This window comes from Carya illinoinensis, chromosome 1 (genome assembly GCF_018687715.1).
Source record: "Carya illinoinensis cultivar Pawnee chromosome 1, C.illinoinensisPawnee_v1, whole genome shotgun sequence".
Taxonomy (NCBI): domain Eukaryota; kingdom Viridiplantae; phylum Streptophyta; class Magnoliopsida; order Fagales; family Juglandaceae; genus Carya; species Carya illinoinensis.
The window spans coordinates 55,018,054-55,073,733 of NC_056752.1; the positions used below are offsets into that span (position 1 = coordinate 55,018,054).

General features: G+C 36.6%; 8 protein-coding genes across 17 annotated transcripts; 3 read left to right on the top strand and 5 right to left on the bottom strand.

Annotated features, from left to right (window-relative positions):
• Positions 1 to 5,296: 5,296 nt before the first annotated feature.
• LOC122289681 (pentatricopeptide repeat-containing protein At2g16880) lies at positions 5,297 to 8,807 on the bottom strand. Of its 2 annotated transcripts, XM_043096895.1 has the most exons (3): positions 6,185 to 8,807; positions 5,932 to 5,941; positions 5,297 to 5,858 (listed from the first exon to the last, which is right to left on the bottom strand). In XM_043096895.1, the coding sequence occupies exon 1, from the start codon at positions 8,599 to 8,601 to the stop codon at positions 6,277 to 6,279; it is 2,325 nt and encodes a 774-aa protein (XP_042952829.1). In that variant the 5' UTR covers positions 8,602 to 8,807; the 3' UTR covers positions 5,297 to 5,858; positions 5,932 to 5,941; positions 6,185 to 6,276. The 2 variants fall into 2 exon arrangements, with proteins under 2 accessions (XP_042952829.1, XP_042952821.1); XM_043096887.1 differs by having other exon boundaries at positions 5,297 to 5,941.
• A 56-nt stretch (positions 8,808 to 8,863) lies between these two features.
• On the top strand, positions 8,864 to 11,254 carry LOC122289696. The gene is made up of 3 exons (XM_043096907.1): positions 8,864 to 9,121; positions 9,227 to 9,572; positions 11,085 to 11,254. Exons 1-3 carry the CDS (start codon positions 8,889 to 8,891, stop codon positions 11,148 to 11,150), a joined length of 645 nt encoding a protein of 214 aa, XP_042952841.1. The 5' UTR covers positions 8,864 to 8,888; the 3' UTR covers positions 11,151 to 11,254.
• A 3,797-nt stretch (positions 11,255 to 15,051) lies between these two features.
• LOC122303627 (40S ribosomal protein S23-like) lies at positions 15,052 to 17,287 on the top strand. The gene is made up of 3 exons (XM_043115487.1): positions 15,052 to 15,420; positions 15,522 to 15,648; positions 16,016 to 17,287. The coding sequence occupies exons 1-3, from the start codon at positions 15,182 to 15,184 to the stop codon at positions 16,154 to 16,156; spliced, it is 507 nt and encodes a 168-aa protein (XP_042971421.1). The 5' UTR covers positions 15,052 to 15,181; the 3' UTR covers positions 16,157 to 17,287.
• Positions 17,288 to 23,267: 5,980 nt separating this feature from the next.
• On the bottom strand, positions 23,268 to 27,806 carry LOC122289701. Of its 3 annotated transcripts, none has more exons than XM_043096926.1 (9): positions 27,615 to 27,806; positions 26,810 to 26,986; positions 26,497 to 26,688; positions 26,128 to 26,391; positions 25,833 to 25,867; positions 25,648 to 25,740; positions 25,122 to 25,344; positions 24,515 to 25,020; positions 23,268 to 24,404 (listed from the first exon to the last, which is right to left on the bottom strand). In XM_043096926.1, exons 1-9 carry the CDS (start codon positions 27,652 to 27,654, stop codon positions 23,823 to 23,825), a joined length of 2,112 nt encoding a protein of 703 aa, XP_042952860.1. In that variant the 5' UTR covers positions 27,655 to 27,806; the 3' UTR covers positions 23,268 to 23,822. The 3 variants fall into 3 exon arrangements, with proteins under 3 accessions (XP_042952860.1, XP_042952868.1, XP_042952852.1); XM_043096934.1 differs by lacking the exon at positions 27,615 to 27,806 and adding an exon at positions 27,517 to 27,550; XM_043096918.1 differs by lacking the exon at positions 27,615 to 27,806 and adding an exon at positions 27,287 to 27,420.
• Positions 27,807 to 29,737: 1,931 nt separating this feature from the next.
• LOC122289723 (probable RNA-binding protein ARP1) lies at positions 29,738 to 32,160 on the bottom strand. Of its 2 annotated transcripts, none has more exons than XM_043096947.1 (6): positions 31,813 to 32,160; positions 31,416 to 31,557; positions 31,176 to 31,290; positions 31,021 to 31,066; positions 30,382 to 30,616; positions 29,738 to 30,082 (listed from the first exon to the last, which is right to left on the bottom strand). In XM_043096947.1, the coding sequence occupies exons 1-6, from the start codon at positions 31,996 to 31,998 to the stop codon at positions 30,039 to 30,041; spliced, it is 768 nt and encodes a 255-aa protein (XP_042952881.1). In that variant the 5' UTR covers positions 31,999 to 32,160; the 3' UTR covers positions 29,738 to 30,038. The 2 variants fall into 2 exon arrangements, with proteins under 2 accessions (XP_042952881.1, XP_042952890.1); XM_043096956.1 differs by having other exon boundaries at positions 29,738 to 30,102; positions 31,813 to 32,158.
• Positions 32,161 to 37,240: 5,080 nt separating this feature from the next.
• Positions 37,241 to 42,216, bottom strand: LOC122289731 (nuclear transcription factor Y subunit B-1-like). Of its 5 annotated transcripts, none has more exons than XM_043097003.1 (9): positions 41,971 to 42,216; positions 41,555 to 41,804; positions 41,305 to 41,434; positions 40,794 to 40,799; positions 40,342 to 40,425; positions 40,144 to 40,170; positions 38,674 to 38,749; positions 37,762 to 37,805; positions 37,241 to 37,655 (listed from the first exon to the last, which is right to left on the bottom strand). In XM_043097003.1, the coding sequence occupies exons 2-7, from the start codon at positions 41,773 to 41,775 to the stop codon at positions 38,729 to 38,731; spliced, it is 489 nt and encodes a 162-aa protein (XP_042952937.1). In that variant the 5' UTR covers positions 41,776 to 41,804; positions 41,971 to 42,216; the 3' UTR covers positions 37,241 to 37,655; positions 37,762 to 37,805; positions 38,674 to 38,728. The 5 variants fall into 5 exon arrangements, with proteins under 5 accessions (XP_042952937.1, XP_042952919.1, XP_042952927.1 ...); XM_043096985.1 differs by having other exon boundaries at positions 40,144 to 40,182; positions 41,971 to 42,215; XM_043096993.1 differs by lacking the exon at positions 37,762 to 37,805 and having other exon boundaries at positions 41,971 to 42,215.
• Positions 42,217 to 43,885: 1,669 nt separating this feature from the next.
• Positions 43,886 to 45,769, top strand: LOC122289763. Its single transcript, XM_043097036.1, has 2 exons — positions 43,886 to 45,141; positions 45,259 to 45,769. The coding sequence occupies exons 1-2, from the start codon at positions 44,252 to 44,254 to the stop codon at positions 45,521 to 45,523; spliced, it is 1,155 nt and encodes a 384-aa protein (XP_042952970.1). The 5' UTR covers positions 43,886 to 44,251; the 3' UTR covers positions 45,524 to 45,769.
• On the bottom strand, positions 45,363 to 54,412 carry LOC122289755 (protein NRT1/ PTR FAMILY 2.7-like). Of its 2 annotated transcripts, XM_043097024.1 has the most exons (5): positions 54,197 to 54,412; positions 53,721 to 53,938; positions 47,519 to 48,072; positions 46,044 to 46,894; positions 45,363 to 45,488 (listed from the first exon to the last, which is right to left on the bottom strand). In XM_043097024.1, the coding sequence occupies exons 1-4, from the start codon at positions 54,291 to 54,293 to the stop codon at positions 46,048 to 46,050; spliced, it is 1,716 nt and encodes a 571-aa protein (XP_042952958.1). In that variant the 5' UTR covers positions 54,294 to 54,412; the 3' UTR covers positions 45,363 to 45,488; positions 46,044 to 46,047. The 2 variants fall into 2 exon arrangements, with proteins under 2 accessions (XP_042952958.1, XP_042952950.1); XM_043097016.1 differs by lacking the exon at positions 45,363 to 45,488 and having other exon boundaries at positions 45,974 to 46,894.
• Between the last annotated feature and the right edge of the window lie 1,268 nt (positions 54,413 to 55,680).

The following is a 55,680-nucleotide window of genomic DNA, read 5'->3' on the forward strand; positions in this document are numbered from 1 at the left end:
AATTATTGAGCAAGAAAAAAGTTACAGACAATGGTACTACTGCATGGGGCCTCCTTTTACTCCTTAACAACATGATTAATATTATATTCACTAAAAAGCTGGATTAATGGACTAATCTTATGACAACTGACAGTGACAACCACAGGTGACAGCATTTTACATTAATTAAAGATATACTAATCGAGGGTCATTATCAATAAATTACCAACAAAAGTTAACTTAGGTTTGTTAAATGTAAGCACGTACGAGAATGTTTATTCCCTGTCCAGCTAATTCTAATTCTTGGATCAAAAGTCAAACAAATGGTAGAAGTCGTTAGTAGTGGAATTAAGGATTCTATATTGTAAAGAAAATGAACCCTAACCCTGATCGTGATCTAGCTAGTACTTTTTTGCGTAGGAAATAGGAAATTATTGCTTCACATGAAGTAAAGAATCTTTATGGTTTTACAAAGGCATATTGGTGAAACTAGCTGTATTTGTTTTCCCGATTAACTTTACTGAATAAAAACAAAAATCATGAAGATCTAGCTACCAAAACGCAATGACCCAGATCGAGAAAAATCAAATATAATTAGTACATAGGGTTGACAATAAAGTACATTCTCATCATGTATTTGATCATCAAGATTGTAAACGTTCATCAAGACCTTAGACTATCATCATGTATTAACTCATTTTCTTTCTGATATGATAATGCCACCCAGAGAATTTGAGACACGAAGGCAAGAAGAGCTTGAAAAATTCTGCATCAATTGACTTCTTGTGCACGTACAACGCACAATTAGTGACAAGACAAGACATGACATGAGTCATGCGCGCATGCTGTAGTTTGTATTTTTAACAAGAATTTATTAAAAAAAATCAGATTAAATTTATAATCACGAAATAGTTCTGATCTTTTGGAAATTATTAATTTCTTCTCAATTTATTTCGTATCATATCGTGAGTTGAAAAATAAAACATGCACTAGTAATTAAAATTACAAAAGAAAATTCTAGAATTCTTTATGAAAATAACTGCTCGTTTGGTTACATAAATAATGAGATGAATTTTTTTAAAAAAAAAATTAAATAAAATATTATTATAATATAATTTTTTAATGTTAGTTTTATTTTGAGATTTAAAAAAATTGAATTGTATATTATATTTTGTGTAAAAATTTATAAAAGTTATAATGATGAGATGATATATTTTGAGTAACCAAACAGGGTAGCAAAGGCATAAGATCATTTAATTAATGCAAATGATTATAAGATTTTCCAAAGTTAATACTGATATTTGATATATCCATATTCCAAGAACTAGTATATAGCTGGTGTTCTAACATATATACTATATGTATGTGCTTTAGCAATAGTAGTACTACTAGCTAGTACTGTACTGAGTAATCAAATAAGTTTACAACGAGATGATTAATTAGCTTAACTCGAGGGATCTAAGTTCTAATCGATTGGGTCGATAAGATCATGACCTCTTGCAATTTTGAAAACTGGCCTCCATTAATTTAAGAATTAACACACACACACACACATATATATATATATTATTATTATTATAAGACACAAGCAGGTCCACGCGTCGTTGCTAATTAGTTGGACTTGTTTGATAAGGTTTCCCATTTGCATCTCTTTTTGCAGAAAAAGTGATGCAAATGGGAAGTAACAACTAATTATTAACGGGTTATGCATGCATGGGAGTGGGAATATTGTGGGTTTGTGAAAAGATATATATATATATATATATATAGTCAGTGGTCACATAAAGTTTGGCGTAAAGTTGAAACAAGTTAATCAAAGCAAAAGTATATATCCCGAATCAAAGCAAGAAGTACATGAGAAGTTTATTTTGCAGAATTTCTTTTGTACAATAAGCTAATATGTGTGTGTGAAAGTTTGAAAAGCAACCCATGGCTGCTTCCCAAAAGCAACTAAGTGTTTAAGTAATAACGGGGCATGCAACACTTGCTCCTAATAAATCAGGAAAGTTTTTTCCCCCCTTTCTTATAAAAAAAGGTGAGGAATTTCTTTTTAACAAATCGACCCTTAATGGATAGGTTTGTTGGCAGACTCCTAGCTAGTGATTGGGCGGCAATTATGAATTCGATCATGTTTAATAATCCATGCAATGATGCATATATCATATAACAAGAACGGTGGCAGCTCACAGCTTTGACGCAATGATGAAACGATGAATTTGAGGCAAAAACATACAAAAAGCATGGGAATGATCAGTTTGACTGAACCTCTGTACCTATATATATGATCTACCAACAAATCGATTAGCTGGATGTAGAAGCGAAATTCTCAAGATACATGCACATAATTTCAAATGAAGAAAATAATCATTTCTTGTAGGATTAATCTAGCTAGTTGCTCTCTTTTTCTTTTTTCTTTTTCTTTTTTTAGCACAAGGGGTACTTCTAGATCATACCACTAGCTTCAGATCATGATTCTAATTTTATTTATTTTTTCTCAAGTCTGCTAGAAAATGTGAATGATGGGTGCTATGCAGCATGTCAATCAAAGGTACGTAAGCTGGTTGGAAGCCACTTCTCCTACCCCAACTCAATAAATCAAGATCCAATGAGGAATGACATCCTCATGGCTTAATTTCGTACTGCATGCTAGAGATTTCGGTCTTGGTGGGCTTCAAGAAAGCATCTGATTCGAACACCCTTATTGTTTATATCTAACAAAAGCATTGCGTTCCCACTAAGCAAGAAAATGGGGAAAAAAGATTTAGAACCAATTAGGGACATTAAGATTCGATGATCTTCATTAATGGACCTGAAATTGCTCAGAAGATCATTAAGCGCATACCCACCCAAGTTAAATTATAATAAATAGGGAAAGAAAAGGTATATAATGATAGAGCATATTGGAGATCATAATGAAATATGTACATATAATAATGGAAATCTTTCTCGGGAAAAAGTTTTTTAGGTGGTGATATTGGCAACCAGCAAAACGGGAAGGAGGTTGGTGTCCTGGCCTACTCCCTTGTCCCCTAGTATACCATAGATAGTGCATGCTTCATTCCTGCATGTCTATTTGCGTCACCAAAAACATGATGGATGTATCATACTATTCATTATTATAAAAAAATTGTTTATTTGTGATTAATTATTTTTTATAAAAATAATTATTTATTGTTAAAATGAATATGTTTTCATCGCAAATAATTTATTACAAATATTCATTTTTCTTGTAATGATTGAATTCTTTTATAATAGTTATTTAGAGTTTAAAAAATAAGAAGAAAAAGAAGAAGAAGTAATGTATTTCATGTACATACTATTGTCATCAAAAGGATTAATGGTTGAGATCAAATTAAGAGCATTGCATTCTAGTCCATTTAATTATTCATGGAAAATGACGTGAAACATTATGAATTAGGATGAAAGATTAGCAAAATTTGTATATATATTCTTAATGCAATATGATAAGCTAATTTGATAATCAAGAAAAGAACAGAATAATGTGGGCCCTAAGACAGCTATAGGGGAGGGGTGAAGAGAATGGAATATATGAATTTATTGCATTGTCCGAAACAGACGTTACCCTTCTATCAAGTCACAAGACTAACACCTGAAATTAACGGATCCCAGGCCCACGTACACCCCCCATTCTTTAAATTTCCGCCAAAAGAAGACAATCAAATTTTTCTTCACCGGACCAAAGTTTGTGTCTGCCAAGTAGCTTCCATGGAACATAACAAGTCTTTGTTTGATTATTAGTGCGAAATGTGCCAAAAGGAATATGACAGCCACGAGGACCAAATTAAACTTAGATTATCAAACCAATTCTGACGATATGCACAAGGAAAACAAAGCGCAGATCAGGAATTTTGAATCAAAAAGGAAGTCAAAAGTCGAGAGTCAAGACCCATCAAATTGCTTTTCGTCATCAAAAAGTTCACAGCTTGTATGGGAATGCACAACCGAAGTAGTACCATCTTGATAAAATTATGACGTCCCGTCCTCTTAAAGAAAGGAAGAAAAGAAGAAGAGCAATAAATGTATAGAAATTTATTTAAGAAAATAAAATGTAGAAAGTAGTATTTATTAGAGTAATGTATGGTAAATGAAAGGATCACTTAGAAATGATAATATGTGATACGATCTATTAATTAAATATGAACACAATACGATAAAAATGAGTTTGGATTTAACTTTAATGGGTTCAGGTCAGAATAGATTAACCTATTAAAACACGATTGCTTAACGAGTCGACTCATTAAAAAAAATTTAAATTTACATTTTTATCCTTATACTTAAAAATTAAAAAACTCTACTCCTGCCGCACTCTAACTAAGACTCCTTCAAAATCTCATATTTATCTTTAGATATATTTAGTCTCTCTCTTAGTTATTAGTTGAGTCAATTCTCATGAGTCACAACCACTTCCCACACTTCCTAAAGATTGTAATTTTAGTGTTTTTAATGTTGGATTGTAATTTTAGATTTTTATGATTAGTTTTATATTTTTGAGAGATATTATAATTTAAATTTTATGTAAAATTATGTTGTTCAGATTAAATGAATTAATTAGATTAATTCAACCTATTTATATAAACGAGTTGTAATGGATCGTGTTGTGTTGATATATTTGTAATTAATTCATAACAGTCGGTTCGTATCAATTTTTTTTTTTTTTTAATGAGTCATGTTATGGTTTAGAAATATGACATTTTAAACTTAACGACACATATTCAGATTAACCCATATCGTATAATATACAAGGCTTGATATGATACAAAGATGACCTGTTAATAAGATTTGCCACACTTAGGATCATCATGCAATCACACTGAAGTCTAGCAAATTGCATCGGTACATCATCCCAAGTAACTTAAAATCATCATCTCATAGAGAATAAAGGAGGTTCCTTGTAATATATGAGTCGTAGACCGAGGGTGTAGGTCGACAAAATGTCCTAATAAGGCTAAATGTCTTTTTAAAAATATATACATTTTTTATATTCTTAAATATTTTTTTTTTTAAATTATCAACATCATTAAAAAAATACTTATTTACTTAATCACCAAATTAAAAAAAGTCCTGTTAAAAACGCTCGAAACCCAAAATGGACCCAAGCATTTCTCATAATATATACATCACATTTAAAAGAATAATATTAAAAAAATATATTCTAATAATATTTTATTTAACTTTTAAAAATTTTTGTAATTTAATTTTTAGAAATTTTAAAATAAAAATAATATTAAAAAAATATATTATAATAATATTTTATTTAACTTTTAATTTTTATCTCAAATCTTATAAGGCTCAAACATTGGTATTAAATCCAGTAACCTTCCACTATTCCGGGAATGCCGTTTAAGCTCAAGCTTATTGACAACCACAATGCTCCAACTATTAATAACAAGTCACTCTAGTAACTCATTTTCTGTCCTTTCCGGCCCAATCAATTTCAGTGGCACGTTAGAGTTCTGCGGTTGAATCCTTCGAATCTGGAAGAGATCAGTGGCACATATAGGTACATAAAAGGAAGACAACCTGCATTATATCCAATCAAGCTCGAGATCTGTTCTTGCCAAAGACGTTGCTCTTGTCAGGGTTAGGAGAAAGTCTGAGAGCTGCCAAAACACCTCAAGGCAATAAGCAACACAGAGGACAGTTGGTTTCACCTTCACAGAAAATGTGGAGAGCATCAGCAAAGCAGAAGGGAGGATATCTTGTCCTCGTTCCGGCAGAGGTGGCTTTTATCTCAAGTAGAACATCCTCCCCTGCCTTGTGCCAAGACATAGTTGCGAGACCGTTATGCAGAAGTTTCTCCTTTGTCAACTTCTAGCAATCTGTAGGTTCCCATTTTAAAACTATCCCCATTCTTGGCTAGATAGCCTTTAATTAAATTGAGAAAACATCAAATCATCCAGCAGCCCGTTTTCACCTTGAGCTATATCCTTTGTTGAGTGAGCCTGTAACATAGGTAATTCTTTTAATAAAGAATAAAAGAGGAAATAACTCACTCGGTATCATCGATTATCATCATATAACTGCAGCACCTCTTGTTACAGTTACATCACCTTCCAACATGAGTCAAGTAGTGTATACAAATAATTTTTTAAAACCATCCTCTCTAGGTCATTAATAGCTCCACTCTTCATCAGAACCATTTAGTATTTGAAGTAACAAGAATGAAAAAGTATTTAAAAAAAACCCTGAATTTCTTCCCATCTACGTGCAAAGCCATGCAAAAACATGATGATGAGTAACACCATTGGATACCGTCCATAAGAGATGTAGGAGTCACTAAGTTCGAGCAGCCTTTGATATACCCTTTCGCCTCTTGATCAGCCCATCCATCAAATTAAATAAGGTTGATTTATTGAGGGTGACACCTTTTTGAGTCGATTCTTCATAAAAGTGCATTGCGTCCTTGTATTTCCCTTGACTACACAGCTCGCTGATCTGTTCTGAATAAGCAATAGAACTTGAATCAGATTCCTTTAGGGATTCGTGAGTTACCACATCTTCCTTGGGCATTTGTGAGGGCTGATCATGTAAAGTTTCATTTTCAACCATTTTTGACATGAACTCCTCTGCTTCTTTAATCCTACCTGCATCTGTCAGCGCACCAAGGATGGCATTATATGTATACCGATCGGGCCCTAATTTCTTCTCCTCCATTTCTGCAAGAAGATCAAAAGCATCCTCAAATCTCCCTTCTTTACATAGGCTCGATATCAATGTGTTGTAAGTAACTGCATCAATAGATTTCCCCTTCGAAATCCATGTGTCGAAAAGCTTAAGAGCCTTTTCCAGCATTCCCTCTCTACAAAGTCCACGGAGAAGAATATTACACGTAATTACATCCGGCTTAAATGAATTATCAACCATTTTGTTGTGGAACTGAAATGCTTTCTCAATGTCACCCTCCCGGCAATAACCATGTATAATTGTGTTGTATGTAGTTTCATCAGGGACAAAACCACTCTCTAGAAGCTCATTCAACTTGTCTATTGCTTGATCAGTTTTTCCAAACTGGCATAGCCCTCCAATTATAGTGTTATAGGTGATAATACTGGGAAGGATCCCTTTCTTTTTCAGTGAATCCCAAACCTCCAAGGCTTTGCTCGGCTTTTCATCCTTAAAGTATCCCATCATCAAAGTTCCATAACTTACCTCATCAAGAATATAACCACGCTTACTGGCACCAGTAAGCAACTTGTATGCTTGATCAAGCTTCTTCTCCCCACAAAGAGTGTGTAGAATAGTATTAAGGGTAACAACATCCATCTTCAAGCCTTTCCTACCCATCTCATCCATCATTCTAAACGCTTTCTCCATGTTCCCTGCTTTACAGTACCCATTTATCAAAGTATTGTAGGTAAAACAATTGGGAGAAAACCCACTTTCTTCCATCTTCTTAACAGCATCACTTGCTTCATCCATTTTCCCTTCCTTAGAAAACCACTTAACCATTATATTGTGAGTAACCGTATTCGGCTTCACTCCTCTCTCACCCATTTCCTCAATCAAGTTAAATGCATCCGAACTGCTCTGCCACTCAAAACACCCATCAATCAGCGTGTTATACGTGACCGCATCTGGCAACAACTTCAAATTGTCCATCTCGTCTCTTAGCCTTAAAGCTTCTTCAATCTTACCCTCTTTACACAACCCCCAGATCAACATATTATAAGTCCAAACATCCGGCAACCAGTTGTCCTGCGTCATCAACTCCATAATCTTTGCAGCGTCCTTCAACCACCCCAATTTACAATACCCACAGACCAATATGTTATACGTGTTCCTGTTTGGCAACAATCCTCTATTCTTCATATCCAACAACAAGTCCCTCGCTTCCTTCAACCTCCCCTTTTTACAAAACGCGTCCAAAATCGTATTGTAAGTCACATTATCGGGCGAACAGCCAAAATCACCAATCTTATTAACCAAGTTCAGAGCTTCTCCAAACTTGTTCTCCAAACAATACCCATATATCAAAATATTAAAACTGTTCGTATTTGGCTTTACTCCTAATTTAACAGCATCGTTAAAGACTTCCCTGCACAGGGAGATGGAATAAGAAGATGGGTGTCGTACCAGGGCATTGAGGAGAGTATTGCAGGTGAGTAACTTGGGAGGGAGGCGAAGCTGCTTCATCTTCTTGAAAATCTGCGCGGCGAGGTGGGGTTGTTTCAACTGGACGTAGGCACCAATGGAAGTGTCTAGAAGTGCTTTACAGGGCCTGGGGACCTTGGGACTAGGGTGGAGGATGAGGCGGTGCAGCTGGTGCTGGCGATCAGAGGCGATGAAGGAGACAAGGAGGGACTTGGCGTCGGAGAATTTGCTGTGGGAGAAGAGGGAGGGGAGGATAGAGAGGAGGCACTCAGGGGAGGCGGTGAGCGAGGGAGAGTGCGATTGGAGAAACCTGAAGAAGGAGAGGAGGGTATAAGGACGGGAGGCTAGAGTTTTCGAGGAAAGGAGGGAAAGGAGGATGGGTTCGGTCAGGTGGGGAAGGTAGGGAGTCAGTGAATGGAGTGGAGCATTCGAGGAGGTCAGGATTTGGGTTATGGTTTGAAGGAGTTGCGGTTGGATTAATTGAGGCTTTGGAGATGAGGGAATATCCATGGCGTATCTCAAAGCGTGTTAGGGTTGTGGCATCTGGACAATTGGGAGAGACAAAGTAATGGTGTAGGGTTTCTCAGAGAAGAAGAAGAAGAAGAAGAAGAATGGAGCCAGCCAATCAAATAAAAAACGACAACGTTGATATGTTGTTGTGGAGAAGGTACGTCGTATAGTCTAGATGAGGTTTTAGTAATTAAATCCTGTGAAAACGGCCGCGTCGTTTAATGGATAAGTCCAGACTGATCCGTGGCTTACACCAATCGTTGCGTTGCCAGGGCTGCATCAAGGATATGCTCGATCCTCGTCTCTGTCTCTGTCTCTGTCTCTCTCTCTCTCTCAAAGTGGGTGGGAAAATGAATGGCTCAGGTGACTCAAAGCCGGCGCCAGAGGTGATAGAGCTGCAGCCAATCGAAGCCACTCCGGCGAGCTTCGAAGAGTACGGCCAAGTCATTGAGGCTTCCCCCGATGGCGACGAGTTCGGACCCCAAGATGCTCAACTAGACCTCAGTCGTGGCGTTCCCAGGTAAAATTATCAACAAACATGATAAGCCCCGCTCTTCTTATTACCCCTTTTTTGCCTAAAATATGTTTAGAGGAATCTGTGATGGTGGAATGCTTATATTAACAGGTTTTACATTATGCAACTCGAAAACCGACCACTTAAGATCTCTACAATCACGCATCACGCAAGTGTGACCCAATGCCTTGGTTCGGTCGGTGGTCATGTTTGGTATCTTGGAATTGCTAAGCCGTCCATTGTGGACGGCATTGAAAAAGACAAGGATGACACGGGCAGGAACACTCTGCAATCTCCTTGTGGTCATTTCTATGTGCCTCCTGTTGTCGAGGATGTCCGCGTTTTCAGAGTTGCGGGTCCCAAGTTTCTTAAGCTGAACCGAGGGACATGGCATGCTGGGCCGCTGTTTAAGGATCATACAATGGCCTTTTACAATTTAGAGTTGAGCGACACCAATGTGAGCTTTCTCTCGAACTAATTCTTTGTTTTTACATGCCTTTAGAGTATAGAAATACTCATTTCTCCCCTTAAAAGACTTAATAGGAGAATTATAGTAACTCCTTATAAAATCCAGGATGAATTTGTTAAGTCATGTGGGACTTCTCAATACGCCCCCTCACGTGTGACTTCTCAATACGCTCCCTCAAGTGTAACTCATTTCTTCCCTTAAAAGACCTAATAGGAGAAGTATGGTAATTCCTTATAAAGTCCAGGATGAGTTTGTTCCTAAGTCATGTGGGACTTCTCAATACGCCCCCTCACGTGTGGGCTGGTATTTCCTGTACCATCAGCGTTGGTAGGTCGCGAGAGCCCATCATTGGTCATAGGTAGCCGGCTTTGATACTATATAGAAACACTCATTTTTTCCCTTAAAAGGTCTAATAGGAGGAGTATGGTAACTCATTATAAAGTCCAGGATGAGTTTGTTCTTAAGCCGTGTTGGACTTCTCAATATGCCCCCTCACGTGTGGGCTGATATTTCCGGTACCATTATCGTAGCTAGGTCGCAAGAGTCCATCATCGGTCATAAGTTAACCTGCTCTGATACCATATAGAAACACCAATTTCTTCCATTAAAAGGCCTAATAGGAGGAGTAGGGTAACTCCTTATAAAGCCTATGATGAGTTTGTTCCTAAGCCGTGTGGGAATTCTCAATAAGAAGAATATGCAAAAGCTATGTAGGAATTTGAATGTGTATATCCATTTATTTGTTTTCTAGATTAGCTTTAGGACTCCCCTGATTAGAACATTTAAGTTTTTCCCCGTCAGGAATTTGGGGATATTTATTTCCCTCCCCTGGTCAGTTAACATTCAATTGGAATTCCAGAAGTTGATTGAAGTCGGCATTATTGTAGATGTAATCAATCAAGCTGATGATATGCCTTTGTGAAGCCAATTCTGCCTATACCCAAACCTGTGTGTTCTCGTTGATGTACATGTCACATGTGTGTTTATGTTCTAGTAATCGTTTTCTTGTCTTTGCTTTGGATGAAGTTGCAAAAATGTATGTAATCGTCTTAGTTTGTATATTTTGTTAATATTAGGTTGCTAACAAGCTAGAGTGAATTACTGGCAAGTATCGAAGCCTTGGTTGGTATGCTCTAATGGAGTTAGTCTTTATTAGCACGTGTTCAGAAGAATTAGGATCCTATTGAAGAAAGGCAGAGTGTGTGGTATCTAGGCTTAAAGGGAAATTATCAATACAAAAAAGGCAAAAACCTAGACCAGGAACTGATTGATTATTATAGTTGGAATAGCTATAGTTTTGCATCATTGCAATGTTATGAACTAATGGAATAGAAGATTCTGGCTGGCTGAACCCCGTTTTCTATGTATCTTAATGTATTAGCCGTCTGATAACATTGCATGCCTCTCAGTATTATAGTTTGCTCTATTTGGTGAGGAGCTTTCATCAAATAGAGCTCTGCGGCCTCTGTTTCTAGGCATGACATGCTATTTCCTGTTTAGGTGGTTGATCACACGACACACAGCTTCATCCGCAAAAACGGAGTGATCTTTTCCATCAATGACTAGTTAACTTTCAACTGCTCTGTTTTCAGCATATGCTACTGCTATTCCAGATGGTATGTATTACGATATAATCACATAATAAAATGCCCAGGGATTTTTTTTTTTTTTAATTTTTATAAGTAATAAAATGCCAAAGGAATAATCTAGATATCTCACAAATGCACTCTTCTTGCTTTCTCTTTAATGCGTGTGTATACAATCGTGATTTATTTTTCCTATGGGCTCTAGATAGATACCTTTCTGAATTTTTCAACCCTAATGAAGTTAGTCCAATAGCCTAAAATGTTGAAGAATTATCCCGCATTGCTTGTGGACAAGGTCTTAGACATGTTTATAAGTAATAAGCAATCATCTTTTTTTAAATCGGTTTTATGAAATGAGTTACGTCCAATAAGAGATGCGTGATAGCAAAATCCCACACTTATAATAAGTGTATGGTTGGAATGTATGGTTTTTCTTCAACAAAATAAGACATGCTTGAAATTTAGTAAATCATGTAAAAAGTTTGTCGATGAAGTTGGTAAGACAAAGTATCTTTAACAAAAGTAGAAAGTTCCTTTTTATCTAACTTGGATAAGGTTGTTATCTCTAAACGTCTATAGAAAAGCAAGCAACTCCTTGGTTTGGCAAATGGATGCGAGCTCAAAGCGGTGAACATGTGTCCTCTTTGGCAACAAAAAGAGACTCCGAATATGATATGAATAACGATAACTATATAATTCTTTTAAGGTCCTCTTTTTTTTTTAAATCAACTAAAATTTTATACGACTAGTACTCATTCAGATAAAATTGTAAAAATATTTGTTTTCCATGAAACTTCCGATGAGATTTCTCCGACGGGGATTCTCAAGGAACTCGTCTATGAACTAGATAGTAATAGCATGTCCCAACCTCTCTATGTTTTGTTTTGTTTTTTGAACTTAAATATATAATCTAGATATTATTAAGCTCAAACGAATAACGATCAAGACTTTTCTATTTTTCTAATAAAAAATGGGGATAATCGGATGTAATTTTTTACTTCAACGAAATTACAATATAAAAATGTTGAGGTGGTGTGTCAAATACATATAATAAAGTGTTTTTATATGATATAATTTGATTTAAAAGATTATTTTTAAAATATAAATTTTATAAATAAAATATTACCATTTAAATGGTATAAAAAATGTGCTTTATACATTAATTTAAGAATTTTTTATTAGCACTGTGTCTGGAAACGGCACACATTAGTTTAATAATAAAATAACTTGTTACAATAACGCCCAATCGTTGCAATAGAAAAAAAAAAAAATGCTAATTCGCCCCCTCAAAGTGCCCCGACATTTCTCCAAGTGTACTTTAAAAAATAAAATAAAATACAGTTCCCCCACCTCCCCTAAAACGCCACACTTTGAAAGTGCGTTTTTTTAAAGTGTGATTTTTTTTTAAGATAAATGATATTTTTAGTAATGGAATATATAAGCGTCTTGTAATTATTTTAAAAAAATTAATAAATATAAGATTTATATAAAAAAATTAACTTTTTAATAATACATTCTTTTTTTTTTAAAAAATTACGTGGTATTTACACATTCAACAATTGTATATAGAATTATTCTTTTTTTAATATTTAGAAAACAAAAAAATATTACACTAATGAGCAAAGTGGGAGGCAAAGTAGCATTGTCTTAAAAAGAAAAAAAAAGAATGATATTTACAATTTTAGTATGTATAAATCACACGCATTCCTTTAAAAAAAATAGATAAATTTAAAATTTATAAGAATTTTTTTTAATAATAAAATCCCTTTTAAAAAATAATAACTAGCTTTTGCATACCCTGAATTATCTCTAGCGTTAATTAATAAATCTCGAATTCCAACCGTTGGATGAAATCCGAGATTACAGCTCCAAAAAAGAACAGGGACCAATCCGTAATAATTTACAAAGATTATAACATTCCTGTCAATTGGAGTAACGTAATCTTCCAACAGCTCTTCTACGTACAGTTGCTCTATGTAAACGGCGAGTAAGCGGCTGTCCCACGTCAGCTGATATTTAAAAAAAAAAAAATTGAAAAACAAGAGTTCTGGATTCCCACTTTGGTGCTCGACCTCAATCTCGTCTTCGGGAATCGGCATGGTGTTGTTCCTTCAGATCGTACGGTTACGTGGTCTTCGGCATTGGTGATCTTTGTCGTGTGGGTCTTTGTCGCATGTCTTCTTCATCTTCATGGGTTTACTCTTACATTATTTTGCTGTTTAATTGCAGTAGTTAGGGAGCTCTAACAGTCTTTGGCTTCAAATCAAGATAAAGCATTACAGAATAAGCAAGACTTAAAAGTGCTCCTTGAACGAGATCATATGCCTGCAAAGAAAAAACATTAGAAATGTCAGCCAGATAAGTTAAAAGCCATTGAAAAAATATATGTTAGCAACTTGAGTACTTCTAAAGGTATTTGCCAGATATTACACAGAAAAGTAGCAAGCATCAAGCTTTGCCATGGCTTGCACGTGAGAATGCTATATTTAAACTAATGTTACAAGTCCAAAAGACAGTTCAGTTAGACAAAGAGGCTGCGCTTCGTGTGGAAGAAACACAGGGAGGGAGGGAATTGGGGAGGGAAACAGAGGAGATGAAAAACTAAGAAACGGGAAGAAGCAGTTTTTCATTTTTGAACAAACGATGCGTTAAACTGAGAAATTTTTGAATGAAACGGTGCGTTTTGTGTTTTCCATGTCAACACCGTTTATGCACCGACTGTATGGATCGACTGCATCCAGCTTTTTTCAAAAAATAGATATTTATATCACGCACAACGAATATCAGGATTAGGGTTTCACAAGTCGACACTTTCTCTCTTCTTCCAGCTCTCTTTTGCTATAGCCGAGGAAACTACCACTCAGCCACCATGGGGTGAGTATCTTACCTTCCTCTTAATTATTTTTCTTGATGAAATTTATCGACAATCTTCATTAATTTTTTTTTCTTATATTATTCCTGCATCGTTTTAGTAATGGTTCTTTATTGTTGGGTTGAAGGTATTCAGTAAATTGAAATAAAGCGTATAGCGCGTTAGCTTTGCGTTCTAAGCAACCAAAAATTTATTTAGATTGTATTTTTATCTCTTTTTTTTTATTATTTTATTTAACTTTGTATGTTTCGTTGCTTTGTATGTGGAAGTTCTCGAGTAGTCATACCAGGTAGCGTACTGGGCTTATTTTCTACGGTTCCATTAGTTGGTTCGGATGATTCATGATGGCGTTTTAAGTACTTTGGCTTTTTAGTTAATCCTGGAAAGTTCAAATAAATAAAATTGAGTATTTGTCTGTGATAGAAACTTTCCTATGTTAATGAGTCTAATCTAACTGATTGCATGCCCCGTAGAATCAGTCATGGTGCGCTTGGTGATGCCCACGGACATTTCTTTGTAAAAGGACTTGGAAGGAATTGAACTCTGAGGATACTTTGTTTTTCATGGGTGATGCTTAGGAGGGTGGTGGATCTTCTAGCTTGTTATAATAGTCTAGATGACATTCCTTATGCAACTGCTGTTTGTAGGATGATTCCTTTATGTCGTATGTTTGGCTTGAAATGAATGAGAGGAACTAAGAAGATAGGGAGCGTTCTTTGGATGAGCTTATAAATCTTTTCTTTCACACTTTTATTTTTTGGTTTTCTGCTATTGTATTCAATGTAATTAGCATTAATGACTTTCTTGTATCATTTTCTAGTTCCTAGACTGTAACTAGGTGTTTTCTTGAGTATACTTCCTGTGTGGGCAACGCCTTTTGTTATGTTTTAGTAAAACTATTTTACCTAATAATAAAAAGACTATCGAAACTGCCAACCTCTATTTGGGATCACTTCACTTCTACTTTAAGTGCTAATCTTATATGCCTCTTGATCTTACTGGTAAATCATTATCTATTAATATGTACCTTGGGTTTACAATTGTTAATTTGGTGCATTGTTTTGGCGATCAATAAATTTATGATTTAAAGAAAATGCATGTGTTGTGAATATATTTAGGTGTTTTCTTTTATATACTCCATGTACATAGGCATTACACCGATTTCATTTGTATTAATAAAGGTTTTTTTTGCTTATCAAAATAAAAATATTTGTGTTATGCAGGAAGACTGTGGAATGGGAGCTGGTCGTAAGCTCAAATCCCATCGTAGAAGGCAGAGGTGGGCTGACAAGTCATATAAGAAGTCCCACATGGGAAATGAGTGGAAAAAACCATTTGCTGGATCATCCCATGCAAAAGGCATTGTCCTAGAAAAGATGTGAGATTATTTTTACTACCTTTCTCTTGTTTCATGAAATATTTTCTACAGGTGGCATCAACTCACCGTGGGAAGTAAATATTTAATATTGGTCGTTGCAGTGGCATTGAGGCTAAGCAGCCAAACTCTGCTATCAGAAAATGTGCTCATGTTCAGCTGATCAAGAATGGAAAAAAGATTGCAGCTTTTGTACCTAATGATGGTTGCTTGAACTACATTGAGGAGAATGTAAGTAATGAAAAGCTGCAGGAATACCCCCCCACCCCCCAACAACCCAAAATTAGAAATAAAAAAGTGTAAAAAACACAAAGGGAGAAGCTGAATTTTTGAATATTTTACTTCCCAAATTCTAACTCATTCCCATTTGATGTCAACTATTGCTCCAAGGTGTAAACTACTTTTGACCCTTGAAAAAAAAAGAAAAAAGAAAGAAGCTGAATACGTGCTAGATAAGTTTGTGCTCGATAAGCTGAATGGTTGCTTGACCTCTGTAGAGATGTGCAATTTTTAGAATGTGTAATTTCCATTTTCCACAAAATTAATATTGGAATGCCCCCTTTCTCTGTTTGATACATCCCTGGCGTGTTTGGTGCAGGATGAGGTATTGATTGCAGGATTTGGGCGAAAGGGGCATGCTGTGGGAGATATCCCTGGAGTTAGATTCAAGGTTGTGAAGGTATCTGGTGTGTCTCTACTGGCTCTCTTCAAGGAGAAAAAGGAAAAGCCAAGGTCATAGGTTCATTGTGGGGAGGCCTTTTGTTATTGACCTATTTTATTTTATCTCACTTCTCTTTTTGGTTGATGATGCTTGGTATTCAAAGGGTACTTGCAACAACTATTCGGTAAGAAGTTTCTATGTGAGTTGTTTACTAGCTAATTTACAACCTCGTTCTGTCCTTGAAAATTCAAATTTTGGAAATTGAGTGCTAATTATTTTTAGGAATACCTGGTCGGTAACTTCCTGGATTTTGTCCCCATTGGAATTCGTCTCTTGTACATTTTATTGAGAACAACTCCTTATAAAGCCTTTTCGTTAGAGGCCAACTTAATGGAAGACATGAGTTAAAAATAAAAAAAAATAAAAAAAATTTGCTTTGCACCGGCCTGTCTTTTACCAAGGGATTACTCACCTCCAATAATAGTCTACCATGCCAGTGATTCCACACAATTCATATCAAGGTTATCATATTGGATAATCAACATTTCTTCAAAAACTCTACAAGATGCCTTAACCCAATCGAACGTTTTGAGTTTCTTGCAAATTTCAGATTTAGTGCCCAATTCCATCAACCACCAGTTTCGGCTCCACCATCTCTATTGCACCCACCATGTTTGTAGGCCACCATCTCCATTGTCCACCATTTTTGTCGCCCACCAAGGGTTGGTCATGGCTCACATTAGTGGTCAGGTATTCTTTATTGTATAAATACATTGGATAATCAACATCTGTACATGGATCACTGAAAGTTTAATAAACATACCAAAATGAGCCAAAGAACAACATAAAATCCAGACAATTAGATTTTCGTACTTTTCACCATTAGATTTTCCTAATGCCAAAGAATCAAAAACTTTTGCAGTGAAAAATAAAATATGAATCTGGGTCTCTGATGGTAAGAATGGAGAGAATATATCTTATTTTTCAAATCCTTGGGCTTCCATTTGCAACTCTGAGCCTCGGGAATGAAGTCAACCAACTCATCATTCCCAGTGATCTATGCCCTCAAGAAGAAATCGATGATCTTGTCATTTGGCAAATGAAATCTGTGCCCTCAACGCATCCATATCACTCATGAGTGAGAGGAGCTGTGAGGGGCTTTGAAGATGAGAGAGGGCTCTAGATTTTTTAGATCTTAGTGTGGGGGGGAACGATGAGATGTAGCTAGTGTTATTTCCTGATGTGCAATCACATAGTAGTTCTAATAGAAGGCTTACGTGGCTACAAACCACCTTGTTTAGAGGTGGTCTGCTGCACCCCAAAATGTTGTGACTAACCACCCATCCAGCCTGGTGGTCCTAGCCACATCTCGAGAGGTGTGCAGATAGCTTGTGCAAGTGGGCAGGTATTCCTTTTTCTCGATAAAAGATAGTTTATGTATACAGATAATCGTATAAGCGGTATGTCTGTCCTCTACCAGAAAACAATCTTCTATTAGGTAAATGTCACATAGGCTCTCCATTGGAACTACTATGTGATTGCACATTAGTAGGAAATGTTGACTACTCCTCCTCTCACCCATTCTCACACTGAGATCTGAAAGAATCCTAAGCCCCCTCTCATCTCTAGACTCTAGAACCCCTCTCATCCATGAGTAATATGGATGTGTTGTCTCCGAAACTGCAACCATGGATGAGATTTCATCCTCTGGATGACAAGATGGACTTCTTCTTGAGGGCAAAGATTACTGGGAATGATGAGTTAGTCAACTTCATTCTGAAGCTCAGGGTTGCAAATAGGAGCCCTGGGATTTGAAAAGGAAGATACACTCTCCATTTGTATCATCAGAGACCCATATTCATATTTTATTTTCCCTTGCAAAAGTTTGTGATTCTTTGGCATTAGGAAAACCTAGTTGTTTGGATTTTATGCCGTTATTTGGCTCATTTTTGTATGTTTATTAAACTTTCAATCATCCATGAACAAATGTTGATTATACAATAAAAAAAATACCTGACCACTAATGTGCGCCATGAACACCCCTTGGTGGGCGAAGAAACTGGTGGCTAACGGAACTGGACGGATAAGAAATTTGTGAGGGGATCAAAACGCTCGTTAGACTAGGTTAAGGTATCCTATTGAGTTTCTAAAGAAATGTTGATTATTTAATTTGATGACCTTTATGTGACTTGTGTGGAATCACTAGCGTGACAAACTATTATTGGAAGTTAGTAATCCCTTTACAATAGATGGACTGATGTAAAACAATTTTGTTATGTATATTTGATTCAACCACAATCGAGTCTATTTTATTCATTCATAATTTAAACGGTGAAATGATACCGATTGTATATCAATTCTTTTTAAAATTGCATTAAGAAATGATGTGTTGTGATTCCTAGTGAATTCCCGGCTTATTTTTCTAGTGAATTACTTGGTCTTGGTGATACACTCTCTCCAAGATCTAAGGTTCAAATTCTTTTGGGTGCAAATAATTTTTAGGGTCATTGGATTGGGAGATTTTTTTTTTTTTTTTAAATTACTCAAGATGTACTTGCAAGAAATTCCTTATTAAGTGTTTATGCACTTGGAATTAATTAGAATGCTGGTCTCGAACAACTGGTGACAAATCAAAAACCAATTTTTTTTGGGCATCCTCAAATTGAAAAACTGATTCTTTTTTCTTTCTATTTAGGATAGTGATAGGGTTACTACCCTATGACTAACCCTATTACTGTCAATTTACTACTTATAAATTATTTGAAATTTTTATTTTATTATTTTCTTTTGAGTATTTTTTTAACATATTTAATCATTAAGAAAAAATTTTAAAAATATATAATTTTATTAATAATCACTTTCTTAATTATTATGTAGTAGAAGGGTTGTAATCATATCATTTTTAAATCATTAAGTAAATGAGTAGGAAGGTTGTAACCTTATTATTTTCCTTCCGTTTATATCTTCAACTAGAAGTGTAGATCTGTATAGTATGGTGCCACAGATTAGCATGATATAAATCGGACCAATGGATCGCAGTTTAAAAGCAAATAATTATACGATTGGGCTTCTTTGACCCAGAGGTTGGAGTTTTCAATTTACAAGATAAATAGAAAGATCAACTATGTACTGTTTGCATTAAAACCAACGAATGTTTTTATGGACAAAAAAATATTATGAGTAATGGTATACACTATATAACTATTTTATTTACATTTTATTATATATGATATGACGTATTTATTATAATTTAATGATAAAGAAATATGTAATAAATGATCATTCAATATGCATATTGTAATAAAAAATTTTCAAATACTATAGATGCAATATGCATTCGAGGCCAAGGTATTGACAGAAACTTCAAATCATTAGAGACCAAATGATGATAAGCCATAATGAGGCAGTTATGGTTAGGACTGTTCACCTAAACCTGCTAATGCGAAAATGTGATGTTTCGACCTGATCCAAAAATGGTTGGTTCCGAAAGGAGTACTCTCGAACCGTCTGGATTAGCCGAACAACCGAAATTGAAAATACATTTTAGAAGAATCAGATTTTCCGAACCGAATTGGGGTATGGGGGGATGAGGGGCTGGAAAGAAGAAATATTTTATTTTCTGTTGTTTTCTTAGCAAACAAACAGAATCTCAAACCAAACATAATTATATGGTAAAAACCTGGGCAAAATAAATCTCCTCGAATCCTTTCTCTCTTCCTCTGTCAATTAGCAAGCACAAACCTTCTTGCATCCCAATTAATTTTCTTGAATTATTTCTCTTTTCCTTTATTAATTAGCAAGCACAAACCTCCTTGCGTCCCGATTAATCTCCTTGAATCCCTTTGTCTCTTCTTCCGTCAAATTACGAGCTAAAATATTCACCAAAGGCAAATTAAAAAGCATAAAAAACGCAACCAAATAGCCATTATTTCATTTCCATATTTAAGAAAATCAGAATTGAAAAAGACCAAAAACCAAAACCATAAATGTACCCAAGATTTTCATTCAAGCATAAACAAAGAGTAAATAGTAAGAAATACTCAAAAAAAGCTAGAGGAAACTGGGGTTAGGATTTAATGGAAATACTTTCTACACTCTTGCACCCATATGTTCATATAGCAAAGTTCTCTGAGCGTCCATGGCTAAAGGAAGTGTGTTGGAGACTGGTCGGAGATAGAGATGATTCTAAATAAAAGAAGAGACGAAATTTAATGTGGTTCGGCAATTGCTTACGTCCACAGCTGCTGTAACTTCACTATGAAATAATTTTTACAAAAATTCACTCTCTGTAAACTCTCTCTACTCACCTACTTTCTTTCTCTCTTCTTTCTTCCACAGCTCTCCTCTGCACAATTAAGCTCTCCTATTTATAGGAGATTAACCCACTTTCGGTGCAGCAATTTGCTGCATCAATTACGGAGAGTGGGTTGAGTGTGTGCCTAATAAACTAAGAAAACAAATGGTGGGTGGGTGCCTTTCGGTGCATTAAATATATGCAATGCATAACCCACTAACCCACTAATTATTGTCTTCACTCGTAACAATCTCCCACTTGGAGACAAATGAGTCTAGATATCTTCATAGCAACCATCACAGCAACTTCAAGTCATGCCTTTAAGTACGGAGGCCAACTGAAACTACACACAACTTCAATTTGTCAGCAGTAACTACTTTTGTGAGCATGTCTGCTGGGTTCTCTGCTCCTCGAATCTTCTCAAGTATCAGTTGTCCACTATCAAGAAGAGATCGGATAAAATGGTATCGCAACTGTATGTATTTCATTCTGGAATGAAATGCTGGATTATTTACAAGAAAAATAGCACTCTGACTATCACTGTGCAGAATACCTTTTTCATTCTTCTTTCCCAATTCTTTTAAGAATGACTGCAACCAAACCATTTCCTTCCCCGCTTCAGTTATAGCAACGTATTCCGTTTCTGTAGTTAATAGAGCAACAATCTTCTGTAACTTAGAAGCCCACGATACAGCTGTATCACCCAGCGTATACACAAATCCAGTAGTACTTTTTCTGCTGTCAACGTCACCTGCTAAATCAGCATCTACATATCCCTGTAGTTTTAAACCTGCTTTTGTAAAGCATAGTGATGTATCTGAAGAGCCTTGTAGATATCTTAAAATCCACTTTACTGCTTTCCAATGTTGCGTTCCTGGATTATTCATGTACCTGCTCACAGCTCTCACTGCTTGTGCAATATCTGGCCTTGTACAGACCATGGCGTACATAAGACTACCAATAGCAGATGCATAGGGTATTCCTTTCATGCATTCTTGCTCTTCCTCCGTCTTTGGTGACTGATCCTTAGTTAGTCGAAAATGACTAGCTAAGGGTGTGCTCACTGGTTTCGCCTTATTCATGTTAAACCTTCTGAGCATCTTCCTTACATACTCCTCCTGCGAGAGCTTAAGAGTATCATTAGTCATGTCTCTAGTACTTCTCATACCAATGATTTGTTTTGCAGCATCCAAATCTTTCATCTCAAACCGCTTTGACAACTGCTTCTTCAGTTTATTGATCTCCTCGATACTTGACCCTGCAACGAGCATATCATCCACATACAATAGTGGGATAATATAAGAGTTGTCAAAGTTCTTCATATAGCAACAATGGTCAGCATGTAGCCTTGTAAATCCATTACTGCACATGAAGTTGTCAAACTTTCGGTACCATTGTCGTGAACCTTGTTTTAGACCATACAAGCTTTTATTCAGTTTGCAAACTAGATTCTCTTTTCCCTTCACTGAGAATCTTTGTGGCTGGTGCATATAGATGTCTTCCTCCAAATCACCATGAAGGAATGCAGTCTTCACATCTAACTGCTCAAGATGTAGATTCTCTACAACCACAATTGCCAACACTAGCCTGATTGTGGTCAATTTTACAACTGGGGAGAAAATGTCTGTGTAGTCGATACCTTCCTTTTGTTGAAACCCCTTCACGACCATTTTGGCTTTGTAGCGCTTTCTAACATTGTGTTCTTCATTGCTCATGTCATCTGGCTTTATTCGTAGGAGTGAAAGATGTAGTTTCTTCCCATAGAGATGATCCTTTATCTGCATTCTCCAGTAGGCAAAGTATGTACAGTCAAATTTCTCGATACCAGTACCTTTAGCTTCTTCTCTAGCCATACCTTTACAAATGAGTTCAAATTTGAACAAACAAAGATCACCATTGTGTCCGAAATACTCGAATTAGTTGGAAACGAGTCCGGAATCGTCAAAATTGGATCAAAATTGAGTTTAAATAGGCCAAAACAGTTTCGGCCAACCAGAGTGCTATAAGTGGCAGGATGACGTCAGCTCGGCTCAGGAACACTGCTCGGCTCAGGCGCGTGAAAGAAACACGCGGAACACCCCTAGGGCACGTGGTGGCATGTGGGAGAGTGGCTTTCACGCGTCTTCCTCCTCTAGGGGCGTGTGGGTGCGTGAAGGTCAGTCGTCTTCAACCTCAGGTGTGCGTGGGGGCGCATAAATTGCAGTAGATGCACGCGCTGATCTTCTCGAGACGCGTGTGGGCTCTTCCGACCTCCGTTTCTGATTCCATTTGCTGCAACGGGTTCGTCTCGATGCAAGGAACACCCTGGAGTTGTCAAAAATTGATTTTGACCAACTTGAATTTTCAGACAGCTCAAACCAGAGCTTTGATACCAGTTGTTGGAGACTGGTCAGAGATAGAGATGATTCTAAATAAAAAGAGAGACGAAATTTAACGTGGTTCAGCAATTGCCTATGTCCACAGCTACTGTAACTTTATTATGAAATAATTTTTACAAAAATTCTCTCTGTAAACTCTCTCTACTCACCCACTTTCTTTCTCTCTTCTTTCTTCCACACGCTCTCCTCTACACAATTAAGCTCTCATATTTATAAGAGAGCAACCTACTTTCGGTGCATCAATTACGGAGAGTGGGTTGAATGTGTGCCTAATAAACTAAGAAAACAAATGGTAGGTGAGTGCCCTTTGATGCATTAAATATATGCAATGCATAACCCACTAACCCACTAATTATTGTCTCCACTCATAACAAAGTATTTTAATGCGAGATTGGAGTTGAAAATTAGAGAAGGTTTTAAGGATTTCTTGAGAAATTGAGGGCTCTCTTCCTTTGTGTGATGTTTGGGTATCGGTGTGCATGAAAAACTAGAATAGAGAGAGAGAGAGACTAGTGGATTTAGATGTGGGTAAAATTAAATTTCGGTTAACAGATAATTACCCGATTACAACCGATTAAAATCGGAAATCAAGTGAAAATTTCAAAACCGAAAATTATTAAAACGGGTCAGTTATTTTCGGTTCGGCTCGATTCAGAAAATGGGGTCGGGTTGGCAAACTGTTTATCTGTACAGCCCTTACGGTCTCGCATCCATCATCTAAACGCACTCTGTCCAGCTTCTGCCTTCTCTGCCACATTTCCGTCTACTCCTGCAAGGACAAAATTTATGCCTCCCTCGTCTTCACTCTTTTCTTCTTCTGCCTTCTCTACTTTCTTTCACACGTTTATTCTATTGGCTACTCAAATAATCCCCTTATATCGTGAATGCAATCTTAGACGGCCAAGGAGGACTTGGACCGTGCACAATCGGCTCAGCTTAAACATGATCATCAGAACAGCGTTGTATTATTGTTATCAATAAAGACGGTCCCCGCCCTGGATAAAATAGAATTACCGATGCATGGCTTTGAGAATTACTGAAGATGAGCAGTAAGTGAGGATCCCGTCTTCTCTCATAGCTCTATCACCATCTCACTGTTGAGATCGAAGGCTCCAATTCGTCTACCTAAACTATCGACTTGTTTTTTGACACCATAAAAATTTTCCTTCTCGTCTTCAACAACTGCATGCAACTTTATTTCAGGAGATCGTACGCTGGAATCCTCACGCTTTCTTGTAGATCGCGGCTTGGCCTTTAGAAAGCCTTGATCCTCACACTCTGCTCCCATTTTGCTCAAACTCTTAGCTTTCAAGCAATGTTTGCTGCCCATTCTGCTGGGTAAATTATTCAAAGCTCTGGAAGTTGTGGCAAAACTATCTTTCATGGAGATAGATGCTTGCGGTAAAACTTTTTTTGCTTCCCCGAACTGCAGAGGATGTGAAGGCCTGTTGAATACTTTGTGCGCCCTTATTTTCTGAGAACCGGTCTTCGTATCCCTAGCCCCTTTTAATTTTCTTGTAGGCTGAAGCTTGCCATATTCTGCTCGGTTGCCAGCTCCATCAGGGTTGTTACCGGTTCCACTTTTAGATGAAGTACTTGGTACACCCGAATGAAACTGTGGACCTCGATGTAATATCAGGGTTGTTGAATTTTCCTGGAAATTAATAACAAAAACAAAAACAAAAAAACAAGAAACACCGTTTAAGAAACGCAGCAAGTTGATGATAGATAACAACTATAACCAGGACAAGAATAAACACTAACCGCGTCAAAAAATCCAATCTTTGGGGATGGCCTTTTAAGACATGAAGGTTTGCTATTTCTTAAAACATCTGAAGGACCAGCACTACTTTCTGCTAGAATTTTCTTGGAAACTTGAAACGGAGAACTTTGCTCCCGGCATTCAAAACCAACGTGGTATTCATCATGCTGATGGGTCTCCATTGTAGTATCAGACTGTGCTGTAGACTTATTTGATCCCTGGTTCGTGGAAGTTGACGATGATTCCAACGAGCATCCATCAATGGAGCTAACAGGTGACGTACAGTTGGTGGAAACAAAATTGGTACGCTCAGTACCAGCTCCTCTCAAATAGCTTAAAGGAGATTTGATATCAGTTGCAGAGCAATAGAACCTGCCGTGTGGGGAACTAGAAACTGCGAATTCAGTTGTGGCAGTGGGAGAACTCAACAAAGATGACTGAAGAGAACTACGGATCCCACTTGATGAGACCCCCAGATAAGGTTTCTTTGAAACAGTCAAACAGGCCCCTGTAACAAGTATATATGAACGCATCAAATTCCAGATCAAAACTAAACGAAGAGGCATTCCTGTTTTGAGCAATCAATCTGATACGACTGTCAATTCATACCAGATGTGGCTTTCAGAGTTGGAGTTTCCAAGTTGACATGGTTTGGACCCAAAGAAGCTCTTTTGGGAAGAGCTTTCAAAGTTTGCCCAGTCCGACCTGATATCTTTGGGGGCTTGAGGGATGATGAAAGATGCGGCTCTCCATTTTTCGCTGCCTGATTTGGATTGAATTCTCCAATTTCAGCGGCACATTTTGGATTGTGTACTCCAGTGCCAGCACCATGCTTTAATTAATAAAATAGTCAGTTGGATCACAGACATGATCTCCTTCAATCAAAACTAAAGTTAGCTGGATCGTATTTTTGAAAAAATCACGCTCATTTATACCAGCTGTGTTCACCTAGGCATCCCCCAAGGTAATGGATTGTCGCCTGCAGAACGGCCCTTCAATGAGTGGCTGCAGCTAAAACTTACCATTAACTTGGGTTATGCCAACTTCAATTAAAGCAGCTTCCGCAATGAGGCAAGTAATATATGCAACGGCATGAAAATAAATAGCCAATTCAATCTACTTAATTAATACATGCCTGAGATTGAGCTGAAACAGAGGACTCATATGCGACCCTCCCTAAGCCACGTCTGGCGAAACTATTCCATCTGGAAGTCGGCGTGTGTTTCATCTGAAATACCAAATACAATAACTCCATTAAAAACAGTGTTTACCATCATCGAAAGAATAATGGTACAACATCAAAATCATGCAAGAAATTACCCGAACTTGAGAGGAATGATCATCTTTCTTTGACGCTGTGAAGAATCAGTGATTCAGTAGTACAAGCAAATGTTTACCATTATCAAATGGATAAAATTTGAAAAAAAAAACAAAAACAAAATATCTTCTAAACAGAGCACCAGTGACAGCATGTATCTCTCACATGAGGTACAGATACAGAAAGAGGAGTGAATATTTAATGCACACATGCTGCAGTTCAAGGACAGGTGGGCGGGCAGCATTGCTTCTTTTGAGACACTCGATGAAAACATTTCTAAAACGGCGGTTTACTTACAGTGGACATTTTTCATGTGTCTTCCTCTATGAAAATTGGAACTAGGAGGTGTTGCATTGGATGCTTGAGTTAATTTATGTGCAGATGCTCTTATGTCTTCAAACAGATCCATCTCAAGGCTTGCTAAAGGGGAGCCATCGCTGTCTACGGTAGAGTTTGATTCAGCAGACCTCCATAGCTCTTCTTCAATCCCAGGAAGTGGATGTGATTCGAAATTCCTGAATCCTTCATTTATTATAGACAATTCCTCAGGCTCCAGAACTCCTGAGAATGTAGAAATAAGATTATTGAGCATAGATAGGTAATAAACCAGATACATACAAACGCAAGAAGACAATCATACAATGGTTTCTTGGCCACAAAATCTACCTGCACTAGTGAAAAAGGCACTATCCCAAGCTAAACTTTTGCGAAGATTGGATTTGCAAATTCCATCTGTCCTTTCTGCTTCCAGCGACTCAAACGGCACAACCTTCTGTTCCTCGTTCCCAAGTAAGTCAAGTGAATTTCCTGTATTCCCGAATTTAAGTGTCTGGAACAACTCTTCCGGGTCCAGAACTCCTGAGAAATGTACAGAACCAACTTCAAAACTACTGATTTGCCCAGAATCAATGTACTGGGAAATTCTCATAATTATGAAATAAAATTCGCTTTTTTTTTTCCCCCATAATAATAAGCATACCTGGACTTGTGAAAAAGGCACTATCCCAAGCCAAACTCTTGCGTATATTATACTTTGGCTTTGTTTGTAAACATTCACTGTCCATTTTCCCACCTAAGTTTGCCCAGTTGTCGATAGTTTGAGGACTCCCGGCCTCAAACACAGAAAAGCCATCAACCTTCTGTCTAGCATCCGGAACTGCAGCCAGTTTTGAGTTAAAGGACCATTAGCAATAAAGAAACAGGGGTCATGGAAAGAGGGTACATACAACAATCGCGGTCAAATTGACAACTATTTTTCCATCCAGCAAACCAATCACAATGATCCGCGATACTCAGAATTCAGAAAGAACGAGATAAATATATAAAGGAAGAAACTGCAGATTATCAATATAAATTGATTTTCCCTCCTACTGAGTAAATTGAATTAGCTATAAGGTTAAAACAACTAACGGAAACAAAGAAAGATGCTGATAACATATATAATTAGCTACTGAACCGTAGTTTTTAACGGATTTGCTTCTGCGAATCTTGGTGATCTTCATTCGAAAGTCGAAAGATGATCAGATAAATGTTTAAACCACATGATTATCCTTAAAATCATTGAATAGGCCGCATATGAACCATGATTTTTCTAAAAAGCGACCACAATTCTAACTAATGATCGGTTGCTGTCTGCTGAGAAAGACGTAGGGAAAGAAAACAAAAATAGAAGAAAAAGAACTATACACACGGCAGTTCCCTTCATTGATCGGACCCAATAGATGACACATTCATCAAATTAATTGGTGCAGGAAGTACCACGTTCTTTAAAGAAAGAGTAAGACCTGAGAATTGAAGTTCTTGAAAATAGTTTTCAGACGCCATAGCAAATGACTGGAGCTCTTCTTGCACTTCGAGATTCTTCTATTCGTGATTGAGATAGTGAGATAGAAGGAAATGGTCTTAGATTGGGAGGGAAAATTTTGAAATTTCAAGAAAAAGCGGAATTGTAAAAATATTTGGTCATAAACTTTGATTTAAAGAGTGAATAGGGTAGAGATATGAAAACGACCATTTGTCCTCTCTGAGAGAGCGGAAAATCGGAAGTGATTTCGTCACCGCTGTGGGAAGATTTGTGGGACACGGGCAAATTAAAAGAGAGAATGAACGTTGAGAATGGGGTGAAACGATTCGTTTCACACGCTTGCGAAACCGTGCGAATGTGCGATTAATCAGATAAGTTCAGGGTGAGCAATTCGAAGGGTCCACCGCGGGTGAAGAAATTGTTCCTACGTAAATGTAACGTCTGGCGCGGGAGCTGATGTTATTTGGAGCTTTTAATTCTTGTTCTGACTAATATTCAAACTCGAATAATTGGGTTTTCAATTCTCAATCATTATTTTATGATTTTAATCCGAATAAAGAAACAAAATCTCATCGTTGAGTGCTGAATAGGAAAAGAAAAGGCGCCTTAAATTATGAAATCTTTCAAATTACAACCCCCCAAAAAGCGTATTCCTAAATTGTTGGACGTATATGGGCTATCAGTAATGTTTTAATTTATACTGGCAAACGATCAATGGTCCAGTGACCAGATATTGGGCCTAACAAGTAACATCCCCAACCCACTTGTCAAAGCTTAGAAATCCTATTGCAATCCAAGCCGATGGTTTTTTTTTTTTTTCAATAGGCTTGGGGACTATTTAGGACATACTTTTAATTACGAAAAATAATAGTTATAATTGTGAGTGTGTGTAGGACTGTATAATCATTTTTTTAATAGTAAATTTTATCATTTTTTAAAATCAAGGTACTTATATACTGTACGACTGTATATAGTATTACTCTTTAGTTATTAATAATATCTATGAACAACACGTTATAGATAATCTAATTATTTTTTAAAAAAGATCAATTTTATTTTTTAATAATCCCTTTTTTTATACTTCTTAAAGATGGAGGTGTAGGAAGGTAAAGTTGTACAGCAGGTGTAACACACATTTGTGTAAAAAAATAATGTTACGTACAGTCATTTTTATGTATTATATGCGCATTCTACTAATGTGATTGATTATATTAATTTTTTTAATACATAATTAATCCATTAATAAAATGTAAAAAAATTATATAAAAATAAATACAGATAAATTTTTTGTATGCAAAATAAATGAAAGTGGTGGCTGGTTGTTGTGATAGTTAAAAATAGAAATAATCACGACGGCTAGACTCGTAATGATATAATAAACTAATAAAGAAAAATGATAGCATTACTAATAGTAATTTACTATTCTATTACTACTTATTCACTATTCTTTTTTTATTTGATTTTTTTTATAGTTTTTTATTTTACTTAATGATTAAGAAAGTGGATAATAGTAAAATTATATATTTTTTTAACTTTTTTTTAATGATTAAAGATGTTAAAAAAATCCTTAAAAGAAAATAAATAAATAAATAAAATTTGAAATACACATAAATAGTAGATGGATAATAACCCTAAAAGTAGTAGATGGGTAGTAACCTAACACTGCCCTATAATAAATAGTGAACCATAGCGACATTTTGCCGTACCCTCTGAAATAATAGGTGTCCGTCAGGGAAAAAGACTGGCTAGCTAGCTGTATTCTTATTCCTAAATCAATGCAATATTTTATCATCCTAACTAAATCACCGACAGTTCCTAACTGAATTATCTGTGGCTGTAGAAGGAAGAGGGAGAGATAAGCTTGCACATGATATTATTGTTATAAAATCTTTCAGTTATGACGACGACAAAGGATATATCGATGGCTCACCACAGCGATTCAGCCTTGACGCATGGCATTGCTAATGCCCACCAAACAAATGTCATACATATATACTTCCTCTCCTATTGGCAATAGGAAAAGCTGAAGTATGATAACTGCCGGATTGTGCCAAAGCAGACAGTCGAGACAGAGAGACAGAGACTGAGACAGCAATCTATAAATATTTGAAATGCAGGCTTTTTATGTAGCAAAGTAAACTGAAGCTCTGAAAAGCAACCCACAAGACATTATATGGGGTGATTACATATACGCATGGACTTCAGTTGCATTTGTTTAGTGGTTTACAGCTCAAGATGAGATGTTAGATAGAGAATGAGAAATGAAAGAATCTTATCAAGCACCTAAGAATTAAATTAAGAAAAAAAAAAAGGCCTAAAATTGGAAAGAAAGAAGAGCCACAACAGATCAGATAATAATTTTGTTCTGAGCAGCCACCACCTCCTCCTCCTTTGTTATTCCCATCTAAGTGCCAACCTTTTTAAAGCTCTCACCTGCGCCAACTGTACCTATTCCACAGCCAAGCAAACTATCTTTGTAATATCAGTTTACATTGATCTTCCAGTAAGAATAAACAAATAAGAAAGAAAGACAAAACATATATTAATCAAGGAAGGGCAGTTTGGTCCTTTAGGCCACGTGGGTTGATGAAGGGCCAGTTGGCAGTCGCTAAACTCAATCACAGATTCACGTGACACTATGATACATCTGTTCTTCTCCAAAGACATTTGACTATCTTTGGGGGGGGTGGGGGAACATGTTACCATGTGAGGCAAATACAACATATATATAAAATGAGTGTGTCTACCTGTGTTGGGAGCAATTGGTGGTGGTTTTGACATGATTGCCGGGACTGCGTTCATGGGTCTCGCTGCTGAAGGCGAGAAGATATGAGCTGGAAGTCCCATTGTTTGTGATTGGTGGTAATTATGGTAATATGGGTACATTGGCATCAACGTGTTTCCACCCACAATAGCCTGCCCCGCCGGATACACTTGGGAGTAATGCCCATTCATGTACGCCCCGCCGGTGTAGCTTAGTTTCTGCATTAAGCACGTAAATACATATAAACAAAAAACGACCCCTGCAAACTTTAATATTTAATTAAGTTTATTATCCGTTCATGTCTTCTAAGATAGGAGAGATCAAGTTAAAAGCATGTGGTATATGCCAAAACCAACGACTAAAACATTTGTGTAGATCTCCTCTATGAATCAATCCCCGAACACCAGATCTTGAACTAATTTCTTGCTTATAAAAACTAACCCAAAAATCAGTTTGCTAAGGATTCAGATCACTTTATCATGCATGCATAGAGGAACTTGCTGGTGGTTCTCACGTTCGTTAATGTGAGATCATTAAAACACACACACAGAGATATATATATATATATATATATAGTGATTTAACAACTAATTAAGTCATATAAATGATGAGATCCACTTACATGATTGTAACTGATATGATCTGTAGCAATGTAGGTGGGAGAGTACCTGATCAAAATAAGATAATTAACTCGGCAAAATTAGTTATGTACAGCATATATATAATATAAGAGCCGGTCTATATATATTCCTAAAATGTGCATGCAGATTTACGTACCCATAGAAAGGAAGGGGCTGGTGATGAAAGGGCGATGGAGGTGTCCCCGCCGGATAGTACCATTGCACTTGATTTGCAGGTGCACCTGTCGCAGGCCTTGCTCCACCGTTGGATCCTTCATTATGTACATCACACAACGTTAATACCCCCCATGCATTTATAAAATTACCGAAAATCGATTTTTTTTTTTTTTTGGGACCATCAATTTCTACTCTTGTACTTGATACAACGCACAGATACCTTGTTGAGGAGGGGTGGTGGAAGCCGACCTTGGGCGCCGAGCTCCGAGCGAAGCCAGGTTGCAGTTGGCTCGGCGTCCGTTGATGATGGGCGTAGCATCCTCGCAAGCCTTCTTAGCTGCTTCAGCCTCCTTGAACGTCACCTACAAACCACCGCAACACTCACATTTTAGCTACAGATAGAGTTTTGCTACAAATCAACCACTATTCACATCACATATCCCAAACTTATACGTTTTCATAAGATGTGGGAGTGTTTTTCATAGAGTGTATAGATGTTTTTCATAGGATATAGGTGTGGATTATAAATATTGGCTGATTAGAAGAACTATTCTAAAAATTAACAAGATCCACCGTATAGGAGGATGAATGGTTAATTTCCAAGTTCCAACACTTACGAATCCGTAGCCCTTGGATCTGCCAGTGACCTTATCAGAGATGATCACGGCCTCCAATATCTCACCGTACTTCTCAAAGTGCTCTCTCATAGCCTCCTTCGGCGTCTCCCATGCCAGCCCTCCGACAAACACCTTGGTTAGTGTCGTGTCCCCAAACAGCCCCATATTATTGTTGCTCATGGTCATCTTCAAGACTTAGTTCCCTCTGAACAGTACTCGAATATGGGTATAATCTATAATATCCGGCAGTGTTGGGTCTAAATATCCGGGGGGGTGTGTGTGTGTGTGTGAGAGAGAGAGAGAGAGAGAGAGAGAGAGAGAGAGAGGCGAGGGGGATTGTGAGAAGAGAAGAGGGATGGCATATAAGGGGAAGGGGAGGACAGGTAACACCATAACACAGGGTGTATGGCGTTAATAAAATTAAATAAATAAATAAATGAAAATGAGAGAAAACATAGGGACAGAGGGGCAGACAGATGGACATGGCTCAAGGACATGAGTATCGCCAATGGGATATCACACTCACGCACACGCACACGCACACGCACACGCACACCCTCTCGTCTCCTCTGTTTCAGCGTTTTGTCTCAGTACTCGATCTGAAGTTGAACTATTCCACGCGCTTCCATTAATTTAAAACAGGCTATGCCTTCGATCGGCAGTATGAGACGAACCTATTTTTTAGTCAGTTTCATGAAAATGACCTTATCTTTTGTTGCCATGTTCTCTGGATCAACTATATACTGGTACTTTTCCCTCCTTTACATATATAATAGCTAGGTGGAAAACGAGATTTTATTCGGTCACAGATTTTCTGTGAACTTGTATTTTTCTTGGAGAAAATCATTGTGTTTAATTCTGTTCAGTTGGACAGTTTTAAAGGTCATCGTCCTTGGGCATGGTGAGATGCAGCCGATGGATATTCAAATTGTAAAATTATATTTACAAGTTAACATAGAACGTCCGTCCTTTTGATGCTGATCATATGAAGAAGAAGAAGAAGGACTGAAAACCGTTTAAACATTGGTTAATTCAAAATGTAACGTTCCCAGCTATCCGAAAATATAACGCATCTAAGAGACCAGGCCTTAATTGCATCCTTTCGTGGTCCATTCATATGCCGATCAATCGAGCAAGCTATTACTTTTCGAGTATTTTATTTTTTCAATTCGATCTTTTCTTCTTGGTCACGCTGTTGGCATAATCTCAAGGAGCCAGGAGGCCTTGACTACACATTAATAGTTAAATGTTTGTTTACTATTAAGTCCATGTCTCGGGCCACTTTTCTCTCATCTATTTCTTCTTATCATTTCTCATTTAAATTTCTTATTTGTTTTGTACAAGTTTTTGGCTTGACATGAATTTAATGAATAAAATAGGAGCTAAAAACTATGCAGAAAACGAACGGATGCAGGCAACTCGCATCGTCCAAGAGTAAAGAAGAAGATGAAAGCAAGAAAAGAATAGAATGCAAGAGATGAGCTTTTTATACATGTCAAAATAATATTTTGGCAATAGTTGAGGATCAATAGATTTGACTAGTAAAATTAACGAAAGTTAAAAATACTATAATTTTGTTAAGTACACAATAATATCTTTTTATGGAATCTAGTTAAATTTTAACTAAATTTTAATTTTGTTGATCCTACTACCCATGCTCTAAGATTTTTAGAAGCTTTGAAATAGAATAATACTAAATTTTAAAGCAAATTACCGTATATTGTTTATATTTGCTACTTTCATTCCAAAGAAAATTTTATAAATATAAAAGTTCAAAAATTGAAATAATTTGTTATAATATATCATATTATAAAATTAATTTTATTATAAAATAAACCAAACATGTTTATATTTAGTCACGTTAATTTATGAACTATATTTTCATTTATTTTTTATAAATTCAATGCTTATAAACACATATGGTCATGCACTTGATAGATAAATAATTAAAATTTCATTTTATATAAGATATAACATGTAAAATATAGGAGATTGATCCTTAATTATGAGTTTGGGTGTTGAGAAGTGTTGAGGAGAGTTGTGAATAGTAATAAAAAATAGATAAAAAGTAATAATAAAGTAATGAATAGTAGTGAGAAGAGTTGAAAAGTGTTAAAGATACTTCAACACCCAAACATTCTACTGAACGTTTTGCTGCCTCATTCTATATTTTTGGCTAAAGCATTTCTTAAAGAGTAATATTAGTCAATATAATTTGGAACAAATCTCCATTAAAAAAACAAATTTATTTAGGGACACAAAAGTGGAGTCCTGATATGGAGTGGGAACGATGATTAGCAAAATGCAAACCGTCGGCGAGTTTGTGCAGTTACTTTCCATGTTCTGCAGCGAAACGGTCAAAGTCAGAAACGTCTGACGTGCCACCGACCTCTCTACTCGATCATCTGGACCCGCTCAGGGACTCTACTCTGGCCCAGTACTTTCAACGCAATTCAGTACGTTCTAACTTCTAATTTCCTTAAATATTAATTTTTTAGTAATTTCTACACCGTTACAAAGATTTTCCACATATCATACAGATGAGTTTTATTTTATTTTTAATCCTATGGTGACCAAAAGTGAGTTTTGAGTGAAGATTACGATGGAAGTACAGTGAAAGACAATTGACTTAGGTGGAGAATCTATTCGGCATCATTGGACGCACGTCATTCTATATAGAAGAATATTATTATAGGTGGGCAGTGTCTTTGTTCACTCACTGCCCACCCTTTTCTCCCACGGTTACGTGATTATTGGGTGGTTTCAATTTTCATATACAAATTTAGGCGCAGGTCAAGGAGATCGGACAAAACTTTTTAGAAACTTTTACAGATTTTTCAAGATCAATGTTTTTGGTCTTCTCATATATTCAATTTTTATTCAAATGTATTGCGCTAAAAAGACTGGTTACATACTTAAGCAACCCAAAGTCATTGGGATAGTTGATCCAGAAAGCTCTGTCCAAGAACTGTAGGTGATCCGATTCTTGAATTCTTTTTAAACAACAAGAAAGAAGATAAAAATACCTACACATTTAATCCCGCAAACAGACAATTCCAGCCAAAAGTTTCTTTTTTCCGTGGCCGAAAAGTGAGAATTAGGTTGGGATTTATCACGATCCCTTTATGTCAGTGCGAAAACTAGAACTGCAATCACATGTAAGACGTACGGTTGGAAACAATTGGGCATGATAATTACTAAAGACTAGAACTGCAGGCAAGGGGAGACTGTAAATGTAGGAATGTTAAAATATCACGAAGGACATCTTTTTTATAAGCCAGTTTTGTAAGTTGATCAACTGGAGACTTTTAAAAACCACCGAGAATCGAGTCTCCAGACGGACCATGTGAAAATGTTAGATAAGTAATTACGTTTCTAATATCCATTTTGACAACGATTTTATAGTAAGCGCGTGTTGGCAGAGTCAAAAGGGAAGGGATAGCGTGAGTTGGGGTCCCTTTAGAAGTAATAAGAATAAAAAGAGCATAGAGCCCGACAAGCCTGATGCCTCTCTCTCTCTCTCTCTCTCTCTCTCTCATCGCAATGCACTTCCATTTCGGGTTCAACGAACATATGGATAACCCCACGCGAGCACTTGCCAGATTGTACTGAATCTCTCTCTCTCTCTCAACCCAACCCAAACATCTTCTCTTTTATCTGGGTTTCTAACGTGGCCAGCTGTATACCAACAGGGCCACTTTTGGTTACTACTGGGAAAAAAAGAAAAAAAAAATCTATGTATCAGAAGCCGTTGGTTTTCATAGAAACTGCAGTTTTGACCGAGATCAGAACAGTGAGTGTGGGATTCTTGGGGGCTTTTAATGCGCAGAGAGGTCTGGTCTGCTCCGAATTAGAATATTTATTCAGGAAGGGGTGCTAGTGGTGTGAGCTGGACCCCCTCATGGTGTGAGTTGGCCAAAGCAAAATACATGTTGCCAATTGCCCTCCTAACGTGATCGATAACACCCAAATGATTTGACATACGTGAATATGCAGAATAAAATCACTTTCTTTATAGTTTTATCTGCTGTATATGCTGTATTTGTCTTAAAAAGTGGAGACTTACTACGCCACCAAAATGTGTTGTGAATGCCAATGGCAACTTTGTAGGGCCTGCGCACATTGGATATGGCAGCTTTGAGTTGTATCTGGTTCCAATAACACAATTGGACAATGACCTAAGAAAATTACTATCCTCAAACTCGACACCTGATAATAATCATGAAACCTTACGAAAATGCTACAGGAGTTTGGACCACCAACGCTTTGGACCTGTGCTAGTTTTTAAGCGATCTTTCGTTTATTGACAGAAGCCTCCCGACTCATGCGCTCGTTGAAACCAGTTGACCGAAATTCGTACACATTCATTAATTTCTGCAGATTTTACGTCCTCTTAAAACATTTCCATGTCAGTAATACTGTGCTCTTTTTTTTTTTTTTTTTTCCTTCCAACTATAGATTACTTTCATTACTTATAAAAAAGATACATAGCATTCATCTACTCCTATTATTACAAACCGTACTATACTGTGCTCTTTTATTATAATTTTTTTAAATTTTTATATAAAATATAATAAATAATTTAATTTTTTAAATCTTAAAAAATAATATTTTAATAATATTTTATTCGACTTTTAAATTTCATTTAAATGTACGTCATTTTTAATTTACTATCTAAACCGCACTTGCTGCGGTCAATGTTGTGTAAATCGCAACATCTATCCGTTTTAGAGGAAAAGTTGTGCAGAATGAAAATGCCAGAGCTATAGGTGAAGACTAAAGAGTACAAGCTTTGAATTAGCCCCGTTAAGCTGTTTGTTTGGGCATGGTGGTGTTTTGGGCTGCCAAAATGGACACTTTATCAACGTGGAGGAGGGAGGGGGATTTTGGGGGTGGAGCTGGCCGACTAGAGCTACGAGCAAGAAATGATGGTCACGTCGTGGGTGGGTGGGGGGTGTGTGGCAGAGGGAGACATTAAAATTTAGATAATCACCAAAATGCTTTCCAAATCTTAGGGGCAGAAAAGAGACCCCGAAATATGGGGATGTGATCACGCCCTCGCTTTGCATTGTCACAGGTCACGTGCCTGTAACGTGATGGTTTACTTCGTGACTTTCGAATGAATTTTACCCGTACCGCGGATGCCCCTGAACGATAAATAAAGATTACTGTTGACCCAAATCTTATATGAGCCCTCCCGTTTGAAGATTGCTCACAATTCACAAGTGCTTTCATCATCAGACGTTTGGGCGGGACCAATCTAATAGGCTCCAACCGTATAAATATTTTTTTTAAAAAAAAAAATTGTGATCATCTTCCATTTGATCATGCTAGAAGTCCATTTTCTCAAACAAGCATTCATAAAAAGTCATTGAATATTTACTTGCACGGGGAGGGAGGGAGGGATATAGGCACGATATGCAGCCTCTTTTTGGGGTATAGCCTTATAGGCACGATATGCAGCAGATTTCATTGATGATCAATTATCCAAAGCCAAACATAAGGGCAGGTCTTCTTACCAACTCTCCCACATATTCCCGCAATTTTTTACATCGTCAGGCAAACTAATTTACAGACCTTCTCAGACTCAAAATCTGTTCTGGTAACGAGACCAATTCTTAAAAAAAAAAACCATCCCCTCCCATCCGCCCCTATGACCAAAACAAAGGTTCCGAACTGTATATAGAGTATTTTGGATTAAAAAAAAAAATGATAAATCCACATAAAAAAAGCTATTGGTGCTGGAACTAGATAATTTTACCAGCCTTATAATCGGCAAAGGCAGTTAACGGAAACGCTCCCTACTTGTCTCAAACAGAATGAATCACCACATGCCCATGCACCTGCAAGATCCAGAAAAACTAGCACTATTAGAACCCATCCAGGTACTAGACCCCCTTGTCCTTCTTAACATAAAAAAAAAAAAAAAAAAGCATCATAGTCAGTTACCGCTTATGAAAGAAGAAATGGAGTCATTGCAGATATTTACGATGCTACAAATAGACATCATGCTGTTACTAAACAAAACCAAAGGTAAAAATGGAATAATGACACTGCTAGCAGATACGGGGATAAATTCCATTAAAATAAAGCCACAGTAAGAATGCTTGCTTCTAGGAAATACTAGAGAAGCAGTCAATAATATAAGGGTAGCTTTCTTATAGTCTTAGCATCATAACTCCCATCCTAAAGCAGCCTCTGCTACTCTACTACCATCTAAACTTTTAAATGGCCACGTGATAGTGATAGCCATGAAAGCACATTTCTAGTACAAGCTGATTTAGCAGAAGAGCATGATGCATGTTCAGATTCTAGCATAAATGCAACTAATAAGCAATCCAATAGTTTCTCCACAAAATCAACTTAGATGACTAAAGAATACAAGAAATTAGCCTCTCAAAGAACAAAATAGGAGACTATGTTCTCAAACCCTGTTTAGGCTGCCTTGGGATTTACAGCAGCAGTCATCAGGAAGCCTAGGTGATGATCTACCAATCTTCAAACAACTACAAAAGCATTGAAGAATCTCAATCCAATAATCAATATTGGTTGACAAGTCAAATATGGCAATGGTATGATATCGTTATCCGCAACCAATCATAGATATGCTTAAAATTAGCCGGCCTTCCAGCATATATTACACTAAGAGAGTGATTGTATTATTTTATTTATGTGTCAAGCTATGCAATTTGCAATGAACAAATAAGTTATAAATGCAGCTTTGCCGGTAACAATTTCTGCAATTCAACTAAAGCCGGCAATGGTCTTCTGACATATTAAGTGAAATGTGGTTAAATCTCAGAGACAGAATCCAAGATAAATAACTTATGATTCCTGATTCAAAATCAAAGAGTCCATTACCCATTATTGCTCCTGCCAAAGCAGGATTCTGGCAGGGAAGATTTGGATTGTGGTCCTAACCTTCAGCATCAGCAAACTGAATACAAGAGAAACATTCAAGCTATTAATTACCAGTTATAAATTATGGTAAGTTTTTCATAATTTAAAGATGAAGAAACACTAAGAAATCTATGTACAGATTCAACTAGAGGCCCATATGCCAATTTAGCAGGTTGTTATGCATAAAGCTATTAATTACCGATTCTAAGCTTAAATTATTTAATTGATGCAACATCTAATGTTTCATATAACCTACTAAATCCCCGAAAGTCACAAAGGGAAATAAACACTTGTTTTGTACCATAAATGCCTGCATGCACCAGATCGTAATGCTAGATTTAGCAATGCCAGGCTTGGCAAATAATAAGAAAAGAACCTTTCACAAGAATCAAAACAAGAAAAAGTGGCCACACATTTGGATAATAATAGGAAATAGAAATTATGTAACATAACATATCTGACATAGGAAGTTTTAATGCATCACATAAGATGTGCAGGTAATATGTGCAGACATGGATGTGCATTTTTTTTTTTTGATAGGCCGATACACAGCTTATCCTCTGCATATTACTTACAGAACAGAGCATACACCGATAAGCCCAAGGACCATTGGTGAGGTTGTGCATTTTAGCCATTGAACAAAACTAATATAAATGTTCAGCAGAATTTACTTGACGCCTCCGGTCAAAGTAGACAACAAATGATACATCTTCAAAGATAAAATGATGAGATACAAAAATTTTATGATTTAAATTAATAAACCAAAAATTGAAATATTATAGGACTAAGAGGCCCACAGGTTCTCAGTAACTCAACAACAAAGGAGTAGAATAATGAAAGGGAAGAAAGGGTGCAAATACACTAAAATGCATTGTTTTTTTTTTTTTTTGATAAGTTACACTAAAATGCATTGTTATATACTCATTTATATAATTTAAGGATTCAATGAAAGTCTTCATCAGAAAAGAACAAGTTCTATGGATGGGAAATGATGAAAGGTCAAGATTTAGGCAAAGAGGGTCCCAAATTAGTCACCATATTTCTAGGTGAACACGGCCACATTGGGAACAATCAAACAATGTGCGATGTAAACTGGTGCATGTGGCCATGTTTAGCAAATGATAAGATAAATGAAGTTGATATGACTTTCCAACTGAGATTGTTTGTCATTAAAAGAAAAAGAAGTTGAGCAGGAAATATGTAATCACATATTCCAAAAAACAAAAAAAAGGAAATGAAGCATTATCCAGAAAAGCTATTCTCACTTTTTATTATCACACGTGTTTTTGCTGAAGCATTATTAAAAAGTAAGAAAATGAAGTATTATCACATGTAAGTATTTATTCCCCCCAGAGAGAGAGAGAGAGAGAGAGAGAGAGAGAGAGAGAGAGAGAGAGAGAGAGAGAGAGAGAGAGAGAGAGAGAGAGTTACTTGGGAGTTTATGTAGCTCAATGACCCCTGATGAGCAAACTTCCATTTTTTTTATCATCAGCAATGCAGAAAGAAGAGAACACAGTAAGATAATGTTTTAGAATTCAAATTTACAACAGCAAATAACATATGCAAGCACTCAAAAAAAAAATTCATTCAAAAAAATTATCCTTGTACAGTTATACTACAGGTTTGCACCTGTGGATTTTGAGCAGCAAGACCGCCAACCACATCCCTCTTAACAGATGCATCTCCACCCCTAGCAGATCCTTTGGAATCACCCTAATAAAATTCATAGTTCACCAACAATGTAATTCCTAATCTTACAAGAGATACGTACACTAAGGGCCCGTTTGGATATGTTTTCAAGAACCAAAAATTGATTACTATTTTTAAGGAAAAAGACAAAACTTACAAATATGATGTTTTCAATTGGTGTTTTTTCCAAAACAGGTAAAAGAAACAGTTTCGAACAACAGCCTCTTCATGCTCCCAAACAGCGTGATTTATCACTGCTGTCTGTTTTTGTGAATTCCAAATAATCAAAACAGAAAACTGCTTCAAAAAATAGGAACCAAACGGGACCTAGTTGACTCAAAGTGAACTAAATCGAGTGAATTTACATTAGGGAAAAAAGTGGATTCACTTACCTCTAACTGTGAAAGCAGGAACATCCCAATGTAATAAAAAAAAAAAAAAACAAAAGAAATTGTTAGAGTAGATTAACAGGAATAGGACCTATACCAAGAGGCAATATGAAAAATGATTTATACTAATTACTCCATTTTTTTCCTGGAGGCATTATCTCTTCTGTGTCCAGATTATTGAAAACCTGTAGTCTAAAATCTTGTTCTCTGTTGTTTCCGTATATGAATATTACATACATTGAGCCCAATGAAAATCAGTTGGCCTAAATAATTTTTTTTTAATTATATAAGTAAGAAGAATTTATTCATCCAGATAATTAGCAAGGCTCACGAACACAGGAAGTACACAGGAGATAAACAGTTGGCCTAAATAATTCGTGCGCCCGATTGGTTGTAAAAGAAATGAACGTGAAACCTAAATTTGAAAGTGGTATCCTATTCACATTTCCTTACCAAACGAGTATGTCCATGGTAACTAAAGAAAAATAATAATCAAATACGGAAAGCTAATTACCTCTCTGTACCTAGCTAGGTACACCTTTAGTGGCTCGATATAGTCCTCAAACCCCAACGTTGCCATTGCCCACAACAAATCATCGCCATTAATGGTCTTCCTCTTCTCCTTCTGGCACTTATCGCTCGCCCTACACAAAAAACATCAATTGCATCTCACAAGTCCAAAACCCTAAAAAATACCAATCGCAATCAGTTTCAGAAATTCATTTTCAACAAAACCGTAAAAGCGAATTTTGCACGATACGGACTCGCTGGTGATGAAGCTGATGAATTCGGAGACGCATTCCTGCATGGTGTCCTTAGCGTCCTTGGCGATCTTGCCGTTGGCTGGCAACGCTTTCTTCATGATTCTACTGATGTTCGCGATCGGTAAATAGCGGTCCTGCTCACGCACCCCCGCCGAGCGTGGGCTCTGATCGCCGCCGCTCTCGTGACTCCCACCCGCTGGACTTGTCGGAGCCTCCGCCATCCCCACCCCCAAGAAAAAACCCTAGATCACTGCATTCACACGGTTACACAGACTTATATTTACCGATCTATAAAAACCATGTCACACATACACACAAATTCATTTATACATATATAGTCGGTGAGGAGAGATGAATGGCGGAAATTGGAACCCTAGGTCCGCCATGGAAGAAAATTCACAGAATGAGAGAGTAACCTGTGGATAGAGAGTGGAGGTTAAAGAGGCTGTGGTTTTGTTAGTTTTGTATTTGGCGCGCGTTGAGGAGAGAGAGGGACAAGGAGAAAGGGGATTGGTGGAATTGTTTTTGTAGAAGAGAGTGATCGGACGCTGGAGAAGAATGAGAGAGATTGAGAGATGAGAGGAAAGAGAAGAGAGTTGGATCTGAGAGGGCGAGCTTTTTGGCCTAAGGCTTATCACCACCGTTGGTTGCGGTTTGCGCTTTTATTTTGGTTTCCTTATTTATAGTGCTAGTCCCTGTTGTCTCTCTCTCACGCACCTTCCGGACCTTCCCAATTTTCCGACTTTTTTTTTTTCTTTTTTTCCCAACCCCGCGGATCCGTCTTATTTTACTCGAAACGAGGATCTGCTAGCAATTTTCTCTGCATTTTTTTAAAACATAATCTATCTCTGTCTCAAAGTTTTTGATAATTTTTCTAAAATATTAGTTAAATATAAATATTTTTCAATTTTAAGGTATAGTTTATTTTTTATAATCATCTTATTTAATTATTAAAATTTTCTCAAATTCTTAAATAAAATACAAAAAAATAATTCAATATTTTAAAATATCAAAAATTAAAATCATATTAAAAAATCATATTTTAACAACATTTTATTTAATTTTTAATTTTTATTTTATCTCATCTCATCTGTATAATTAAATAAATATAAATTTACTTTCTTAAAAAAGTCCTCACATATTTTAATATTCAAATAACGGTAAGTTAGACTAGTATGGATTAATGTGATATATTTTTAAGTAATTATTTAATTATTAATTTATAAATTAACTTCAAATATAAGTATGATATATATGCACTCTTTTTTTTTTTTTTGAAAAGTATGATATATGCACTCTTTCTGACTGACTTGTAACCTATCACAAAAGGGATATTGCTCCCTGCATTTGGACCTAATTTTCATGATTATCTGTAGCAGAGATTCTTGCGTGCACGGCACATGCTTCTACTTTCCATGGACACTGCTGTTAGTGGGCTTTAACTCTTACAGTCTACAAAAGTTAATTGATTAAGAAGATGGTAGCATGCATGAACAACAAAAAATATATGGCTAAGGAATGTAATGCATGGTGATCGGGTTCCTATATTGGGCAAGGATACATCAGACATGCCTTATGCCTCCCAAGCCTGCCAAGAAAATAAATTCGACAGATCATAGTACTTCTTGGAAGGAAAATGTTCGGTTGCCCTCCAACTGTGCCTCCCAAAAGTGTCACATAGTGCATTTTATTTTCTTATTTTGTTTTTTTAAATATTTAAAAAAATTACCAACTAATGAATTTGTGCGTGTATTTATTAAAAAACAAAAAATGCACTAAAAAACTTTATTTTTCCTCAAATTTTCGAGAAACTAACGACCTCACCAAATCCAATTACTTGGCATTTGCAGCATCTCTTCCTTGTCCCGCCACGACCACACCACCATTTTTTCGAGATTTTTACTATTTATAAATCTCACACACCACACATTTCATTTTTTTTTATTTTTTTAAATTTTTTTTAAATTTATTTTTTTAAACTAATTCAAATTTATTATTTATTATTCATATATCAAATATTTTGTAAAAGAAAAAAATTAAAAAATTAAAAAAATGGTTAGTGTGTAATATATGGATTTATGAATAGAATTTTTCATTTTTCGAAAAGTGAAATCGGATGCACGAGACATGGTACTGTACGTCAACCTTAACATCCACGAATACTTGTATTTATGCAAATATATTATATGATTCATTTTATAACAAACCAATAAGATCACTTCATCTAATATATTAAATTTCTTATTTAAATATCAAGTTTTATGTAATTATTGACCTTCATTTAAAATAAATTATATAAAGAATTAGAAAATAATATTTGTATTTGTGGGTCCTTACTCAACGTAAACATCAAGAGGATCGCACGCCCTTTCTTCATCCAGACATCCTCATGTCCGCTCGGATCTCTCCGAACTGCATATCTGGCAAACCGTAAAAACCGAACAGGACCCTTAGATCGAAAGACATTTGACCGTTGCCTTTGAATCTCAACACATTTGAAGTCCAGCGCACATACATATGTATATATATTCCTTCCATTTCTGCAACAATGGCACCCATTCGAAGTGGCGCTTCGTCTCCAACATTCACTTCCCAACGGCCACCAATGGAATCTATTCATCCTTATAAAAGCAAATCCAATTCCGCCACAAAGGACAAAACTTTATTCTCAACCAGTCCAGTCGACGTTCGACAACAATGGCAGGTTCATCTTTACCCCCTTCCGGATCCACTTCTTTGGCAAATACTTCAGTCTCGCAAGAGGAATTCAACATGTTCCACGCCATCGACCGCAAACTATTCAGCCGCTTGGTCTTTAACCTGGGCCGTGACCAGGCGGAGGCCACCCAAATCATGGCGCTCTGGCTCTGGCTGGAGATGGTCGTCAAGGAAATCGACATGGTGTATTCCAAACTGTTGTCCTTGCCCGACACTTTACTCAACGAACTTGTCGAAGAGTCGGTCGTGGTCTTAGCTTGCATAGAGAGCAACGTATTCCCTTTCGCTTCCGAGAGTGTTGATAGTATCCCTCTGATAAAGAACTTAACAAAAACAGGGGTCTCTCTCCGCTTCTTCCATGACAATCGCATTGGAATTATTCAAGAAGTCACCAAGATTACCAACGAGGTCTGCCTGAGAGCGTTCGAGGACATAGTCAAACTCGCACAGGGAATAAGTGAAAATGATACCGGGATTGGAGGCGAGTTGGGTCATTTTGGAAAGGAAGCACAGAACTTTAAGCCCTTTAACTTTTACGGTTCAACCATGAACCCTTTTTTGCCTGTTTGGACTTACAATTCTAGTTCTGGGATTCGTCCTCCTCACATGGGGGCTCTGCCATACTTGCCTCTTCATGTCAGTGGAGGAGTACCTTCGGAGACTTCACAGGATTTTGATCCTTATGATCTTTCGGTGCAGAGGAAGTTTTTAAATAGCGACATGATCAGTGAAGTTTTGAGCCAAATAAAGTTGAGCACTGATGAAGAAGAGGAAGAGAAAGAAGTCCCACCAGATGATAGGACTATTTTCTTGACATTCTCCAAAGGTTACCCCATTTCAGAAAACGAAATCAGAGAGTTCTTCACCAGGTACGTAATTTTTCTTTTATTATTTTCATGAGGCAGGTTTGAGAACATGATCTGTAAGTTGTTTGCAGTACTAATCTTGTAAATTGATTTTTTGTTTTATTATATTAAAAAAAAAAGGAAATTTGGAGATTTTATTGAAGCAATCCATATGCAAGAAGTCCTTCCAGTGGAGCAACCGCTCTATGCCCGCCTTGTAGTTCGTTTAGCTTCCTCCATTGCAGAGGTCCTTGACGGCAAGAACAAAGCCAATTTCTCCATCAACGGAAAGCATGTGCGTGCACGTAAGTATGTGCGTAAAAACCTTAGGTCGCCACAAAAATCATCTCCACCGTCGACGTCTCGACCTCCTTCACCAGAAAACAAAGCATGGGTTTTGAGTTGAAATGTTGTCATTTGATTGAGTGGGTGGATTTACGTACGATTTTTCCTAATTTCAGTTGAGTGGCATTAAGCTTCTTTTTTTATTTATTTATTTGAAACCGAGTGGCATTAAGCTAAGAGTGTTGGACTCTCTGTTATCGGGGTAACTACATAATCGACTTTGTAATATTTGGTACTTATCTATTTGTTTACATGTAACACTTTGATTTGACATTTTTTATAAAGGAATTGCGCCTGAATATGTATCTATTTTTTTTTCTAAATGACAACCTTCTATTTGTATACGCATAATTTATTAAATAATAACCATATATAAAATCATAGCCAACTTAGAAAATCATAATCAAATTATGTAAAATACAATAATAAATTATGCAATTGTCATACATTTTTTTTTTCAAAAAAGAATAAAATCTAGTTTTATTAAAAAATTATTATTATTTATATAAATTTCTTATTTATTTACTTTAATCAAAATGAGTACAAGTACATGTTCTATAACTACAAATATAATTTCTAACCTTATTATTCAGCCAGCCCCGAAGTTCCAACATCAAGGTCTTGATCACGATCTTCAACATTTTTGTACTTGAAAAGCCTGGCACAAATTAAGAAGTATCCAAAATTGACAGCTGCTATGACCACCAACGTCCAGAACACACAATCCAATCGCCCGTCGTTAATATTATCCGGTAACCATCTCGTGGTTCTATCTATCAAGTCTGTAACTATCGTGCTTAGATAGAGCCCAATTCCGATCAGTAACGATACCATAGCCGTGGACGTACTTTTTAGCGCCTTTGGAAATTCTTGGTAATACAATGCAACTGTTCCTGGGAAATGGAAACCCTCGCCAATGCCCATGACGACCAATGGCAGCACGAGCCATGAGGCTGACATGGGCACAATCGAGCCCTCGATCACCTCATGGGTCTGGGCCACGTGGAGTCTTCTAGTTTCGATTAGAGCTGATCCCACCAATGCAATGATGTTGATGAAGTGGCCAATTCCAATACGTCGGAGAGGTGTGATAGGTGTGTGAGTTAGATTTTGCCACGTGGGGAGGATTAAACAATCTACGACGAAGATTGATATTGCTGTAGCTAAGAGGTTGAACACTAGGAATGATGCGGCAGGGATTTTGAAATTGGGGCCAAGGTGTCGGTCCATGGTTAGGGCCTGGAGGATTGTAAGGCTATTAGAAACACCTATCGAGGTACTTAGTAAAATGCCAGTAGACCAGACTGGGATGATGGTCATTACGTTTTTGAGGTCTTCCACTTCTTCCATGGTGCATAACCTCCATGATCTTGCATACGAGCCGTCGGATTGCCTGTCACTTTCAGTCTTTAAAGCTGCACGATTCAAGAATCTGCATGCATAGTTTCATGGTACGTAGCTTTTAAAATGCACAAATCATATTACATAGTTAACCAAGAAATTAAAGAAAACTATATATACATATTAGATATACATGCAGTAGTATGGTTGATTTGGATTGTTCAATAACCAGCCACCTATTCAGATGACGCTGCTCACTAAATTATTAACCATGGCTCCAGATGGATATTATATAATATTTCTTGTTTTACATTTTAAACATAGAGTAATGTTACATATAGTTGTGAAGTATGCAAATACCACGTAATCGTTTTGAAAAAAAATGAAGTTTACTATTAAAAAATTAATTTTTTTTCATGTGAGTCCCGTATTAATCTACTTTTTTTAAAGAGATTGCACGATACTTGCACAACTACGACTATAAATATCATTTCTCTTTAAGTAATACTAGGTATGAGTTTTAAATAGATTATAAACCGTAGATCATTTGTAAAAAAGTGAGTCTTACTAAAAAAGAGTAGTCTTTTTTATACTTTTCAATATGAAGTCAACTTTTCTTTTTTTTTATAAAAATCTATCTAAGACTTGTCTATTTGATACCTATATAAATCATTTTTCTAAATATTTATATAGTTAAAGTAATTAATGATGATACCTGAATGGTCTTTTGGTTGGTACCCTGCCTTCCAAATATTTTAACATATAATTCCCGGTGGTTCCAAAATAATAATCTTCATGGCTTCCAAAAGTTGGAGATGTTTTCCTTTTCCTAATTGCTGCGACCACCACACGAGCTATGCTCTTGAAAGGGCTTCCTTTTGGCTTAACGCGGCGATAGAACCTCTTTCCCAGTACAAGAGCAGCCAAACCAATGGCATTTGCAATGGCACATATACCAAACCCTAATCCCCAGCCAACGTTATCCTGAACATAGATAATGGCAGTGAAGCTGATTACATTTGCAACGTACAAGGTGAGATAATACCAGCTAAAGAAAGCGGCTTGATCTTTGGGCTTGTCAAACTGTTCGGCTCCCATGGTCGCAATTGTGAAGCGTGTGCCTCCAGACCCCATTGAAGCCAGCGTTAAGGTCATATACAGCACTGCATATTGAAGATTTGATGGGCTTTCACACGTAGATGAGCCGATTGCACATCGTGGTGGGGTGAAAGACTGTATTGTTGCGATTAGGGTAAGCATGATCGTAGCCTGCATTATTCTCAAAAATTGAAACAAATTAATGAATTAAGAGGGATTAATTACATTTAATTTTTATGCACAATGTATAGGCCAATAAATTTATTAGCTCTTGATCATTATTAATTATGTATATCTAAGAAGTCATTGATAATACCATGCATGTACTATAGTCTATAGTTGTGACTCAATTAATTATAAATATTGGATTTGAAATTATAAACAAATACATTAATGTCAGATTTTTTTTTTAATTATTACCATAGACTATATCATGTACGTACAGCCTATTTTATCAGAGTCATTATGCCATATTTCTCTTGGCATTATCTCTAACAAATTTAGTTGTAATAAGATAAACATATTCTTTTATATTTAAGTTACTAAGTTTTATCATGTACATTCAAGATCTACCTTGTCTGTAACATAATCTATATATTTGTACGTACTTCACAATAAATAAAGAAAGAATTTTCTCCACAAGTTTCAATATTTGTCATGGTATCACAAAGCCAATCCTTACTATAGATGGCTTCTATATCCAACAATTCGACTAATAATCCCTCCAGCTCCTACTTCTTGCACAATGGTGGTAGCCCAGGTGCACTCTTGGTCTCCCAATCCTTAACTGGTGACAATTACTCCACCTGGAGCCACTCCATATTCATGACCCTTAGTGCCAAGAACAAAACTAGTTTCATTGACGGTTCTCTCCCTCATCTCTCTTAACGTATTGATCCCTTGTTTGACCTCTGGTCTCGCTGCAATATCATGGTTCTCTCTTCGATCTTAAACTTTGTCTCCAAAGACCTTGTTGCCAACGTCATTTTCATTGACATAGCCACTGCTATATGGAATGATCTAAATGAACATTTTTTTCAAAGCAATGCTCATCGTATATTCAACTCCAAAAGGCTATCTCTTTCTTGTTGCAAAATCAAACATCTGTCAGCCATTATTTCACTCAACTCAAAGGTTTTTGGGACGAGCTTAATAATTTTCGGCGTATAACACATTGCACTTGTGTGCCTCCAAAACACGTCTAGCTTATCAACAGGAGGAGTAGGTCATGTATTTTTTAATGGGGCTCAATCAGTCTTTTTCTTCTGTTCGTGGACAGATTCCCTTGATGCATCATCTTCCGACTATCGATAAAGTTTTCTCCTTTGTTCTGCAAGAAGAACGTTAATGTGAAGTTGCCTCCCTCAGTGCTCCTACTATGGAACATGTTGCTCTACTCAGCCACAACAATTGAGTGTCCTTTCTGCAATCATTGTTGTATTCATGGACATACAACTAATCGTTGTTACAAGATTCAAGGCTATCCTCTTGGACATCGACTTCATCAACCATCTTCAGTTAATCAAGCTTTAGGTACTAATGTTACCACTGCCATACCTCAACTTCCTTTCACCAAGGAGCAATGTGGCCAACTTCTTGGTCTTCTCAATACCTCTTCTCCATAACCTATGGTTAATCACGCCATTGCAAGTAGCTCATAGGTTTCTTCTTCTCAGCCTCCCACCAATCTCTAAATTATTTCCTATTCTCTTTCTGCATCTTGTTCACGCTTGAATACTAGACACAGGAGCTACTGACCACATGGTCACTTCAATCTCCTCTCTCACAACAATCACTTCTTCCATATATAGTCCAGTCCATCTGCCCAATGGCACCTTGGTCACTCCCTCTCACATTGGCACCGTATCTCTTTCACCTTCTCTACATCTTATTGATATTTTATGTGTTCTATCATTTATGTTTAATTTAATCTTAAACAGCAAGCTCATTTCCACTAAATCTTGTTGTCTCATATTTATCTCTGATTTTTGTTTCATCTAGAACTAGTTGTCATGGAGGACGATTGGTTTGGTTAAATGACATCATGACCTTTATCATTTGCTACCACCCTCTTCATCTCGCACATACTCATTTTCCGTTTCTGCTTCTTCAACAACTTTATAGCATAGACATTTAGGCCACCTTTCCTTTTCTCATTTATCATATTTGAATAATAATATACTCAATAATTCTATTTCAAAACATGAGCTGTGTAATGTTTGCCCCTTAGCAAAACAACAATGTCTTTCTTTTTCTATTAGCAAAATTTCTTCTACTTTCTTCTTTGAATTATTGCATTGTGACACATGGGGGACCAATTCCCCTTACTTCTTACGATGGTTCAAAATATTTTTAACTATAGTAGATGACTTCACACATTGTACATGAGTCTATCACATGAGTCACAAATCACATACCCGTTCTTTAATATTTTCTTTCATTAAACTCATTGAAACCCAATTCTCTTCCAAGGTTAAAATTATTCGTAGCGATAATGGCTTGGAATTTAATATGCAATCTTTCTTTGTTGACAATGACATAGTTCACCAACGTAGTTGTATTGCTACACCGCAACAAAATGGTATAGTAGAATGTAAATATTAACATCTCCTAAACATTGCCTGTGCCCTTTGGTTCCAATCTCACTTACCTATACAATTTTGGGGTAATAGTATCCTCACAGTTACTTACCTTATCAATCATGTTCCTGCACCTCTACTTTATGGTCGTTCACACTATAAAGTTCTTTTTAACTCCAAGCCAAGCTACTCTCATCTTTGAGTCTTTGGTTACCTCTACCATTACTCATAATAGGTCCAAGTTTGACCCATGTGCTCAAGCTTGTGTCTTCCTTGGATACCCATTTGCTACTAAGGGCTACAAGGTTCTTGATTTACAAACCAGACAAACATTTATATCAAGGGATGTCATATTTCATGAATGTACCTTTCCCTTTGCAGCTGCAGTTTCTCCTACAAGTCCATCAAAGCACAAGAGTTCACATGTCTTGCCAAATCCAATTGTTTCCACTTATATGCCTACCCATCAGCCTTTTTTGTCTATCTCACTTCCCACTAACGAATCCATCTCATGTCATTCCACTTGTGCCTGTTATCCACCAATGTATCTACAAGACTACCACTATCAATTGGCCATGTTGTGACGCCAAACCAACTCTTCCAGCCAACAGGGTTCCACAAAGTCAATTACTCCTTATTCCCTTCCTTCCTTTATATCATATGATCTCTTATCCCCCTCTTATCGTAGCTTTTTTATTGCACTTTCCTGTCCAAGACGTTCTGTGAGGCTGTGAAACAACAACACTGGCAAGATACCATGGCGGCAAGGATTAAGGCATTAGGAGACAATCATACATGGACTCTCACTCCTTTACCACTGCACAAATAGGCCATCGGTTGCAAGTGGGTATACCGGATTAAGCATAAATTTGATGCCAACATTGAACGTTACAAAACTCGACTTGTGACCAAGGGATACACACAGCAAGAGCGGCTCAATTACCATGAAACATTTTTTCAAGTTGCCAAACTTGTAATTGTCAAATGTTTACTTGCTATTGTTGTTGCATATAATTTGTGCCTTTGACAACTCGACGTCAACAACGCATTTCTACATGGGGATCTTTATGAAGAGGTCTACATGACTCTTCCTCCAGGTTTCACTTGACAGGATGAGCACTTAGTTTGCCGCCTCAACAAATTTTTGTATGATCTGAAACAAGATTCTAGACAATAGTTTTCCAAGTTATCATCCGCACTTCATTGTGGTTTCACTCAATCCAAATCAGATTACTCTCTCTTTACTCGGCAACAAGATTCCTCTTTCATAGCTATACTCATATATGTTGATGACATAATTATTGCAAATAACAATCTCAATGCTATTGAAGAGCTAACAAATCATCTAAACACCCATTTCAAATTCCAAGACCTTGCTGATCTTAAATCCTTTCTTGATCTTGGGGTTGCACGATCAAAACAAGGTATCTCTCTATGTCAATGAAAATATGCACTAGAAATCCTTCAAGACACTGGTTTTCTCGGTTTCCACCCTTCCTTCTTCCAATTGGAGCAAAATTTGAAACTCAACAATTTAGATGGACCACTCTTGGTTGATCCTACTACTTATCGTTGACTCGTTGGACAACTTGTCTATCTCACCATTACACGTCCAGACCTCGCATGCTCTATTTAGGTATTGAGCCAATACATGTCTACTTCTCGACAACGACACTTGGATGCAACCCACCGTGTGCTTCGTTACATCAAAAACTCACCCAACCAAGGAATTTTCTTCCCATCTCATAGCTCCATACACTTAAGAGCTTATTGTGATTCTGATTAAGCTAGTTACATGGACAACATGCGTTCTATTACAGGTTATTATAACCTCCTTAGTATTTCTCCAATCTCTTGGAAATCAAAGAAACAAGACACTATCTCCAACTCATCTGCTGAAGCAGAATACCAAGCAGTAGCTGTTACAGTTTGTGAGATCACTTGGCTCATTTGTCTCTTCAAAGACTTAACTATTTTGCATCCCTAGCCAGCTCTACTGCACTGTGACAACAAGGCAGCATTACATATTGCCGCAAATCTAATCCTCCATTAATGCACAAAGCATATTGACATCGATTGTCATGTGGGTTGCGAGAAACTTCAAATTCGTTTAATACCAACATCTCATATCTCTTCGTCGCAAAACATTAGTGATCTTTTCACTAGACCCCTTGGAGCTGCTCACTTATTTGGATTGCTTTCCAAGTTGGGCAATTCAAACATTCACCACCCAACTTGAGGGGGAGTATCAGAGTTATTATGCCATATTTCTCTCAGCATTATCTCTAACAAACTTAGTTGTGATAAGATAAACATATTTTTTGTATTTCAATTACTATGTCTTGTCATGTACATTCAAGATCTACCTTATCTATAACATCTATATATTTGTACGTACTTCACAATAAAGAAAGTAAGAATTTTCTCCACGAGTTCCATTATTTGTCATATTCACCTTCCTTCAATTTGGCAATTATTATTTATTAGAGCATTCACGTTTGTCTCCCTTATTATTTGTCAAACTTTAGTAAAATAAACATTTTTTTTATTTTAATTGCTCACTATTTTAAAACCTTTGCATCCAACTGACCTCTATTAACTCTCTATTCTATTAAAATAATATTTATTTCTTATTATTTTAACTCATTTCTTTTCAATTTTTTTTTTCAAAAAAGAGTTATTTGTCTTCTTCATGTTTTTAACTATTTATCTCTAACTATTGTTTTTTAAAAATTTGAACTTATTTTATTCTCAAAAACAATAATGTTTTCAACATCTATAATTTTCTGTTAACGATAAACTCATTTAATTTTATATAATGGTAAAAATGTAACAATAATGATCAAAACATAAATAACAGTAGAAAAGTTAAGTTATAAAATAATTTAAGAAAAGACAAAACAACTATGATCACGTTTGTAGGAAAAAAGAACATTTAAAAGAAGTAAAGAAGAAAATAAATAATAAAAAATCAAGTTTTAATTTCTTCTTATCCAAATTTTGTCTAAAAAGTCAAGTTTATAGCAGGGGGAGCGGATGGTCTTTGGGGTTTGAATCTTATTTTCAGCTTCTTTTGTCTTTTTTAGTAACCAAGAGTAAAAAGGAAATTGTTTGAAGATCGAAATCAAGAAATGAAGAAATATTGTACTTGCCAGAAAGAACAAACTCATTAAAACATGACGTACAAAATGTCGGCCCTTCTCATGAAAACGATCGAGCAACGACAAAATTAATAAATACCAGTAAGGAAACGAAGGCGAAGATGCGAACGACAGGGAAAGAGCCGAAGAAAGAATCGGCAATGATGGCACCGGCAATGGGGAAGAGACTGCTGCAAGCGAGGACAACGTTGCTTATTTTTGTAGCGGATATGCTTTTCACATGAAACTCTGTTATTAGAAACACAATCAGATTCGACGCCCAACCACCGACCGCTATCGAGAGAGCCATCATACTTCCTGCAGCTCAAAATCAGGGCAATTTGCTACTTAATTAGATCCCCATGCATTCAACTAAAGGGATCATCAGATCTATCAGGTTAACGAGCTTTAAATAACCCTAGCTAAGGAACACTACGTGCCTTGATTGGCTACAACTAATATATGATTAAACAAAAGGAAAATAAAGCAAAGAAAACAAGAACCAAACAAAACATATAGCAACGAGCTACTTAAGTTAACGCAACATGACAGATTCAGATCAGAGAAAAGTGAGACCTATGATGAAGGGAAAGGTAGTCCACCCTCCTCGTTTGGATTCCTTATAAGATGCTCGTCCACCTTCAAAGTGCTGCTGCATTTCCGAGGCTTCCATTCTCTCTGGCTCTCTCTATCTCTGAACTGGACTAGGTTTGAGCCCAGAGTATTCTGACCATCAGATGCTTTGGCCTTTGAGATAGAATTCTGAAGTGTCCAAATTAGGTAGGATATATTGGCTCAGTGTCCTATCTGCTAACCGAAACACGAAAAAGAATTTTTAATTAAGAAAATGAAAACATAAATTGACACGACAGGGACTCTCATAAACAAATGAAAAACACGACGATGCCCTAGCTCCTTTCCCCTTCAAAGTTACCGTTCGTCATAATTTTTATTTATTTATTTAGTAATTAAGAAAGTGATTTTAAATATATTAATACATTTTTTTATTTTTTATATTTAAAAATTAAAAAAATAATTTTAAATATATTAACATATTTTTTATTTTTTAAAAATATTTAAAAAATGTGAAAAAGAAATCACCTAACAGTCAAAAAGAGCGATACACTCGCAAAGGAAATCGAAAAAACAAGAAAAGGTGGGATGATCAATAAAAGAGTTATTGTTATTTTTATCTTTTTATTTAAATATATATTTAAGTATTAAAATAAAATGAAAAAATAATAAATTATATATTAATTAGATGAATGTGTGATTTTTTTTTTCAATGCAAGATACTTCATAATATAAATATAGGAACAGTAGTTCAAAACATATTACAGAGCCTTAAGATGAGTCTTTCCCACTATGAAATTGTAATAAACAAGGAGGAATTGTTGAAAGGGGAATGACTCCATATAAACTATTTGAAACCACCCATTATGCAATAGAATGCGCATATCAATTAAGATCACGATGTAATTTCCAAACACTCCAACTTTCAAAAGATTAAAGATATGAGATGGTATCTCTGATAATAGGCTCAATGTTCCCGTCCATGCAATGATCTGGGTCTTCTATGGCACTAATAACCACTTGTGAGTCTCCACCTATTGTCATTTTTTTTATCTTAAAGCTTCTTTGATGCCCGTGTATAAGGCCAAAGCCTCTCCTTGATTTGGGTTTTGGCTTGTGATGAAGTTTGTAATGATAAAAGCCACTAAGCCTTCAGCTGTTCTGCATAGGGCAGCAGTAGTGCTTCCATTTTTTAAGAAAGAAATCCCACACGTAAAATGCAGGAAAATAATCGACCAAATTCATGCACTATGTGGTGATCTGCGTGGCGACTACTGTCTACTGATGGGCCAAAAACCTTCCATGCATGGGTGAAGGGAGATATATCACAGCTAGGCCTGGTGATCTAAGTAAAACTTTAAAAGACCTTTCTGGACGACGTTGACTGTACCAGACATGTGGACCTCTTATAAAGAACCACCACCTTGGATTTATTCGTTAGATTTTATGTGCGATGGTTCCTCTCCATAGCGATTCAATAAAATTAA

Bases quoted from the DNA above. Each gene is read 5' to 3' on its own strand.
- LOC122289681 (XM_043096895.1), bottom strand. From the start codon at position 8,601: ATGGATATTCCCTCATCTCCAAAGCCTCAATTAATCCAACCGCAACTC.
- LOC122289696 (XM_043096907.1), top strand. From the start codon at position 8,889: ATGCTCGATCCTCGTCTCTGTCTCTGTCTCTGTCTCTCTCTCTCTCTC. The intron at 9,122-9,226 runs GTAAAATTATCA...TTATATTAACAG, and splicing joins CTCAGTCGTGGCGTTCCCAG to GTTTTACATTATGCAACTCG. The intron at 9,573-11,084 runs GTGAGCTTTCTC...TTTCCTGTTTAG, and splicing joins TAGAGTTGAGCGACACCAAT to GTGGTTGATCACACGACACA.
- LOC122303627 (XM_043115487.1), top strand. From the start codon at position 15,182: ATGTACATAGGCATTACACCGATTTCATTTGTATTAATAAAGGTTTTT. The intron at 15,421-15,521 runs GTGAGATTATTT...TGGTCGTTGCAG, and splicing joins GGCATTGTCCTAGAAAAGAT to TGGCATTGAGGCTAAGCAGC. The intron at 15,649-16,015 runs GTAAGTAATGAA...TGTTTGGTGCAG, and splicing joins TGAACTACATTGAGGAGAAT to GATGAGGTATTGATTGCAGG.
- LOC122289701 (XM_043096918.1), bottom strand. From the start codon at position 27,332: ATGAAGATCACCAAGATTCGCAGAAGCAAATCCGTTAAAAACTACG. The intron at 26,689-26,809 runs GTATGCTTATTA...TACATTTCTCAG, and splicing joins TGCCTTTTTCACAAGTCCAG to GAGTTCTGGACCCGGAAGAG. The intron at 25,345-25,647 runs GCATGTATTAAT...TATTAATTAAAG, and splicing joins CTGTTTCAGCTCAATCTCAG to CATGGTGCTGGCACTGGAGT.
- LOC122289723 (XM_043096947.1), bottom strand. From the start codon at position 31,998: ATGACCATGAGCAACAATAATATGGGGCTGTTTGGGGACACGACACTA. The intron at 31,558-31,812 runs GTAAGTGTTGGA...GGTGGTTTGTAG, and splicing joins GATCCAAGGGCTACGGATTC to GTGACGTTCAAGGAGGCTGA. The intron at 31,291-31,415 runs GTATCTGTGCGT...TACATAATGAAG, and splicing joins CACCACCCCTCCTCAACAAG to GATCCAACGGTGGAGCAAGG.
- LOC122289731 (XM_043096970.1), bottom strand. From the start codon at position 41,775: ATGGCGGAGGCTCCGACAAGTCCAGCGGGTGGGAGTCACGAGAGCGGC. The intron at 41,435-41,554 runs GTCCGTATCGTG...TTTTTTGTGTAG, and splicing joins ATCAGCTTCATCACCAGCGA to GGCGAGCGATAAGTGCCAGA. The intron at 38,750-40,143 runs GTAACTCTCTCT...TCTTGTATTCAG, and splicing joins TGAGCTACATAAACTCCCAA to TTTGCTGATGCTGAAGGTTA.
- LOC122289763 (XM_043097036.1), top strand. From the start codon at position 44,252: ATGGCAGGTTCATCTTTACCCCCTTCCGGATCCACTTCTTTGGCAAAT. The intron at 45,142-45,258 runs GTACGTAATTTT...TAAAAAAAAAAG, and splicing joins ATCAGAGAGTTCTTCACCAG to GAAATTTGGAGATTTTATTG.
- LOC122289755 (XM_043097024.1), bottom strand. From the start codon at position 54,293: ATGGAAGCCTCGGAAATGCAGCAGCACTTTGAAGGTGGACGAGCATCT. The intron at 53,939-54,196 runs GTCTCACTTTTC...TTTGAGCTGCAG, and splicing joins TACCTTTCCCTTCATCATAG to GAAGTATGATGGCTCTCTCG. The intron at 48,073-53,720 runs GTATTTATTAAT...AGAATAATGCAG, and splicing joins TCGCCTTCGTTTCCTTACTG to GCTACGATCATGCTTACCCT.